This window comes from Brassica napus, chromosome C1 (assembly GCF_020379485.1).
Source record: "Brassica napus cultivar Da-Ae chromosome C1, Da-Ae, whole genome shotgun sequence".
Taxonomy (NCBI): domain Eukaryota; kingdom Viridiplantae; phylum Streptophyta; class Magnoliopsida; order Brassicales; family Brassicaceae; genus Brassica; species Brassica napus.
In genome coordinates this window covers 31,818,376-31,890,464 of record NC_063444.1, presented here as the reverse complement: position 1 = coordinate 31,890,464, position 72,089 = coordinate 31,818,376, and the positions used below count along the sequence as shown (strand labels likewise).

General features: G+C 35.5%; 6 protein-coding genes and 2 pseudogenes across 6 annotated transcripts; 4 read left to right on the top strand and 4 right to left on the bottom strand.

The window, feature by feature from the left end:
• Positions 1–10,859: 10,859 nt before the first annotated feature.
• On the top strand, positions 10,860–13,807 carry LOC106391902 (nucleobase-ascorbate transporter 7). Its single transcript, XM_013832637.3, has 13 exons — positions 10,860–11,184; positions 11,276–11,373; positions 11,466–11,642; positions 11,710–11,810; positions 11,882–11,957; positions 12,028–12,087; positions 12,169–12,353; positions 12,443–12,539; positions 12,660–12,746; positions 12,834–12,892; positions 12,980–13,149; positions 13,228–13,388; positions 13,477–13,807. Exons 1-13 carry the CDS (start codon positions 11,061–11,063, stop codon positions 13,693–13,695), a joined length of 1,614 nt encoding a protein of 537 aa, XP_013688091.2. The 5' UTR covers positions 10,860–11,060; the 3' UTR covers positions 13,696–13,807.
• A 21,833-nt stretch (positions 13,808–35,640) lies between these two features.
• On the top strand, positions 35,641–36,962 carry LOC111211603. Its single transcript, XM_022712810.2, has 3 exons — positions 35,641–36,112; positions 36,207–36,340; positions 36,551–36,962. Exons 1-3 carry the CDS (start codon positions 35,821–35,823, stop codon positions 36,653–36,655), a joined length of 531 nt encoding a protein of 176 aa, XP_022568531.1. The 5' UTR covers positions 35,641–35,820; the 3' UTR covers positions 36,656–36,962.
• Positions 36,963–45,327: 8,365 nt separating this feature from the next.
• On the top strand, positions 45,328–47,498 carry LOC106392707 (annotated as a pseudogene).
• Positions 47,499–47,716: 218 nt separating this feature from the next.
• Positions 47,717–51,445, bottom strand: LOC125580901 (putative nuclease HARBI1). Its single transcript, XM_048746162.1, has 2 exons — positions 51,213–51,445; positions 47,717–49,597 (listed from the first exon to the last, which is right to left on the bottom strand). Exon 2 carries the CDS (start codon positions 49,082–49,084, stop codon positions 47,768–47,770), a length of 1,317 nt encoding a protein of 438 aa, XP_048602119.1. The 5' UTR covers positions 49,085–49,597; positions 51,213–51,445; the 3' UTR covers positions 47,717–47,767.
• Positions 49,911–50,783, bottom strand: LOC111210775 (glutathione S-transferase T2-like). The gene has a single exon (XM_022711372.2). The coding sequence runs from the start codon at positions 50,781–50,783 to the stop codon at positions 49,911–49,913; it is 873 nt and encodes a 290-aa protein (XP_022567093.2).
• A 1,425-nt stretch (positions 51,446–52,870) lies between the features above and the next one.
• Positions 52,871–55,220, bottom strand: LOC106432073. The gene has a single exon (XM_013872917.3). The coding sequence runs from the start codon at positions 55,080–55,082 to the stop codon at positions 54,102–54,104; it is 981 nt and encodes a 326-aa protein (XP_013728371.1). The 5' UTR covers positions 55,083–55,220; the 3' UTR covers positions 52,871–54,101.
• On the bottom strand, positions 52,882–53,056 carry LOC125581208 (annotated as a pseudogene).
• A 1,782-nt stretch (positions 55,221–57,002) lies between the features above and the next one.
• LOC106432088 (DEAD-box ATP-dependent RNA helicase 22) lies at positions 57,003–60,096 on the top strand. Its single transcript, XM_013872925.3, has 8 exons — positions 57,003–57,741; positions 58,045–58,329; positions 58,406–58,519; positions 58,599–59,053; positions 59,152–59,449; positions 59,524–59,676; positions 59,789–59,840; positions 59,931–60,096. The coding sequence occupies exons 1-8, from the start codon at positions 57,430–57,432 to the stop codon at positions 59,978–59,980; spliced, it is 1,719 nt and encodes a 572-aa protein (XP_013728379.1). The 5' UTR covers positions 57,003–57,429; the 3' UTR covers positions 59,981–60,096.
• Positions 60,097–72,089: the final 11,993 nt, after the last annotated feature.

Here is a 72,089-nt window from a genome sequence, read left to right as displayed (position 1 = left end):
TAGAGAGGAACGCGGTGAGCAAAAACCAATCTTCTACATAAGCAAAACGTTACTGGACGCTGAGACCTAGTATCCCCTGATGGAGAAACTAGCATTCGCAGTTGTGACATCGGCAAGGAAACTCCGGCCGTACTTTCAGTCGCATACCATAATAATCCTCACCACCTTCCCCCTGCGAATGATCTTGCACAGTCCGAGTCAGTCAGGATGACTCGCAAAATGGGCAATCGAACTAAGCGAGTACGACGTGGAGTACCGCCCAAGAACCTGCGCAAAATCTCAAGTACTAGCGGACTTCTTGGTAGAATTGCCCACGGGGGATATGACAAACACGGAACCAGACTCAACCTGGATCCTTCACGTCGACGGATCATCGTCCAAACAAGGATCCGGGATCGGAATCCGGCTCACGTCTCCGACCAGCAAAGTCTTGGAACAGTCGTTCCGATTGGAATTCATGCGTCGAACAACGAGGCCGAATATGAAGCACTCGTCGCAGGATTACGATTAGCCCATGGGCTTAAGATCCGCAACATTCACGCTTACTGTGACTCTCAGTTAGTCGCAAATCAGTACAGCGGAGAATATGCAGCGAGGGACGAAAGAATGGATGCATATCTAAAAATCATCCAAGACCTCTCCCGAGACTTCAACCACTTCGCCCTCACTAGGATTCCTCGCTCGGGAAACACTCAGGCGGATGCCTTGGCCGCACTCGCATCAAGTTCGGATTCTGGACTAAGACGAGTAATCCCCGTCGAGTTCATCGAACACCCAAGCATCGGACCACCAGTGGTCGCCAATCTGATTCGAGCACAAATCGAAAATGCGGAGGAAGTCGGAGACCCACCAGAAGAAAACGTGGATCAGTCGGAATACGGCTGCGACAGCCCATGGCTAGAGCCAATCCGAGCATACATAATCAACGGAACGCTTCCCACTGAGAAATGGGCGGCCCGCAAAATCAAGACCCAGGCCGCGCGATATGTAACGGTAGAAGGAGAAATCTACAAATGGAGATTCTCCGGCCCACTCATGACATGCGCCGAAGGCGAAAAAGCAAGAAGAGTAATGGAGGAGGTTCATTCCGGATCATGTGGGAACCACTCCGGCGGAAGATCTCTCGCCGTAAAAATAAAACGCCATGGTTATTACTGGCCAACTATGATCAAAGACTGCGAGAAGTTCGCACGGAAGTGCGAAAAATGCCAAAGGCACGCGCCGACAATCCATCAACCCGCGAAAGTCCTCTCGTCCATCTCGTCTCCGTATCCCTTCATGCGATGGTCCATGGATATCGTCGGGCCATTACATGACTCGAAGCAGAAAATCTTCCTCCTGGTCCTCACGGATTTTTTCTCAAAGTGGGTAGAGGCAGATTCCTACGAAAGTATCAAAGACGTACAAGTCGAGAACTTCGTATGGAAGAACATCATCACCAGACACGGGGTCCCTTACGAAATCGTGACAGACAACGAATCTCAGTTCATCTCTACCCGATTCGAAGCATTCTGCGAGAAGTGGAAGATACGACTAACCAAGTCGACTCCCAGATATCCGCAGTGCAATGGCCAGGCAGAGACCATCAACAAAACCGTCCTCGACGGGTTAAAAAAGTGCTTAGAAGCCAAAAAGGGGCGATGGGCAGAAGAGCTCGAAGGAGTTCTTTGGTCGCATCGTACGACCCCGAGACGGGCTACGGGTGAAACCCCATTCGCCCTCGTTTACGGAACGGAATGTATGATCCCCGCGGAAGTAGAATTTCCCGGAGTACGGAGAAGATTCCTCCCCGAACGAGAAGATCTTAACAGCGCGATGCTGCTGGACGAACTCGATCTTATTAACGAGCGGCGAGATCAAGCTCTCATACGAATCCAAAATTACCAGCACGCCGCCGCAAAATACTACAACTCAAACGTTCGCCATCGCAGGTTCAAAGAAGGCGACCTGGTCCTTCGCAAAGTCTTCCAAAACACTGCCGAACGTAACGCAGGAAAACTGGGAGCGAACTGGGAAGGTCCATACAAGGTCATAAAGGTAGTCCAACCAGGATCATACCAAATCGCAAACATGCAGGACGTCAAGATCCAAAGAACCTGGAACGCGATGCATCTTAAGAAATACTACCACTAATCGTAAAGTGGATCCAAAGAACTACGAGATGGCTTGATCCCCGAAAAAAGGGTACGTAGGCAGCTCGCCCAGCGAGTTCAACTATCCCTCCATCTTAAAAAAGGGGGGGAATGGGTACGTATACTCGTATACTCCCACAACTTTCAAAAAGTCGATCTTTTCGAAACTTTTTACGGAAAAAATGCGATGCTACAATCGCTAAGCCCACTATCTGACAAACGGCTAGAACGGCAGTCCAGAACTCGCCCAGAACGCCTAAATCAGCTATCACGCTAAAACCAACAAACCCACGAATGCTCATTAAAAAAAAGCATCCTTGGTAAAAAGCGTGCAAGAAAAACGCGGCTCAAAACAAAAAAGATTAACTTCTGGCACTGTGAGACGTCGCAACACGCTTGAAGTTACGGTCTTTCCAACACTTAAGGAAACAACACTCTTGTTTCCAAAATCAACATACCTCTAATGGTAAAATGCCTTTAAAATGGCATCACTTCTTTGTTGCTGATCACAATAAACGAACCCTAACGTCCTAAACAGACACTAGCCGCCCTCGAAAGGATAGGCTCTCTTACATCCGACAAGGATACCATAGCGCGTTATACAAGAAAATCCAAAATTTTGACCAGCACCTCCAAACGGCCTTTGCAAGTAGCTCGATTCATGCCAAGACAAGTCATATAAGCCGATAGCACTTCGCGGACTTTATATCGGTACGAATCAGGTAGAAATCGCAAACAGGCAAAACGAAAGCCAACTTGTCATCGCATAGCCTTAGTCCGAAAGTAAACCTAGGTCTTGCCCTAAACCCAGTCTTGCTGGATCCTGACATCTCAAAGGCATAATATCGACATCCCGATATGAGATCCCAAAACTTGTCTCTTCACTTAAGTCTATACGTTTTCACGAGTCCTCGCACAAAGCAAAAGCTGCGCGCTCAACAGACTATGGATACGGTGATCGTCCGGGGGCAAGGAACGAGACGACAACTCACTCCTTTGCCCTCTAACTTCGAAAAACCCAGAGTTCTCTCGATTTATAATAAGCTGAAAAGGTTTTATAGGTTGAGCCAAGCATTATACAAAAAGCCCTAACAAGGGCAGGGATTCAAAGCCACCAACAGCCAGTCCCGAAACATGCAAACTGTGGCCTCACAAACAGGCCAAAACAAAAAATAAAAAAAAATCCCCGAAAGGATTGTTACCCTAAGCACTCCTCAGAGCACCACCTTCATCCTCAACCCACAGTCATTGCCTCCCTCGGCCGCTTCGTCGTTTCCTCTCCCGCTCGCAACATCTCCACCTTCTTCAGCCACGGGGCCTTGCCCCTCGGTCTCTCCCGGACACGGCGTGAGGGTGCACTCGAACTGCAGCTGAGAGAGGATCGAGTCGAAGTCCCCGTCAGAAGACATCAACTCCTCCTTGCGAGACAACAGCCTGGCTTCTTCGGAGTCCAGATTCGGAGCCATGTCGCCTTCGAGCAGGTGGATCTCGTTCAGGCTTCCCTCGACGCTCGCCAGAGCCAGGTCCTTCTCACGGACTGCCGTGAGGGAATCAAACAGAACAGCCATCCTCGTCAGGTGAGCGTGAAAATCATCCCTCGAAACAACAGTCCTCGACTCTTCTCGGTTCTGAATTTCACGCTGGAGACGATGGACTTCGGAAGCCTTGCTCTTCTTCTCTTTCTTCAGCTTGAACAATGCGCTCGCCGACTTTCCGAGGTCCCGCTCGAGATCGCTGACCCCAACCTCCATCTGAGAGAGCTCAACAGCACGAGCAGCTTCAGTAGATTTCAACGCGGCCTCGGCTTGTTTCAATGCCTCTCGCGATTCAGCCAGGCCCCTTGTCGAACGCTCTATCCCTGATCCGCAGTCGCTGAGCATCCCGCCAATCAGGGATACAAACTATACATGAAATAAGGGTCAAGATAATCGTAGAACAAGGTGGCTTATGCTGAAAATAGTCAAAATAAACCTTGGCACGATGTTGCAACAAAGGTCCCGAGGGCTCCCCTTCCGCGCCAGCGGTACATCTCCTCTTCTTGATGGTCTCGGTCGCAGCGCCAGTCCTCTTGCGACTTTTGGTCAAAGGAGCAGCACTGGATGCGGAAAGCCCTAGGACGATCTCCTTCCTATCCAAAGGCGGAGGCATCAACTACGTCGCCTTCTCCTCCTTAGGAGCTGGGACTGGTGTTGTCGAAGAGCCCGAGGGTTGAGCCGAGACCTCCGAAACTTGAACAGGAACCATGGCCGATTCTGTGAGGGGCGTGGCATCACCAGGGGACTTGTTTCCTCCAGCCGAGGTCGACATCGCAGGCGAAGAAAGGATAGCCGGCACCTCAGGCTGAATCCGACCCCCTTCCTTCTCGGCACTGCGTCTAGACAGTCTCTCTTTGAAAGAAAGAAACCCGGCAACGAAGGTTGGAGTAGCTTCATGCATGGCCGGAGTCGGAAGTGCCGAGTTGGCCTCACCCATCTCGACGTCGGAGCTTTTCTTTTCACTTGGGGAGGAAGACATTCTTGATAGGTAGTTTGAAGGAAAGAGAATGTGAGGAAAGAGATGTGTGAAGAATGAGGAGTGGTGAGTTGCTACTTATAAGGATATGAGGGTGACGTAGATTTCCGCAATAAATATTCTTAGCCAAAGATTGCGATTTCTAATTCACATCATTCGCCCACAAAATTGTCTCCGCGTCTTACGGGCTGGGGGGCTAACTGTTGGGGTCAAAAATGGTTATTTCGAAATCAACGGCTATGATTATTTCTTATTCACGGATTTCTCGCAAAACATTCACTGAAAGAAAGATCGGAAGTGAACGAACGAGCGAATCCAGCACAAAAGCCACTCGCCGGAGAGCTGAACCATCACGCGGGTCAGCTCGTCGGCGAGCTCAACCATCGCGCCGGTCAGCTCGCCGGCGAGCTGAACCGTTGTGTGGTTGCACTCGCCCGGCGAGCTCAACCATCGCGCCGGTCAGCTCGCCGGCGAGCTGAACCGTCGTGTGGTTGTGCTCGCCGGCGAGTTCGGCCGTCACGCGAGTCGGCTCGCCCGGCGAGCTCGACCTGATCCCGGCCTGTCCGACTTACTTCGACTCCCGTATCATCCGTATAGCTGTGATATCCGACCTTCGGGACCATATACTTCTCGTTTCGTTTTGATTAAAGTTATTCTCGAAGTTTTATGACTAAAACAGAGAAATCGTATAAACGCCAAAAGGCCTAAGAACGGTCCGCAAGGATCCAAACTGGTCTAGAGGCCCATCTACGCTCTCAGAAGGTATTCGAGCCCATAAAAGTTATGATGGTTTGTCCTAACTCGCAGAAATACGATAAATGCTAAGTTTCCAAAGATAAATGTAAAGATTCGAGGATAACTATCAAGATCGACGAAAAATGGAATATTCCCAAAAGAGATAGACTTGGGCGCGAAGGCGAAGGATGGACCACCGACCTAGAGCGACTATATAAGGAGAGCAGGAGCAGAAGAAAAGGGGATCCGAGAATTTAGACTTAGAGAACTCCTGCTAGCTTAGAGAACTCAGGGCTTAGGTGGTTAGACTAGCACGGCAAGCCTTAGGACGTCTTGGCCGCCTCTTGTCATGTTGTTCCGATAGTTAGCATATCTCTACTCCTCTCGGAGAAATCTTGTATTCATACTATTCAATAAAACGCCTCTGAGCGATTATCTATCTTTTTATCGTTCTAAAGTGATTACGCAGAGAATTTGGACCTTCAAGGAAAAACGGGTTCACTCAGTTTTGCTCCATTATTATTTTTTATAATCGACGGTGTGAATTTCGGTTCCCACATTCATAAATTCAAGTGCTACCTTGTATGCAAATAAATCATCTTATGTCGACATTCCTTATTGGTTCTATTATGTTCCAGACATGATATAATCGATTGAGATTCATTATTATCAGGACCTTTAATACTTTGCAGCTTGGCGTCCCAAGCTACATTGTTTGGTACTTGTACCTTAGAGCCGGCCGGACTTATCTCCCTGCCTGGGATGGTTTCCTTAGTAACCTCGGATTTGGATTTTGATTATCATTCTCTGCACCTTTCTTTTGTTTCTGAGGATTCTTATCTTTTGGAACCTATTTGGTCTACCACGTTTCATACGTTGTCTAGACTCTGTAGCAACTTGACTGTGTCTCTTCTTGGACATCAAATTCGTTGGTGCTTTACAAGCTGGTTTATATATGATTTAGTCATTCTTTTTCGGGTCAGCAAATGTGTCTGGCATTTGATTAGCTAGCTTTGTAAATATATAGTCTTTGGACGTCTATTTCACATTCTTTAATCCGAGGATCTTGCCAAGACATTGATGGTTGATTCCATTCTATTTCTTTTACCATTCTTTTACCAGCTTTATTATTTTTTTCTCCTCCTGGTCTTAAAATAATTTGTGTACCTGGCCTCAAATATAATCACCCATAGTTGGCTCAAAGTACTTTATTATTGTGGGAGAATCATATCCAACATATATCCCCATCCGGGGTATGTCTGGCTCTTGACCCGTTAATAATTGTGATATGGGATATCTATGATCACTAAATGGCCTTATGTGTATGAATTTAGGTGCATGTAAATTTCGTGTGGCCCAAGCTGTGAATGGGAGTTTTGACCTCATAAGTTATGGTCTATCCGTTCTTGGTATGGACATATATCACAGAATTGTCCACACTTACCCCTATGGACATACCATAATAATTTAAACGCTTGGGACATGTATTCACCAGTATTATCTAGACATATAGTCTTTATTTGTGAAAAAGGGCTCGTAACCGTTTTACTGGTGATGGCCTAATGAGTTTCCCTTGTGTACATGCTACACACGTGAGATTCTTTGGGATAACTCTTCTTATCTTTTAATGTGTGCCTTTTGAATATCAATTTTTGCATCATGTTTGGACCAGGATGGCCAATCCGGTCGTGCCATAAAGTGTATATTTTCGCAGGCTTTTAGCCTCTATCATACTGATCTATGCATAGTCTAGGTCAGTAGAGAATGCAGGTATAGTCTTTCGGACTTATTATGGCCTTGGGCGATTTTATACATATATCTGAAGGAACTCTTTGTTTCCTTCGCCCATTGTTTCAATATGGAAACCATTCATTCTTATATCTTTAAAACTCAATAGGCTGCTCTTGCTCTTAGAGCTGGGTGAATATAAAGCATCACTGATTTCTAGATGCATACCCTTAGGCAATAATATATTAGCCTAGCCATAGTCTTCTTTCAGACTGGCGATACCTGCTTTAGTACTTATATTGGTGTTTTTGAGTGTACTCATATAGAAAAATCATTCATTCATTTAATCTAAGCAGACAATGTAATAGAAATAAATTCAAGGAGATAAAAATCAGAGAAAGCATACAAGCAAAGCAATCACACAAGTTTGATGTCGAAATCAGATTATCAACTTGATTCTTTTAGGCAATCATAAGTCTCATATTCCATAAGATCATCTTGATCATGTTCGAAATTATTTTCACCATCTTTATAGACCAAGTGGGTTTCAGGATTCTTCCATTTCAGACTCTCTTTGATAGAGGTCACAAAAATGTTTGGGAGTCCTTCATATCTTAGCCCAATGGTTCCCCATTCCACATCTATGGCACACTGATTTGGTCGAGCTTTGTGGTTTAAAGGATATACCACGGCCACTGCCTTGACCATGGTTCAAATTGGGTTGATACCCACAGCCTCTGCCATAGTGATTCCCACGGCCAAATGTGTTATAGTGGCCATGGCCACGTCCTTTCCACCCTCCACGGCCATGACCGTTTGGTCTATCATTCTGGACGTGGTTACCTTTTCTTTTTTCTTCTGCGGCCTTATTGGTATCAGGTAATGGGGTTAATCCAGGAGGTCTCGATTCACTGTTTCTCATCAGTAATCCATTATTTTGCCCAGCTAGCAATAGACTCATCCACGGACTTATAGTCCTGGATTCTGAGATTCCTCCAATCAAATAGGGCATTTGGTAATAACACCGTTCTTTGGTGATCATATCTCGATTTTTAACTATGTCCAAAGGTCTAGAGGATTCTCTATAGTCAGATACTGATCTTTGAGACTCTTAATAAGATGATGGCTAATAATTAATATTGCCATGTATCAATCTTTCTCATTGGCATTATTGCCTTCTATGATACATTCACCAAGTCTTTTTGACTTTAGGATAATCTTTGTATCCAATGCCCACCGTAAATAATTATCTCCAGAGAGATTTAGGGCAGCAAAATCCAGGTTGATTTTCGACATCTCAAATCATATATCACTCAATATTTAGGTATAATTTTCATGCGGTCTTACTCTTAAAAACAATCAATTCGGATTTCAATCTTGTGAGGACAATGAGACTATCAATCTTAAAAGCATTTAATCAATCAGTCAATTTCTAGCAAGTCTCAGCAATACTATTTCTATGTGCTCATAATATTATGGTTTATCAAGACTAGCAAAAACGGATTCAATTAATCATGCAATTAGGGTTTAACAATCAATGGATTTTAGCAAGACTAGTAAAAAGATTTATTAATCACTCAATCAGTTTCAAGGCTGATTTTAGCAATACTAGAATATAGATTTCAAGCATGAATTTCAATGAATCAGTTTCAAGGTTGATTTTAGCAATACTAGAATATAGATTTCAAGCATGAATTTCAATGAATCAGTTTCAAGGCTGATTGGTATTTAGCATAAACCATGTGTAAATAATTTATCTAGTATCCGAATTTATCAAACCTCAAAAACATATAATCAGATCAATCAATTTAATCGAACTTAGCATACAATCTTAAACCTCAAGACATTAGATTTTATCATGAATCTATCAACCTAGCATACGGATTCTCAATTCTCAAAGACATCCAAATCAGATCAATATAACCTATCATACGGATTATTTAGGGTTTCTATTTAAAACAGATCAGATTACAAAACTATCAATCCTAGCAGATGATATTAAACCTCAAGAATCATGCAATCAGATCATTCGGATTTTAAACAAGTAAACCTCAATCAATCTATCAACCTATCGGATTATATAAGCAAAGCAAGCTAGCAACCTATCGGATTCAATCAATATTTTACCAGGCTGGTCGGTTTAAAAAATTTTAAATCAGATGAACAATTAACCAAGCATGATGAGAAAATAAATCTATCAATTTAATGGTCAAACAATTCTAGCAACATAGCATCAGATTCAATCAGATTTAAAACCTCAATGATCAAAACCGAAAACAGCTTTGATTTCAAAATATTCGATTAGGGTTTTAATATGTGATTTGATAATTATAACATAATTAATTTGGATACTTATATTATTTAGGGTTTATAGATATAGGGTTAGGTTTTATCGGATTTTAACTTGTAAAAACGGATTTGGGGTTTTAATCATGTAGGAACATGATTTAGGGTTTGGGGTATCGAACTTTTAGAGCTTCGATTTACTCAATTAGGATTTTTGATCTATTACCCTATGGTTTTGATTCATGAAGATTAGGGTTTTAAGGTTTCATTCTTTATCAATCAATCCATGTTCGATTATGGGTTCTTAGGTTTTGAATTACCTTTTAACCTTAGATGATTGTTTAATCGGACCACCAAAGGAGTTGAGCCGCGAGCTGGACACGAACGGGACGCGAGCTGGAATGGATCGAGTCACTTCTATCGGGTCGCGGACGTCCTTTGTTGCTTGATCGGGAACGCCTTAATCGTCGGACGCGAGCTGTCTGATGCTGTCGCGAACGAGGAAGAGGTCGCGTGATGGAGCTGCTCTCGGGTCGCGAACGTCTAAGCTAGGATCGGGAACGCCTTGGGCTGAAGCTGATCGGGGACGCGAGCTGGAACAGATGCGGGAACAAGAGACGCGATCGGGGTTTAGGGTTCGTCGGATCACCGGCTAGGGTTAGGGTTTTAGGGTTTTTCGATTTGGGTATTAGCTTAGGGATTTAGAGTTTCGTGCTGATAACGTGTTATAAAAGTAATGGAAAAGTTTATCTTTATTCATAACATAGAGGTTCCTTATATAGGAGATTACACCGTCATAGATAAATGGAAAAATTACAAATCATAATCTCTTGGTTATAATCCATCTACAATCTTGTTCATAACAAGAGATATTTTATTTTTGGTTAGATAACTAATTCTGCTTGTTTTTTTGGTTATGCCGCCCAATCGCCCACCCTATTTTCTGTAAATCATTTAAAAAAATATTGTTCCGGTCGTTGATGTTTGCACTCGAGGCCTTTCCAACTCTTGTCTTTGGCTGACGAGGGACGAAACACTAAGAGTTGCCGACGCTGGTGCGTAATTTGGTAGAAACGTTTTGAACAATTCTTAAACTGAAAGCATTATATGTCTTTGTCAATTGTTTTCATTTGTACAAGTAATATTTGTCAGTTTTGTAAAAAAATATATACTTCAGTTTTTTTGTGAAAGTTAAACGGATCAGAGAGCCTTAATGTTTTTTTGTACAAGTAATATTTTTCAGTTTTACAATATTAAGTTTTATTAAAAGTGACAACGATATCTAAATCTTAATCGGCACTCAATGTCCTAGTTTCTAGAGTTAAATTCTCTTAAAATTTAAAAGTACTTTAAATGTCTCTTTTCCTCTTCCTCTTCACATTTAAGCTTTGCATGGGTTCCGTGTTCTCCAAGTGGTTCTTTCTTTTCAAAAGTCTTAAAGAAGACGCGCAAAATCTACTCTTTTGACGTTTCTTTCTTTATATTGACGGTTTCTTCTAACGTAAATTCCCCCACAAATGTCTTTCTCTGTTCTCACTTCATCTTCTTATTCTTCTTTCACTTTCTCACTTTCATCAACATTTTCAGCACTTTCGGTGTAAACAGCTCCAACATCACTCTCTCTCTCTCCTGAGTTGCTTTTGAGTTTTTCATCAGAAGTGAAAGAAAATGGCCGGTGGTGGTGAAGGAGGAGGAGCAGCGCTGCCCCCAAAACAGGATGAGCTTCAGCCACATCCGGTGAAAGATCAACTTACTTCTATCTCTTATTGCGCCACCAGTCCTCCTCCTTGGCGTAACCCTCTTCTCTCCTAATTTCACATCATTTGTGCAAGTGTCATATGTAATATAACTGATCAAGAATCACTGTTTCTTTTTTGGATCAGCTGAGGCAATACTTTTGGGGTTTCAGCATTACTTGGTGATGCTTGGAACAACGGTACTCATCCCAACATCTTTAGTTCCACAAATGGGTGGAGGAAACGTAAGTCTTTTTCTCAGACAAATCAGTTCCCATGAACATTGTTGAAAAGCTCTGTTCTTTAATGTCTATGGATGTGTGTTCATTTGTTGTAGGAGGAGAAGGCAAAGATGATTCAGACATTGCTATTTGTTTCTGGACTCAACACTTTATTACAAAGCTTCTTTGGAACTCGTCTTCCTGCCGTTATTGGAGCCTCTTACTCTTATGTACCAACCACGCTTTCGATCATCTTGGCTGCTCGGTACAACGACATTTTGGATCCTCAAGAGGTTAGTCTGAGGATTTAATTTGTTTCTCTGTTATGTTTTAGTCATTGATTTGAGTAAAACATTGCAGAAGTTTGAGAGGATCATGCGTGGAATACAAGGTGCTCTTATCGTTGCCTCGCTTCTTCAGATCGTTGTTGGCTTCAGCGGCCTATGGCGCAATGTAGTTAGGTTAGCTTAGACGATTTTTCACACCAACAGATTCTCTTGTGCTACTTCTTAATGTTTTTTTCTCTCTCAAGGCTCTTGAGTCCTCTCTCTGCAGTTCCTCTGGTTGCCCTCGCAGGTTTTGGACTTTATGAACTCGGTTTCCCTCTGGTGTGTCATTGCTTCTCTCATTAGCTTTTATGACATTTTCTTGAGCACTGAGTTTCTTATTTTCTTGCAGCTAGCTAAATGCATTGAGATTGGATTGCCTGAGATTATCCTTCTACTCATATTCTCTCAGGTTAAAGCTTTGTGCAATGCTCTTCTTGTTATTTCTAAACAGATGTTAACCAGATTCATTTGTTTTGGCTTCTTTCTTCAGTATATTCCTCATCTCATGCGAGGAGAAAGAGATGTTTTCCATCGATTTGCTGTGATTTCTTCTGTGATTATTGTCTGGATTTACGCGTATCTTCTCACCATTGGTGGGACCTATAAGCATGCAGGAACCAACACTCAGACAAGTTGCAGAACAGATCGATCTGGCATCATAAGCGGCACCCCATGGTAATGAAATGATTTCTTTTATCTTTGACCATTCTCTAGTGGCATTGTGCTACATTCTTACAGTATTGATGTTATCTTGATAATTCCAGGATAAGAGTGTCTTATCCTTTCCAATGGGGAGCCCCAACATTTCATGCTGGTGAAGCTTTTGCTATGATGGCTATTTCATTTGTTTCACTTGTTGAGGTTAGCATTCATCTAAACATCTTTCCTTTTGGATGCAACATCACTAAACACTTGTCTTAAATTTCATACTTATTTCATTGAGCGTGTTCATGTTCTTGCTCTTGTGATTCTTGGAAACAGTCCACAGGGACTTACATTGCTGTATCAAGGTTTGCAAGCGCAACTCCTCCCCCACCGTCTGTTCTCAGCCGTGGAATCGGTTGGCAGGTAATATTGTAAAACATTGACCTCAATGTGTTTTATCGCCATTGCTCTAAGATTGTGTATTTATGGCATATACATTTATGTATATAGGGTGTTGGAGTTCTTCTATGTGGATTATTTGGAGCAGGAAATGGAGCATCTGTATCAGTGTAAGACACATTCCTCTAAAAACCAGATGAAGTCCGTCACAACAGTCTTTGCTGAAAATTCTAATGGCTTTTCTGATGGACTTACAGAGAAAATGCTGGTTTGTTAGCGCTAACACGCGTTGGTAGCAGAAGGGTAGTTCAAATTTCAGCTGGTTTCATGATCTTTTTCTCCATTCTTGGAAAATTTGGAGCCGTCTTTGCTTCTATTCCAGCTCCTATATTTGCAGCATTGTATTGCCTGTTCTTTGCATATGTTGGTATGTTTCTTAAAACGTCTTTCTTGGTTTGAAACCGCTAATGAGTATTTCTAAGATTCAAATGAATAATAATTTCAGGTGCTGGTGGTCTAAGCTTACTTCAGTTCTGCAATCTAAATAGCTTCAGAACAAAATTCATTCTTGGTTTCTCGGTTTTCATGGGATTATCAATACCACAATACTTCAACGAGTATACAGCTATTAATAAGTATGGACCAGTTCATACAAAAGCCAGATGGGTAAACAAAAAAACAAACATACTGTTAATTCTCTGAAATCCTCTAGCTTATGATAATGCCTGATTGTTTTCCTTGTTGTTCTTCACAGTTCAATGATATGATCAATGTTCCATTCTCTTCTGAAGCATTTGTTTCCGGGATGTTAGCATTCTTTCTTGATGTAACATTGTCATCTAAAGATATTGCCACGAGGAAAGACCGAGGGGTGTTTTGGTGGGATCGTTTCATGTCGTTTAAATCAGATACTAGAAGTGAAGAGTTTTACTCTTTGCCTTTCAATCTTAACAAATATTTTCCTTCTTTGTGATATTGATGATGCTTAAAAGATTTCAATGGCTTGATCCTTACTCTTCTATGTATAACAATTTGTATATTTATCAACTTTGAATTATTTAAAGAGTTCGAGGATTCCTTGTTTCGATAATGTAGATGCTCTTAGATTACTGGTGAGAGGAAATGAAAGAATGGATAAGATCAACGAGATTGATTTTAGGCCATAGGATTATGAAAAACAATGTTCAGAAATGACAATCTTAATTTTCACAGATTGACCAATGAAAAAGAAGGAAGAGGATTAACAAATGAATGATTTATAGCCATATATCAAACATGTAAACAGTTTCCAGATAAATAGTTGCTAAGGGTTTAATTAAGACCCATCCTAAAACTCAAATTCAATAGTAAAATATCTAGATCTCGCTGCAAATCTAATCAGATGTGTAAACTATTAGACGCCAACTCTCGTTGTGGATCGAATTGTCGTTTTGGATCGAGTTTTTCTAGACAAACATTAATGTTCCAATTCGATTTGTTCACAAAATTTGCAAAACCAAATCTCGTTGTGACTATCAACTTAGCTCAGCAGGATTCTGTTCAGGTAATGAACACACTCTCGCGGTTGTCGATTTTCCTATGATGAGGTTCTTAGTTAATTACTCTACAAACATGCAATAATAACAATCATGTGAAGGAATCAATATGATAACCTTAGCAGTTCTATATATCATAAGTTGATCAAAACCCTAGAAATTGCTAAATATAATAGGAAATCTACTCAGACATGATAGATGAAAACAAAATCATAGGATGAATAAACATTTATAAATCCACTAGAGTTCCAAAAAAATCAGAAAGAGTTCTTCTCTTCTCTCCAAAACTAAAACAAATGGGTAGCCATCAAAAATGGCTTAGAAAACATAATATAGGGTTTAAAACACATTATGGACTCTTTTGTAAATAAGGAAAACTTCTGGGCCAAAACTGCAATTTTTAAAACTTCATTAAAACTCGTTAGGCACTTGATTAGGAGGGCATCAACCGACAACCTTTGAGCGTTGTTCGACACTAGTTGATTCTCGGTAACTAGCATCTATCTATATTATTAAAGCTGAAGTATCTTTTGATATTGTTTAAAAACATGGATAACAGTATATATGAGACTTGTTTGAAAACATGGATAACAGTATTTTTAGTACTTCTTTTTATTTACACATTTAAGCATTGCATTTACAATAAGTTAAGTACTTATTTTTGTATTTCGTTATATATATAGATTCTCCCACTTAAATTAAATAATTACAATTCCAAAGTTTATCTAACCAAATCGATATTCATATATTGACCATTATTACTATTATACGAATATTAACTAAAACGGATGTAGTCAAATGTAAAAATTTCGCGAGTTCAATTTTCAAAAAAAAAAACAAAAAATCACAAAATTAACAATAAATCATAGAAAACTAATGCAAAAAAATTAATTTTTTTAGTATGTTGTTTCATTTTAAAATAAATTAAAAAAATAACAGATTAATATATGAATAGTACAATTACATAAATTGCATTAAGTTATAAAATTTTTAATATAATATTATGTACAAATAAAAAAATTTACTATCAAACATCTAAATTATAAAATAATATAATCTACTCTATATGTAAATTACAAAACATAAAAAATATACAAGGAATATTTTTATAAAATCAGCAGTTTATGAGTTTACGTTGAACAAAAATTAAATCAAATACCCGTGCCCCCTAGTTACATTTAATCCAAATGTCTAATCGACCTCGAGCCGGTGGAATTGGAAAGTTAACTCAAAATTCTATCTTGTGTCAAAATATGAGCTCAATTGCACCGTGTGAAGGTCTCCATCGATAGCTAAAATTCTGACGCATTTGCACAGTTCTACATCTCAAATAGCTGAAGAATCTCCAACGTAGCCCAAAACATACATAGACCATGTATAACACAAAACAACACCAAAACGACTCAAAATATATAATATAGACTCTAAATAAGACTTATGTCATGATCAAAATGTCGTAACTACCATAGTATATCATCTGTGTAAATAACCTGACAATACATTTGCATGTATCTTGCCTCCACCAAATTTCATGGCTTTTGCATCTTTATCAATTACAAGTTTAACTAGAATCTCTCTTGTAACCATCATTTTCACTTGTTTTGTGCTTCTAATATTTGAAGATGAATCACTTAATTTTCTGCAAGTGACACTCTCCGAGAAGATTTTCCAAGTCTAATTATGATGCTTCAAACCTAATTAGAATTCCTTTAATCACTCCAAATGCAGTTTGGAAACTCTGTTTTTCAACCTTTCTATGTAGGCCGACCTATTTGGTCTGTCAAGGTGTCAGTTGAACCAGGTTAAATTATAAAATTTTGATTTTCATGCTTAAAATAATGTAATACTTTGGCTAGTTTGGTTAAAGTTTACATGGTTGTAATCCTTCACCTGAGATCAAACCTCACATGATTCATATTTTGGGTTTAATTGGTGACATGAGTTACTTTTGATTAAGTTTGAGTTAAACTTGTAACTCAAAATGTTACCAATCATGCATCAAATTTAATCTTTTGATTTTAAGTTTGATTTAAAATGTGTTGTAGTTGAGTTACAAATTTGAGTTAGACTTTTTATAAAATTGTTAACTCAGAAACCTACATCAACCAAAATTCCATTTTTTAGAGGTTGAGTTACCAAGTTCCTCGGTTTGTGTACTTCACCTTGTATCTTTTCAGTAAATGAAATGAATTTTTGAGTTAAAAAAAGGTTGAATTACCAATTTAATTGATTTTTCTTTTTAAAAATAAAAATAAAAATTATGATCACTTTCAAAACCCAAAGCCTTAAGGTATGTTTCTTTGGTCGTCTTCTCTTTTGCTTGCACAAATTATTTTCATTTGTACTTGCAAAAACAAATAAGCTTAACGTCTTATCTTTATTTATTTTTGTGGATGAAGATGTCTAATAATGAAAATTTTGATGATGCTGGTACTGATGTCGTCGGTGGAATATAATTTTTTTTGCTATTATTTGATTTTTAGATTTGAAGTTCATGCTATTATTATTATTATTCATTTAATTTATTTTTATTGATATTAGAATAAATAGTATTTTAATGATCATAATATTTAGAAAATAATATATATTGAAAACTAATTTTTAAATTTTATGCTTATTTAAAATATTTTTATTTATATTTATTTATTTTTTAAATAGCTTAATGGTTTATTTATTTTTAATAAATATTTAACTACTTATATGTTTATATATTTAATTTATTTATTTTGAATCCATATCGCAGCTTATTCATCAAAAATGTTACCAATCATAAGTTTTTATAAAATGATAATTTTTATTTTTACTGCAAACTTACCACATACCACATAATTTTCATTCCAAGTTACATCGAACTACCAATTATACTGTAATTCAACTGTAATGCTACATTTTACCAATCGGAGGCTTGGAGCATTTCGTGGTGTTTTATCTTCTATTATAATATATAAACGACTGATAATATTATAACACAGGTAAAAGAACATGATGGGTCCGCCACTGTATATAGGGAAGGAACAAGGATGCTTTGGTTCAATGCTATGTAGTTTGGTAGATGAAGCCAAAAGACAGCGTCAAAAGGATGTAATACTAGAGTTTGATTAAAACCGAAAAGTATAATAGATCTTTGAACGTTTAGTGACAAAGCAACAATCGACATGCTAAACTAACTTTGGACATAATCAGTGGGTCATTTATTTTATTGTCCTCAAATATGTGGGTGAGTGGGTCCTTTCTTTACACGAACATTACTAACGCTATAGAATTACCGGTTTTGACCCCAAAAAAACACTACAGAATTACCTTTATTTTTGTCAAAAGAATAACTTTACTTTTTATATCTTTTATGAAACAAGGGTGTATATATATCTTAAATAGCAAACACAAAGAAATTGGGGCATGCTGAGATAACCAAACAATATCATTGTGGCATGCAGAAATAATATCATCTTCGATGCGGGAAACGAAGAGAGAAGATCAGTTCAAAAAAAACGAAGAGAGATGATTACGCCTCACCTATCATTTGCATGTCGAATGATTAATCTTACTGGGTTTTGTTTTCAAACCAAATGTTAACTACATAAATAAAATTAATTATACAGATAAAAATATAAGATATAGTATTTGATCGTGGATAGATAAAAATAGCGCTGAAGCCATTCCGGGTCAAATTCAACCACTACTTCTCTTGTTTAGTCTTCCGTAGCTACCTTTTTCAGTGTTTGGATCATAATTATTTGAAGCCACTTCTAGTTTGGTCTTTAATATATCTATAATAATAAGAAGAAAAAAAATACAAAAAAGTTGGAGTTGAGGATTGGTAATTGTATACAATAATACACATTGTATTGCGTCATCAAACTGTGAACAGGTAGTTCAGTCGACTTGGATCAATCGGCTGAAGAGTCCAAAATTTACTAAAAGTTGTATGTGTTGCTAAAAAAAAAACTAAAAGTTGTATGTTAAGAATTTTCATTCTGACATTGTGTAGGAAAACTGTGTGAATACCAAATGAATTATTCACTCTATTTCAAATTAATAGATCTTTCAGTTTTTAACACACATCAAATATTTGAGTATAAATATAGAGAAATTCCATAAATATATTATTTTCTGTTATAATAAAGTTGATAATTTTCTTAATGTGTATAGTTTAGTATTATAGTATTATGTCGTAAAATACATATGGACTTCAAATTTATTTATTTAAAGATAACGTTTTAAAAATATATATATATATATATATATCTTATATATTAAAACAGAAGTCACAACCTTGATTCACGTGTGATTTTTTTTTAAAATGGACCCTCGCTAGAAATCAGTTATCATTCATTTATTACTAATAATATGGATTAATAATATATCATTCATAATATAACATCGACTCATAAAAACCTGGATTGGTTAACAAACTCACCTTGATTCATGTGTGATATTTTTATTTGGATCATCATTTAAATTTTTTATTAAATGTATTTTCTTAATGCTAATATATAATCTTTTAACTACTTAAATCATAATATAATTTGATATCTTTTAATTTAAAATATAAATATATATATTTAATTTTCTTAACAAATGTGTTGAAAAACATTATAACAATATCTTAATTATCAAAAATTGTATATAAATATTTTCACTAATTTTTTAATTAGTAATGAAATTAATGTTATTATACATTAATATATATATATATATATATACTCAGTTATCTTTTATAAAATGAAACCAATTATATCAAATTTTACTATTTTATAGTTATATCTATCATTTTAAAATAAAACATTGTATTTAACTAAATATGATAAAATTATTTTAAACTGATAAATTAATATATTTTATTTTCACAAACATTAAAAATTTATGCTAGAAATATAATATGTTGGTAGAACAGGCTAACATTAGTAAATTAGATAATTCATGTATAAAATTAATTTATCTTAAACTTTTATATATATATAGTTATTATCTTAGATGAATAAACATAAAAAATATTGATAAAGGAAATCTAGCGCTTTGAATTACAGATCATAATCATAATAATTGAATAAAAAATAATTTTAAACTACATATAATAAAAAATACCAAATATATGTGATGATTTGAAATAATCAATTAACTTACAGCATGAAAACTATCAAATTGTTATATTTAAAATAATTATATATAAACATTAAATATATAAGTAACTTAAAAAATATATTATAATTATGTAAAATATATATAAACATGAAAATTAATACCTGCACGGTTCTGCGGGTCTAAATCTAGTTTCTTTTTAAAAGGGGACTGCATTGTATACCCTATTTTTTTAAAAAAAATCAACTTCATAGCCATAACAACCAAAGAGATATGATATGTTATCTTTTTTTAAAAACACTTTCATTTCATACCAAGGGATAGACCCATATACAAAAGGAAGGAAACCAAAGGAGCATCAGTACAATCCATATTGACCAACTAGATTTAAGACATTTTAAACAAAAAAATCCCTTAAGCCAGCCAGGGAAACCTGATGCGATGTAAGATTGAAACATATCCTCCTTAATAACACTATTTGCAATAAGGAAGGCCGGTTTGAGAGCTTGACGAGACTGAGATTCCACTCGCCAATGCAAAAATTCTTGAAGCATTGAAGTAAGCTTTAAGGGAGGGCCATGTAGCAGGTTTTGTTATGGCCTTGGGAAGATCATGATCTTCACTAGACAAAATGATATTATCAAAGTGAAGAGACTTCATACTTTCTAAAGCCCAATGCCAACTTTCAAAAGAAGATTCTGTTTTGCTGTGAATGTTTGAGAAGGATCTTCTTCCATGGAGCAAGACTTTCCCATCAGAATTTTTAAGTATCCAAGATGCACCACTTTCATTCCGGTTCTTGTCCCAATCAAAACGCAATGTCACATTTAAACCAGAAAGAAGGTGGGGGTTTCCATCCAAAGATGATCTTCTTTTTCTTCTCAAGATCAATAGCATGTTCTTGTTTCTCAAGATATGATATGTTATCAATTAATAGGATTCAGACAAAAATACCCACTTGATATATGGAAGTAAAGTGTGCTGGAAAAATGCCCAGCTTGATCTGACTTTCTCTCTTTTTTTTCTGGTTTTGTTTAATACTGTGTTAATAAAATTATTTAACACATCCCAAATTATTTACCTTGTATCTTTTCGACACAACTTTTTTAAAAAGGCGATAATGCTGAAAAAATATTTACATGTTTTCATATACACCCAACTTGCTTTTTTAATCGGATATATAACACTAAAAATATATGATCTATTTTCTAACAAAATGTTTTATTTAGTTATATATCTTCTTATATAGAATAAAGCATCTTCATACAATATAAATAGGTATTTCAAATCTATAATATATTACACATCCATATCGTATACTTCAGTTGTATTTTCAAAAAAGACAATATATATTTTTTTCTTTGTCAAGAACAATACATATTCAATTAAGACTATGCTAATCAAACTAGAGACTCAGTGTCAATGTGAACGATACGAGGGTTGAATCCGAGCACTCTGTGCCAGAATATCCGCTCTTGTGTTTTGTGTTCTTGGTACAAGTAGGAGATCCGAGTAATTGAAACTTTCTTAATATAATCCAAAAGCAGGTCATTCTTCAGGTTCTGAAACCATCTTCACTACTTGAGAACAATCTGTTTCAAAATTTACATGGAACTGCCGTAAATTCTTCATACATTTCATTGCCCAAATAAGGGCCTCTAATTCCGAGTGAAGGGGTCATAAGCTAGCTCTTGTATTCTTTGCCCCATTAAGCCATCAAAATCTTCCAAAGTACTATACCAACCTTGTCATGAAAACTTGTCATTCTCTTTCCATGATCCATCCGTGAAGCACCAGCGACCCGATATCTGAGGTAACATTTCTAGTTGCAGCTCTCTATTTTGAATAGTACATTGGGTTGTTGGGTTGTTGGGTCGTTGTGCCTCGTGCAATAGGATCGATTCTGTTTCTGGCAATTCAATAGTATCCCGAGGGTCGATGTCTATGTTATTGAAGACTTTGTTATTTCGCCCTTTCCAAATATACCATAAATCCATGGATACTGATGGTTATCCCCTGGTTGCGGCACTCTCCAAAACAGGTAATCCATATTAGCATAAACCGATTGTGCATGAAAAAATTTTGGGGTCGATGGGATCTTTGTGATAGCCCATGTTTGGACTGCTGGTGGACACTCAAAGAAACCATGAATATTTGATTCCTCCTCCGCTCCAGAGCGTGCATACTCGGTGTCGCCTTGTAAACCTGTAGCCTTAAGATTTTTCTTTCCAGAGATGCATCCTGATACTGCCAGAAGAAATGCTTAATTTTTGGTGAGCATCGTATTTTCCATCAGAAAGCCTTCGTAGGGTAATGTGTGGACATATAGCAGGATGTCTAATAATCATTTGTTGTGGCCAGTGATTTTGACTCCATATAATATATCCCTTAGTATGTGCATGAATACAAAATACTTGTTTCTCACAATTTTGAATTATGGGCCAAATCACCTGCGAGCTAGTCTAGATATCTTCTCCAAACCTCTGATTGCAGAGTTAAAAGAGTTGTGGTCTACTGGATTCGAAGCATTCGATGTCGCTTTGAATTAAAATTTTATTCTTAAAATCTTGCTCCTGTGGAGGATAAACGACCTCAAGCTGGTGGAATTGGAAAGCTAACTCAAATTTTTATCTTGTGTCAAAATATGAGCTCAATTGCACTGTGTGAAGGCCTCCATCGATAGCTAGAATTTTGACGCATTTGCACAGTTCTACATCTCAAATAGAGAAGAATCTCCAACGTAGCCCAAAACGTACATAGACAATGTATAACACAAAACAGCACCAAAACGACTCAAAATATATAATATAGACTCTAAATAAGACTTATATCATGGTCAAAACGTGGTAACAACCATAGTATATCATCTGTGTAAATAACCTGACAATACATTTGCATGTATCTTGCCTCCACCAAATTTCATGGCTTTTGCATTTTTATCAATTACAAGTTTAACTAGAATCTCTCCTGTAACCATCATTTTCACTTGTTTTGTGCTTCTAATATTTGAAGATGAATCACTTAATTTTCTGCAAGTGACACTCTCCGAGAAGATTTTCCAAGTCTAATTATGATGCTTTAAACCTAATTAGAATTCCTTTAATCACTCCAAATGCAGTTTGGAAACTCTGTTTTTTCAACCTTTCTATGTAGGCCGACCTATTTGGTCTGTCAAGGTGTCAGTTAAACCAGGTTAAATTATAAAATTTTGATTTTCATGCTTAAAATAATGTAATACTTTGGCTAGTTTGGTTAAAGTTTACATGGTTGTAATCCTTAACCTCAGATCAAACCTCACATGATTCATATTTTGGGTTTAATTGGTAACATGAGTTACTTTTGATTAAGTTTGAGTTAAACTTGTAACTCAAAATGTTACCAATCATGCATCAAATTTAATCATTTGATTTTAAGTTTGATTTAAAATGTGTTGTAGTTGAGTTACAAATTTGAGTTAGACTTTTTATAAAATTGTTAACTCAGAAACCTACATCAACCAAAATTCCATGTTTTAGAGGTTGAGTTACCATGTTCATCGGTTTATGTACTTCACCTTGTATCTTTTTAGTAAATGAAATGAATTTTTGAGTTTAAAAGAAAAAGGTTGAATTACCAGTTTAATTGATTTTTCTTTTTAAAAATAAAAATAAAAATTGTGATCACTTTCAAAACCCAAAGCCTTAAGGTATGTTTCTTCGGTCGTCTTCTCTTTTGCTTGCACAAATTATTTTCATTTGTACTTGCAAAAACAAATAAGCTTAACGTCTTATCTTTATTTATTTTTTTTGGATGAAGATGTCTAATAATGAAAATGTTGATGATGAGGGTGCTGATGTCGTCGGTGGAATATAATTTTTTGCTATTATTTGATTTTTAGATTTGAAGTTCATGCTATTATTGATATTAGAATAAATAGTATTTTAATGATCATAATATTTAGAAAATAAAATATATTGAAAATTAATTTTCAAATTCTATACTTATTTAAAATAGAGAAAAAGACAAAAATAGCACTAAATCAAGTTTTTGTTCCCAAACTAGCACTCAAGGTCAAAAGTCACAAAAATAGCACTTAATGTTTTATCAAAATTCACAAACTTAGGGTTTAGAGTTAAGGGGTGGGGTTTAGGATTTAGGGTTTAGGGGTTAGGCTTTAGAGTTTAGGGTTTAGGGTTTAGAGTTTAGGGTTTAGGGTTTAGGGTTTAGAGTTTAGGGTTTAGGGTTTAGAGTTGAGAAATGAGGTTTTGGGGATAAGATTTCAAATTTTGAAAAATAAAAAAATTAAAATTTTCAAAGGATAAACTTAAAAAGATGCTATTTTGGTCATTTTAGTTTTTGAGTGCTATTTTTGTGATATAAACTTAAAAATGTGCTATTTTGAAGATTTGCCCTTTAAAATATTGTTATTTATATTTATTTATTTTTTAAATAGCTTAATGGTTTATTTATTTTTGATAAATATTTAACTACTTATATGTTTATATATTTAATTTATTTATTTAGAATCTATATCGCAGCTTATACATCAAAAATGTTACCAATCATAAGTTTTTATAAAATGGTAATTTTTATTTTTACTGCAAACTTACCACATAAAATTACAGTTTATACCACATAATTTTTATTGCAAGTTACATCGAACTACCAATATTTGCAGAACACCTACACCAGAACGTCCATCTTGCGTTATCTGGTACTAATTAGTTATAGTTTTATGGAAGTTTACAACTCTATGTGTTTATAACTTGTGTTAGTAACGATCAGCACTTAAAATGTATATTGTAAGGGTTGGTTTATTTTTCCATGACCTTTGTTCGAGAACTTTGCAAAAAGTCGCGTCAAAATACTTAAACAAAACATAGATTTTATAATCTACATTTTGAAAAAGGTCCACCATCATTTTTTGACGTGATAGAGCATTTGCATATACATCTCCCCAACGAAGCTGAACTAGTAGGCTCTGTGCAATATAAGTGAATGTATCTTTTTGAAAGGAATTTCAAAAAGTTGAAAGTGAATGCAAAGAACAAAAGATATGCGCCAGTATCGATAGTTGAATCATATATTAGTGACGAGATAGCTTATTTCTCGGAGCACTACTTTGCTGACCATACACAAACGAAATTAAGGTAAATGTTACAATTATTCATATGTTTACTTTTTCATGTGTAAACACATGTTTTCTTCTAAAAATGTAAATTTCTTTTAATCACTTGGGCAATGTTAACAAGATTTGATGAAGGCTAAGTCTTTGTATATCATGTCGAAGGAATACATGATATATTTGCTCACGTAGATCGTCCAAGTTGGAAAATGAAAACAAATTGGCTATCCGAAAAAGATTATCAATGCGCACATGCATATGTTTTATGAAATTGTGATTATTTTCACACGAAAAAAAAAGAGAATGAGAAGGAGAATGGACAAACTCATGACCTCTTGCTTTACAACATAGCCCATCGACGTTGGATCTGAGTGAAGAAAGGTGGTGCGGAGATGCAGAGGAAGAAGATACAATGACATGAAGAAGCGGAAGTGATGGCGGATTAGACGAAGAAGAATACGGTGGAGGTGGTGCCAGAGACGGCGAAGGTGGTGTCAGAGACGGTGATGTATGATATATATATATGTATTTGTGTAATTTATTTTATAAACAATCAATAGAAAAATGTAATTTTTAGTTTGTATTTTATGTAGTTAATAAAAATTGTTTTTATTTTTTTTTTATTTGTGAAGTAGCCACTAACAAAATTGTGGCTAAATCATAGTCATATGTAAGCACATATATAAAAGTGAGAGAACCGTAGTTAAATTATCTAACAGTAGCAAAATCGTAGCTAACTACGATTAGCCACGATTTTCTCGAGTTGTGATGATACAGCTACAGATTTTAGCCATAGAATTTTGTAGCTATTTTTTTTCTACAGCAATGAATTTCTTCTATATAGCCATGAAAATTATTTGGTAATTATACCATATATTTTTGCTAGTGGAAACAGAAGAGATATATATATTTTCCAGTTCTACTTGATTAGACAGAAGTTAGAAAAGGTCTCAATTTTTTCAGTGATCAGATCAGTTTTTTGCCCATTAGTAAATTATTCGGTTATGGATTGGGATGTGCATTTAAATCGATGTAGTGAACAAACTTGAATATGAAGTTACAATACATTTAATAAGTCGAGAAACCAAAAAACTACCAACACGTTCACATGGCGCGCGCACACACAGTCTGGCCGTTGTATCAAGACCATGTGTTCACACATGTTAACAAACTAAAGTCTTAAGTGTACATATTAGCTAAATACTCGGAATTTTAATTTGTTAATTTGTTTGATTATATATATTACTTAATTTTTACAAACAAGTCCAAGATGCACTGAAAAAATAGCAGGTTTGTTTGTGTTTAACGAAAGCAAAAGATTATAATAATCCGTGATGTTGGGTGGATGAAGAACCAAAAAACATAATTTGCGATCCAAAAATCTTGATTCCTTGCGTGTTGGTCGCCGTACAAACGTCAACGTGATTAGGCATCCGTATATAGGCGAACCTGGATTTGAACTTTAGTTATTAATTTTTTCTTTTACGATTAAGTTTCTACAAAATCAATGGATGATGGATATATTAGGTAGGTCGTGGGGATGTATCCACGAAGTATCATCCTTTTAATTTAATTTTTGTATTTTAAATATGATTTAAAGGACACTGAATCGCTGATCATGAGTCAGGTTATTGTGGCCAGTAACAAATTTTATTTATTTTAAAATATGATTAATAATCTTTGTCATGAGGATGTTTCCTTAGGATATTCGAATCTTCAGTCCTACTTATTACAGGAATTGATTACCCCACGTGAGTATTTGCAACTGTAACTTCGAATGTATAAGTATAATCTTAGAAAAGGCAAGATCTAAAAGTTTGAGATTGCAAATGAATTTGCAAATAAAGAATCTTCCAGCTCACAAGTTGCTTTTGAATATCTCCGATATTGATTATCGACAAACCTCACAATGACTTGTGAATATTTTAGAAATGGATAATTTTATATCTCACAGCATATTACCATAAAGTTTTCTTTAAATGATATTTTTATAATCTATCATATAAATATTTTGACCTCTTACTTTTGTTCAGTGGTTGCATGTTTTCATTTGGGTTTTTAATTCTCATTCTAGAGATTTTTTCTGAAAGTTTCATTACTTATATCTTTTTAGTTTTAATTTAAAATTTCAACGGTACTTTAAAAATAGTACCATAACAATTTAATTTTAAAATATATATCACAGAATTTCGTGTCAATAGAGACGGATATTTTGTGTACTTTATAGATTTATCAATCTTTTCTACTAATTTTCATGCTTAATTAGTAGACGACATCTAATCTGGTATCTAATTATTTTTTGAAATCTTACTTAATTATAAAGCCTATCCCTAGTATTTATCTTCCATCTGTAGTCATCATTATTTTTTTTATAAGCAAGTAGTCATCATTTTCTTTTAGCAAGTAGTCATCATTAAAGTGGAGTAATATATATAACCTCAAATATTGATGTTATAATGGCAATTATGGCATCATCTGGTTTTCTGATCAAGTATGTAAAACACCATGCTTCAGTAATAAGGATATCGTATATATAATATATATATTTGTTTTACTTTCCTAAGGAACTTACTTTTATGAGTTATTTTCATATATATATATATATAGACACATAATGATTTTTTTATTACATTGCAGAACATAAAATGCTATTAAGATAGTTTTTAGTGGTTGAAGACACGTTTGGTCTTCAAAAAGCGAAACCAAGGATGGACAATTATGTAATAAGACGTGGATTTTCTAGTTGGACTGGTTAGGATTTTTTTGAAATTTGAAAACAATTGGTTTGGTGGTGGCGGACGCAAATCTCATATAAGATTGAGTTTAATTATTTTTATTTTTTACCCGTGAAAGTAACTGTTTCGTTTTTTTACTCTTTTTTTTATTTCCAGTAAAAGTAAGAACGGAGAACTGAGAAGCCGATAAACGGAGAAGCCGACGAACAAGATTTTCGGACGAAGAAGACATGTCGTCTCGAAAGCGGAGAGCTTCAAAGGGCGAGGCTAAAGGTTAGATACTTTCCTTCCTCCCAGTTTCATCAATTTGGATTTCGGATTGGGGATTAGAGTTTCGATTCCTGGGTTTCGATTTTTTTGAGTTTGGTAAGAGCCTCGACGTGAGGTGTTAGGGTTTCGATTTTGGGGAACGGTTCTAGATTTATGCAAAACTCCCATTAGGGTTTTGATTTGTAGATTAGGGTTTTGATTTAGGGGTGCGGTTCTAGATTCCCAATTCTCAAAGTTTTTTTCTGGTTTCTGTTTGTTTTACAGAGATGTCGCAAACTGAAGAGGGAGCAGTGAATGGAGGAAAAGGTCAAAGCTTGGTGCTAGTTTTGGTGTTTTGACAAAACTGTGGTTGGATGTACACCAAAATGTGTGTACATATGAACAACCAAGATTTTGTACATGTGTACACGCGTGTATAGGTACATAATAAGTAATGTAGATATGAGTATTCTTGTTGATAGGTTGACATGTATATGTTGTGTTTGTTGGTGTAGGAGTCGGTACATATGAACAATATCCATGTGTACACCGATGTAATGATATTCACATGTAGACAAAAATGTAAATCTTCAAACATATAGCAATAACAATCTACTCCATTGCAAATTCATTTATTATTTTTTATTCGAATACTTTCTATATTGAGAACCATTTAAAACATTATTATAAACTGGATCACATATTTCATTGATGGGGTGAATGAAAATTGTTTAAACCAACCATCTGTACAGTTAGTGAAATAAGTGTACACAAGAGAATGTGTACATATGGACATTAGAAAGAGTGTGTACATATGGACAATAGAGAGAGTGTGTGCATATAAACATTAAATATCGAGAACTCGTGGATTGCAATATAACCATAAATGTGTATTTTTATGACTTTAAAAATTTGATTGCTTTATGTTAGATAGTTGTATGTAGTATCACTATATGTATTTTGTGTTGGATGAATGGACTGGATCTTTGTGAGATTAATACTCACGTGTACACATGAGTATTGAATTCGTTACATGTTTGTATGGTTTGTAGTGGAGGTGTGTATTGAATTCGTTTTGGTTTGTCGTGTTTCAATGGTTGCAGGCTTGCAGCTGACTATGCAACCTATGATGGAGTATGGGGAGGACAAGGAAGATGGCTACTTTCATGGTCTTATCTCGAGGATAGAGATGATTGTTTATTCATGGACAAAAGTCATAAATCTTCATTTCTTTGAATTACAAAATTACATTCATGTTAATTTACTTTATTAATCTTTTTGTTTTCATTTTCACAACACTCGTTTATATAACCTTATGCATTTTAGTAATGGATCTTTATAAATGAATGGTGTACATATGGAAATCGATATAAAGTTGATGTACACATTGATATCATATAAAATTGATGTACACAACACACATATATTACACAAACATCATAAAAAGTGGTGTACACATGGATATCATATAAAGTTGATGTACACGTAAAACATCATATAGGGAATTTACTGAATCTGAAAATGATGTACACATGTACAACATCATATTAAGTTACATGTTATGAAAATCTTACAAATTATCAGATGAACCCATAAACTGATTATGAAACAAGATGATTCCTAAACAAAAAGACAGTTTACTGAATCTGAAAATGAATAAATCGATTTTGGAAAACTCATCTACCCTTTATAGCTCTCAAGTGATCAAAATAATCACAATGTACATACTTTGATATTCAATATAAACCCAGACTTAACATCTTCTCTAATCTGCTACAATATTAGTTAAAACAATGATCACGAGTTCTTTTCCTTGAACAGTCCATAGTCCTATCTATCAACAGGAAATACATATAGAGGAATGAATGAATGGAAAAGAATGAACAAGAGACTAAGACATCGAAGCATCAAGAGCTTCATCGGTGATACAGTCCACGGTCGGAGGAGCTTCATCGGAGATACAGACGCCGTGACTCCAATCATGCGAGAGAGATACAAACACCGTGATAGAGAACTCCGTTCATGTGAGAGAGAAGACCACGGTGGAAGAGTCCATCGGACGATATCGAAGACGCAAATCTCATCGTCATAGCATAGAAAAATGAGAGAGAAATAATTTGTTTGCATCAAAATTCTTTAGTTATAAAAAAAAAAACCTTCGCCGGAAAAGAAAAAAATTGAAAGCTATGAAGGTGATGAAGATGATGATTTGGATTAGTGAAATAGTAATAATCTGAGGCGTTGATGCTGAGAGTACAACAATTGATCTAGTGGATATAATTTTAGGTAGATATATTAATATTTAAATCCAGATCTGTGATAAAAGATCTTGACCGTTGAAATTAAAGATAAATCAATAGATGTGGTTAAAGCCCGTCATTTCCCTTTTTTTTATTATAACTAGTCTTTCATAGTTGAACTAGAAGAGAATAGATTTAGTTAGGAATTATGGGAATGGTTAAAGAAAGTGTGTGAGTAAAAGAATGTGTCATATTGGGTAATAAATAAGTTGAAATGTGTCCTAGAACGTAAATGTTTTTTACTTTATTAATGTTATGAAATATGTTATTTATTATTAAATGTGTCAAGTTTAGAATTGCCCTTTAGTCTGTATAAATTGATGTATACTTTAAAACACAACACTTCTTTAACTCTAATTAATCATTTTGTCAGTTGACCACTCCAGATGGCGCATTTCCATAAGGTTCATGTGATGAACGAATGACTACACTTCAATATCTCAGAAACATGCCACATATCCGATTGTATGATTAGTAGAACTGGATCATTCAGACGAACCATATCAGCACCAACCGAATGAATCATAGATTATAAGTAAATAAAAACAAAACAAAAAACGTCAAGCGAAAGCATTTAAGTCTGTGAAAGCGAGAAAAAGCAGATAAGAAGTTGCAGTGTCCCTTGTCCACCCAATCAATATCTTGATTTCATTTCTCCTATAGTCCTATTTCTAAAGAATATTAATAATTTTGTATTTTTACTTGTCATGAGTGGTACCAAAATTGATTTGGATATATTAGTTAGCTATATATGATTTTCTTGTTTTCGTCTAAATCTATATACCATAACTTTTTGTCCATGGTCCAAGTTCAACGTGCATTAAATGCTATAGTCGGCCGGTTTTGAAAAAGTACAGAATAATACTTAAGCTTTGGTGGTTTGAAGAACTAATTTCAGTATTAACTATATAATAGACTTGGAAAATTAGTACGAGGTAAAATGATCTGTAACGCTAGTTAAAATAAAACACACCCTCACAATTAGCACCTATCCATAAATCTTGTGTCAAAGTATATGATGTTTATAGTTGGATAATATAAAAGTAACATTACATGTTAATTTTTTAAACATATCATCAATACTAATAAAACAAAAAGACTAATATAAAATAACATTTATTCTACGTGGCATATTATATATGATGCCATTAAAATGTATAGAATCTTTAAATTTGATTTATCTAATGAAAACAAAATATTTTACGCATATTTATTTCATAAACATAATTAAATTATTACAAAATAATAAATATGGTTAAATAATTATAGATTTTAATAAATTAAATTTTCTTCTTTCATAAATATCTCTTATATATTAAAGGATAAGCATTGTAATATATACGTTCACACTAAACTGGACACATGTCACGTGTGTAGAAGCATTGTAATAAATGCGTTCACACTAAAATGAACACATGTCACATGTAGAGAGCTTCTCAGTCAAAATTTACATAAATATGTTCACACTATGTACTTTACGTTTTTTAATATAAAACTCACATGCATGGTTCTTCTTACGTTATTTTTACTGTTTACGAATAGAGCTGGACAAATTATTCATAAGTTTTGATTCGATTCGTTATCCGTTTTGATTCGAACCAAAAATTCGGATATCTGTTACTCTACGAAGCAAATCAAATACTAAAATGCAATATCCGTAAAAAAATAAGCAAATCACAAATATCAATATTTATAGGAATGAATATCCAATTTGATCTGTTATATGCATATATATATATATATATATATATATATAAAGAATTATATATAAGTTATATATTATAGTTTATATAAATTTTACAATATTTTTGTTTTTAAATAGTTTCATTCTAAGAATTTTATTTTTCATGTATTATTTTGAAAAAAATGTCATTTAATATTAATTAACAATATTTTTATATATTTATCAACCATCTTTAATAATAATACTAAATTAATTTAATTGACGTGAGTACTTTATAACTAAGAATTTACCACCAGTGGCGGTGCCAGACAAATTATTTGACGGGGGCACATAATTAATAATAATACTAAATTAATTTAATTAAAAATATATTAATAAATATTATAAACTGTTAATAACAACAGATAACAATAACACTAATTTTATTTAATTCATAACATATTTATATTATTATATTTTTTACAAATGTTATTAATTACACATTAATTTTAAAATATATATAAAAGGGTCTTCAAATTATGTGTAACAATATGTAAGTGTCATACATAACTTTTTGGTCATCATATCATTTAAAAATAAATTCTAAGTTGTTAAATTAAAATGTATTATTTATTATTTTAATATTAATTAGTATGAATACAATCGTGAAAGTTTAAACAAGGAAATATGCTTCGAAACTATGAAAAGGCAAATAAAGCAAAGAACTATAAAAAATCAATATTACAATAATAACTAAAGAAATTGCTAACAAGGAAAAAGAAAAGAAAATAATATTACAATAAATAAATAAAAAATTGTCACAAAGGAAAATACTACTATAATAACTAAAGAAAGATAAGCAGCACAGCGTAAATGTGAAACAACACATTAGTTATAATGCAAAAAGGAAAGAAAAAAAGACACAGTGGGTACTTCGAACTCAAGACAAGCTGGAGTTGACCAGGGGCAACTTTACCAACTGCTCTACCGAAAGGTCCGACACCTTTAATTAAGATATATAACTAAGAAACATTTATAAGTAGTCGGGGGCACGTACCTGACACCGTAGATCTGCCCCTGTTTACCGGCAAATGAAATATCTAATTTTTTTGGAAGTTAAAATATTCTTTTTTTTAATACTTTTTTCACTATCGACCAAATTATAGTAAAATAATTTATTTTAATAATTTTTTTAACTGTTATCCGTTTAGAAACTATAATATGAAATCATTGATTCGACATCACGACTATCTAAGATTCATAACATGAAAATAAACAAAACATAGTAATTTTTTATTATCACAGAAAAAAAAAAACAAAAACATCAAACATTTTAACCGAACAAACTAAATAAATATTGATTTAAAATGATAGTTATATTTTAGGAGATTAAAAACCAAAAAACAACATAAAACCGAACCGATATCCAGATTAAACAGATTAATGTCTGTTTATTAAAAAATAACGAAACTAACAATCACATTATACGCAAGGCGCAGGTTATTACCTAGTACATACAGAATAACATAATACAAAAATTTTACAAGTATATATATAAACATAATATAACGAGTAAATAGTTTTAAATAGTAATTTTTATTTATTGTAAAGTAAATATTTTAAACTTTTGAATTTTAAAATTTATTTTAATATATTTTGACTTGAGAAAAGTAAATTACAAATATTAACTAATATTATATTGTTGATTACATGGTGAATCACATTAGAGTTGATATATTTACTATTTCAGTTTTCTCCGGATTATTCAAACAATATGAAAAAATTATCAAATACGAAACAAGTTGAATGAATATATTAATGTATTTCTATTATACAATATTTAAAAACCCTTTAATCAATGTGAGACAAGTTAAAATTTAATTATTCATTTGAACTATAAATCATTAGAAATAAAAATATTACCAAAGTGGAACAAGTTAAAATGAATAATTATTTTGTCAACAAAAGAATAATCTTGAATTTTGAAAGTGTAAATCAAAACCTAGTAGCAATTTAAATGGACAAATGTTCTATAGTGTCGATTCAAATTAAACCAACTTTTGCTCAATTCCTCAAAGTTACAAAAATTTAAAATTTAATAAAAATGTCGTTTGAAATTATTTTTCTCTTTATTTATCATATACAAACTTTAAGTTTTAATTGAAACAAAAAAAACTTAACACATCTGTATATATTTTCTTTTTTGCAAAGTCCAATTTATGTAATTGATTTTGTTTAACAACACAAATAAAACTTTTAGGATTATCTATGGAAAGGTTTGTTATTCTTTGTGTTAGTATAATTCAAGTCCTAAGAAAAAGTCAAACTCTATACTAACATTGGATTATTATTATAGAGCTCTTAAATAAACCACATTATATAAGAATGAGTAAGAAAATTAAGGGTTTGAATGTAATAGAGGATACAATGCAAAATAAATGCATTTCACTATAAATCCAGATTGTACTGCATTTATCTTCCATTCACTTATTTATTTGCAGATCGAAAAACAATCATAAAATAATAAATATGCTGCATGCAGGTAATAAACAACATACATTTTTTGATCTGCAATGAAAAGGAAAATGGGAGGGGTCGACATGCAGAACACCAATAAGGTAAATGCTTTTAATTCTATTAATTTCTTATAAACAATTTCATTTTACTTATTTCATTTACTTTTAAACCAAAGACAAAAGGTTTTCCGAAATATAATTTAATATTTCTCATTTATGTGTAACAATTTATTTTAGATGAGTTTATAAATAATTATATGTAAAATAAACATTCCTTTTTGATATTATCTTCTATAAATACGCTTATAGAAAATTTATATATATATATATATATAGTTTATATATATATATATTTATTCTATTTTATAATATTATTTCAGTATGTAGTTATAGATGTTATTTTTTTGTATCCTATTAACATATATGGCCAGTAAAATTATGTATAATATTTTCAAAAAATAATTAATATTTTTATTTAAATAATTTCAATGAATTCATGGACAATGAAAAATATTAAACATTTTTTTTTGTTCTGGCATATTCTCTTTGTTCCATAAATATATATTTTTAATCATTCACACATATCAAAAAACACATTAAATCAATATAATAAATATGATATAGAAAATAATATACATTTAGTTTGTGTATTTATATTTTTTTATAATTTAGTTGCAGTCTGTTATACATGTTATTTTGCATCATAGTAAAATATATGATCAATAAAAATCATGTATTATATATTCAAAAAGTAATTAATTTTTTATATAAATTAGTTTAATAAATTTATGCATATACTTTCATATTTTATAATTCATATTTAACTGCATATAATTATAAATTTTATTTATAATTACTTAATGTCAATGAAATAATATATTTTTTCTTACATATACATTTAAGCATTTTTATATTTTTGAAATTTTAAATGAACATTTTGTTGATACAATAACATATATAAAACCTAACAAATGCCAGTTCTATAGTTGAACCAAATGGTAAGAAAAAAACTAAAAATCAAATAAAGATACAAAAAATAAGAACAAAACAAGAATACTCTTTATAATTTTAGTATGATGATTTTTCATATAATTTTAAATTTCACTATATTTATTAAAATGATGATATTTATTATTATTTTGGTCAACATGATATTTATTGCTTATATATAATAAGTTTTATTTTTATTTAGATATTTAATTTTCATGAAAAAAATCAAATATTTAATTAAATACAATAATTTATTATATTAGATTGATCTGCATTTGTTCTGCATTTGATCTGCATGATCTACATTTGTTCTGCTTGATCTACATTTCTGTTTGATCTGCATTTTTGTTTGATCTATATTTTTTGATGTGCGATTATCCATTCGAAGCCTAAATGCAAAAATTTAATACAAAATAAATTTATTTTAAATCAGTAAGAACAAAAACAAAAATATCAAAATCATCGGTCCCTGATCTCCGGTGCCGGCACCCACCCGTTTCTAATCATTTATTTATTTTCCGACCATGCTATACATTGTATATTCCATTAAATTTTTAACTCGAAAACTAACAAAAAGAAATAAGTAAACGTCAGATATGGCCCCGGCAGCAGCAGTCAAATCTGCAACAATGTGGTTACAAATCTTTATTATTATTCTCTAACACGAAATGACAGTCAAATAAAATAATCACGACATCATATTATACTATATTAATAATAATAGTAACAAAGTGATTTTAATGACATAATGGTTTCACATGCTTTATATAAGCAAAGATCTGTGTGTGTGGTGGACCTAACCCTTTACGCTGTCCCGAGAAAGACACTCTCTTCTCTTTCTCTTTTCTTTCACAAGCTCTCTCATTCTCTACTCTGTCTTTTTTTGTTCTCTCTCAATCATAACAATCTTTTTTTTTTGAGGAAGAGATGGGAAACTGTCAGGCGGTTGATGCGGCGGCGTTAGTTCTACAACATCCCGACGGAAAAATCGATAGATATTACGGTCCTGTCTCAGTCGCCGAAATCATGCGTATGCATCCTGGTCACTACGTTTCTCTTATTATTCCTTTGCCGGAGGCAGACATTCCGGCAAAGACGACGGCGAAGGAAGAAGATGGTAAGAGTCAGAAAAGGGTGGTGAAGTTCACGCGCGTGAAACTTCTCCGACCAACAGAGAATCTCGTACTCGGTCATGCTTACCGTCTCATCACTTCACAAGGTTTGATTTTTTTTCTTTGTATATTTAAAAATCTTTGACTGGTTTTTTTTTTGTGTTTCTTCTGATGGTCTTTTTCTTTATCAACTTAACTCAGAGGTTATGAAAGTTATAAGAGCGAAGAAGTATGCGAAGACAAAGAAGCATCAGAATGAAACGACGACTAGAGAGAAGAAAAAGCCATCGCTCGAGAAGAAGGTTGATGGAGTATCCGACAAGCATCAGAATCTGGTACGGAATCTTTCCTACGAGTATAAGAAATGGGTTTAGCTAAAGGATTAAGCTTTACTTGAAAGTAATTAAATATATATATTTTTAAAAAAATAATTAAATATCGGTTTAGTTAACAAATCAAGCTTCATCACTCTTTTTCTGGACTTGAACACAGTAGATTAGTGTTTTTTTGTTCTGTTAATTAATGGTTTTTTTTCGTTTTGATAGGAAACAAATGATGAGAAGCAACGTGCAGTGTTAACGAGCTCAGGTTCGTCGAAATCAAAAACATGGAGGCCATCATTGCAGAGCATCTCTGAAGCTAAGAGTTGATGTTTATTTTAGTATTTACTTAAGGAACAAAAACAAAATCTCTGTGTGAAAGAAAAAAAAATCTCTGTGTGAGATCATCAGAAGATGGAATCTTCAAGACAAAGAGATATAAATTCTTCTCTTTTACGTTCTTTTCTGATTTTCTTATAGAGATTAAAAACTGAGTCCCTTTTTATTTTGTCTCGCCAATGTATATAAGCTCTCAAGATGGGATCGATTGAAAAAGGAATTGTAAAACAGATGATTTGTTGGTGTTTAGAAAAAAAAGACAGATTTATTTTACAATAATTATGTTTTTTCTCTTGTATGTCTATACAAGTTCTTGGAATAAAACTGTAGCAAGAGTATAATATTCAAAAACATTAATGTTAAATGTGTCCAAAAACATTTGATTTGGATGTCTGTGAAGCACAAATGGTTGTAAGAATTGCATTGAGTTGGAAATGATCTTAGTAGGTAAAACATCTTTTCAAACATTTATGCGATACCTGTTAAAGAAAATTAAATAACAAAATTCATCTTGGATTATTATCTTTTTTTTTAACACAAATTTTCTTATTTTCTTACCAGGGGAGGTATGCTACACGTAGAATTTGATAGATCGATTTTTATAAAAAAAATATTTTTTATAAAAAAATTTTTACGGTAAATTGAGTGTGAGTATGATTATATAGTCTACACAAAATTTCAGTTATATATCTACAAATGATCGAATTCTTAGTAAGATTGTTGTTTTAATCACGAATTATAAGTTTTTATAATGTTTTAGGTTTTATAACACTATAAAATACATAAATTAATCGGATTGGATCAAAAGAAAATGAAATAGAGTTTTCTAATACTATTGTATTTTTTCTGAAAGTTTAATAGTGGAGAATGAAGTTTTTATTTAGAGGAACTCAGGGTCAAAGTTATTATAGTTTTTTTGGAGAATGTTAGTAATTGATATTATTAACAATTGTTGTTATTTTTTGGGTTTTCTTTGTTTCTTTTATGTGATTTTTTGTTATATTTGCTTATATATTATGTAACTTGCGCGGGATGAAACTTAATTTGAATTTTAACAATAAATTCATATTTTTTTCAAATTACAGTAGAACTCCATAAATTAATATTCAATAAGTTAGTAAGTAAGATAAATTAATATATTTTACCAGTTTCGAGTTGGACCATTATAAAATATGACACAAATCGATAAAATAATATTATACATAATTTTTTTAAAAAATATGTAAATATACTATGGTTCCAATATAAACATATATTGATAATTAATATATATAAATTTAATAAAAATATAAAATATGTTGTATAGTTTATTTTTATGCAGACTGAAGTCTAACTTTAATTTTTCTACATTTTCTACATATATGGATGTTATTTTGTCGTTTTACACCTAAAATTTCATTTACATTTACGGTAAAAATAAGAATAACATAAAACTTGTATATGTATAATTTAATCAATACATATACCGTAAATCAAGCATTCTTCTTGATTTTACATTAAAACATACTTCAAAATATAAATCTAATTAAAAAATATTTTATGTAAATTAATAACTCTACAAATAAATAAATTATCAAAGTTCCAACATTTCTAATTTATAAAGTTTTGGTGTAATAATGAATAAATCTTGTAATATTTTTTTTATCACAATGTAACATAGTATTTTATTAATTTAATTTGCAGGCATTTTAGCCTAGTATTTTGTTAACATATTTTTATCACAATGTAACATAGTTTTTTTATCTCTTATTTTTATGTGAAATATTTTTATGTAGAATATAATGTGACATATTTTATTTCTTATTTTTCTCACAATGTAACATATTTTTTTAAGCACAGTTTTCGTGTTGTGCTTAACATAGTATTTTATTAACATAGTATTTTTTTTATCACAATGTAACATAGTATTTTATTACAATGTAACATAGTATTAGTTTAGTTCAGCCTATTTTTTGTACAACAAAACCTAGTGATCTCTTAAAAGGTATTAACTTATAGTTGTAACTTAGCAGGGGAGCAGGGGCGCAGCATACAAAAGGAGATGGAACATGTTGCAGTTTATACGTACGTATATATACAGAGTTACTCACCTGTAATGTTTAAACGATCATCTCATATAATTCATAATATATATGTTATAGCAGACGACCAACAAACCCATTCAAAATTATAAAATTAACAGCTGTTGAAGTATGGTGACTAAACCGCCTATGATTACTAAGTTTTTTTTGGCTCTTTGCTATCATCTTATTACAGGATTCTTCAGAATTTAAGTTTTCAGTTAATCAAATCCAACTACAAAGGTCACAACCATTCATACAAATGAGGTAAAATACTTTTATAACAATCAACCTTGTGATTAGATATATATAAGATGGCAATTTACTTGCGAATAATAAAATCCAGGCTTCTATTGATTCACTTAGAAACATAAAACTTAATGCCAAAAATCCGGCTACCAACTAAAAAAAACACAATCTCAACTTCAAATATCACCAGCAACTGAATGCGGTTTGAAGTCAGAAACAAATTAAAACCACCCATTTGCAAAGCTAGGAGAGGAAGACAATATAGTTGTGATGGTTTGTTTATGTAATGAAAAAGAATAGGTAATCGCTTAATATATAGCTATATGGTGGGATCAATGAAAGGAATAATATATATTCAACATTTATTTTTTTTATTTTTTTTATATTCAACATTTATTGCATAATATATTACGTATAAAGTTGAAATTTGCGATACCATAACTATAGAAAGTCGCAATTTATTCATTCTACAACTATAGAAAGTCCCAATGTGCTCATGTTATAACTATAGAAAGTCGTAAAACAGCGTTTTAGTACACTATATACTTGCGCAAAAAAAAATTAGATATATTTTTGGTTCTTGCCGAAAACCTTCATAACGTTACATAATTAGCGCTATTTTGCATTATATTCTTTCCAAATTTATTCTTACTGCATAAATTAACTTCCAAAAATCGCTCTTTGCAAAAGTATTTTGGCTTCAGGAACACACAAAATATATCCCCTATTAATCGTATTATTCTAATGCAAAAATATAATAAATATCTCAAAACTATGTAAACCAGAGGAAACCAAGTAATCTTGTCTGACCAAATCGACCCAAAATAAACGAAGTAGACAAAATCAAAATCAAATTATGTTGTCTAACTAAATGGAACCCAAATAAACATGAACTCTGATTTGAGATATTCCATACATGGCTGGACACTACAAAATGTCATCAACACTTGTAGCCTTTTGCAAGTTTGAACTTGGGATTGAATTTTGTCATCACTTTTGAGTCTATTACCTATATTGTAGGTCTATATGCCTGAAACATTTGGAGGGATGACTGTGGATTATTGTCCATGTTTATGTCTCCAACCGTTGACTGAGGCATATTATAAATCTTGTGGGTTATACTTTGTTTTATTAAGATTATTAATCTAGGTCAATAATGAGTCTTCTTTTGTTTTATCTGGCAGAGCCAAAACAATGTAAGCAATCAATCATTTCGGTTTTACATGAGAAGAAGATTCAGTATTATCTTACGCTTACTTTTCTTTTGATTAGTTGCCGATCTTGGTTTCGTACACCGGTCTGTAAATTTACATTTAAATGAACCGGTTGGAAAACCGTGAGATAATAAATTAGGGTGGTCGTATATTTTATATACAATGGCATACTTTGTAATATCTCTAGTAAATGATGGATTTTTAAGTAGGGGGTGTGAGAATGGCCGTGGAGCTGACACCTCAACAACTTAAAAATGTTTCTTAAATAATATATAGGGGATTAATTTTACTAATAAGTTTATTAATAATTTAAAACTGCGGACTAAGGTAAATCCAAGTGTTATAAATGCACTAATATGTTGTCGGTAGTAGCCAAACAGTGAAGTTATAATAACTTCTAAAATGGGTTAAGCGTCCCGAACAGATCCATAAAAGATCGTAACTGAAGCTTGAAATCAGGTAGTGTTCACCAAAGGAGACAGAGAAACAGCGCATGATGCTCCTGCCTGACCCACCGACGGCATCTGTCACATCCCGGTTCTTCCAAACCGGAATAGTCTTGTTTTTCTTGATTATTAACTTGATTTAGACCAAAGCCCATTAGCTTTTATCCTTCTTTTCTGGCCCGTGTAGTAAACCCTAAGGTTTCCTCTTCTTTTCCTATAAAAAGGAGTCTCCTCCTTCTCTTCTCTCCCATTAGAAATCAGAGCGAAGCCTTGCAGAGTTCCAGAGAGATCTGAAAACCCTAGCCGTCAAGGTTTCTCTTTTCTTCTCTCTCGTTCTCTCTCGCCTGCGTCTCTCTCTCTCTCTCTCTCTCCTTGGTTTTTGCCATTTGCTGAAGGTTGGAGCCAAGCCGTTGGAGATCCCCGATGAACCGATCCAATTCTATGTCCAGATCTCTCCTTGTCTTCTTTCTAGATCTGGTCGCTGGTGAGGTAAGGAACCCTAGTTCTCGTTTCCTCCATCTCTTTGTTCTCTTTTATCTTGGATCTCTCATCCCGGATTCTTTGGTGGTAGCACCAATCCTTTTTGTTGTAGATCTGGTTCGTGGAAAGCCATAAGCTTCAGATCTGGTTCTACTCTCTTTTCCATTCTCAGATCTAAGGCCAATGTGAGGGCTTGTTGCAATCTCTATCTCCTTCTATCATTATCTCATCATGGTAGAAGTGTCTAGGTTGATCATTCATCCATACTTGTTACTTTCTATAGATCTATTAATACAAATAAATATTCATATGATATATATATATATATATATATATATATATATATCTTGATGCTTGATGTGTGAAAGACATAGATCTATTGCTAAGGTTGTTAAAATATGGTTGGATGATGTTTGAGGATTGAATGTGATGATTGTATTGATTGGGGTTATTGTATATGAGGTTGATATTTATATATTTGGGAGATGTATTGAGTTAGGGAAAGGCTTAAGGCCTATGTGTGCCGGTGTAACGTGGTGGAATGACATATATGTATGTCTCGGGCGTTACATCGTTTCTTGTTGGGTCATGTGGCAATCATTTGAGTTGGCATGATTCATCGCCGAAGCGGGCATGCGGCGTGCCTGTAAATGAAGTAACGTAGAAGCGTGATGTCGTGGAGACAACGTGGAACGTATGAACATGGTGGCGGATCAAGCGAGAACCAATGTCGGTAACTTGATTGCGTGAAGGCGTGAGACAGCGTGATGTCGTGGAGACAACGCAGCATGAAAGTTCTCGCGCGACAACATGAGGAACGCGGGTACCGATTTAGGTGGCGTGGTCTCATTGTTGGCACCGCCGGGGTTTATCCTCGTTTCTTGTTGATTGCTTTCGATTTACTGAATGTTAAAGTTAGATGCTTATGCGATGTTGTGTGATGATTGTTGGTGATTGATTTCGGGGCTCCTGGAGCTTCCCTCACTGAGCTTTTGTCGAAATGCTCACCCTTTCTTCTTCCCTTTTCATTTCAAGTTCGGCTCATATTGGTGGGTTTTTGTCAAAGACGTCATGGGATCCTAAAGACACATTGTTTCGGCCTTGTGGCTGGAGACAAGTGTCATGATATCGCCGACCATTTCAGCTATGCTGGGTCGGGGTGTCACAAGTGGTATCAGAGCCCATGAAAGACTCTCTAGTCCTAACCTAGAGGGTCTGTCTCGACTCAAACCAATATGAATTGAACAAGTTCCCAATCTCTTACTTAATGGTTGAGTTTTCCCCTTGCTCTGTTTGGAATTCGAGGCGAATTCCCAGTTAAGTGGGGTAGAGTTGTCACATCCCGGTTCTCCCAAACCGGAATGGTTTTGTTTTTCTTGATTATTAACTTGATTTAGACCAAAGCCCATTAGCTTTTATCCTTCTTTTCTGGCCCATGTAGTAAACCCTAAGGTTTCCTCTTCTTTTCCTATAAAAAGGAGTCTCCTCCTTCTCTTCTCTCCCATTAGAAATCAGAGCGAAGCCTTGCAGAGTTCCAGAGAGATCTGAAAACCCTAGCCGTCAAGGTTTCTCTTTTCTTCTCTCTCGTTCTCTCTCGCCTGCGTCTCTCTCTCTCTCTCTCCTTGGTGTTCGCCATTTGCTGAAGGTTGGAGCCAAGCCGTTGGAGATCCCCGATGAACCGATCCAATTCTATGTCCAGATCTCTCCTTGTCTTCTTTCTAGATCTGGTCGCTGGTGAGGTAAGGAACCCTAGTTCTCGTTTCCTCCATCTCTTTGTTCTCTTTTATCTTGGATCTCTCATCCCGGATTCTTTGGTGGTAGCACCAATCCTTTTTGCTGTAGATCTGGTTCGTGGAAGGCCATAAGCTTCAGATCTGGTTCTACTCTCTTTTCCATTCTCAGATCTAAGGCCAAGGTGAGGGCTTGTTGCAATCTCTATCTCCTTCTATCCTTATCTCATCATGGTAGAAGTGTCTAGGTTGATCATTCATCCCTACTTGTTACTTTCTATAGATCTATTAATACAAATAAATATTCATATGATATATATATATATATATCTTGATGCTTGATGTGTGAAAGACATAGATCTATTGCTAAGGTTGTTAAAATATGGTTGGATGATGTTTGAGGATTGAATGTGATGATTGTATTGATTGGGGTTATTGTATATGAGGTTGATATTTATATATTTGGGAGATGTATTGAGTTAGGGAAAGGCTTAAGGCCTATGTGTGCCGGTGTAACGTGGTGGAATGACATATATGTATGTCTCGGGCGTTACATCGTTTCTTGTTGGGTCATGTGGCAATCATTTGAGTTGGCATGATTCATCGCCGAAGCGGGCATGCGGCATGCCTGTAAATGAAGTAACGTAGAAGCGTGATATCGTGGAGACAACGTGGAACGTATGAACATGGTGGCGGATCAAGCGAGAACCAATGTTGGTAACTTGATTGCGTTAAGGCGTGAGACAGCGTGATGTCGTGGAGACAACGCAACATGAAAGTTCTCGCGCGACAACATGTGGAACGCGGGTACCGATTTAGGTGGCTTGGTCTCATTGTTGGCACCGCCGGGGTTTATCCTCGTTTCTTGTTGATTGCTTTCGATTTACTGAATGTTTAAGTTAGATGCTTATGCGATGTTGTGTGATGATTGTTGGTGATTGATTTCGGGGCTCATGGAGCTTCCCTCACTGAGCTTTTGTCGAAATGCTCACCCCTCCTTCTTCCCTTTTCATTTCAAGTTCGGCTCATATTGGTGGGTTTTTGTCAAAGACGTCCTGGGATCCTAAAGACACATTGTTTCGGCCTTGTGGCTGGAGACAAGTGTCATGATATCGCCGACCATTTCAGCTATGCTGGGTCGGGTGTCACAAGTGGTATCAGAGGCCATGAAAGACTCTCTAGTCCTAACCTAGAGGGTCAGTCTCGACTCAAACCAATATGAATTGAAAAAGTTCCCAATCTCTTACTTAATGGTTGAGTTTTCCCCTTGGTCCGTTTGGAATTCGGGGCGAATTCCCAGTTAAGTGGGGTAGAGTTGTCACATTCCGGTTCTCCCAAACCGGAATGGTTTTGTTTTTCTTGATTATTAACTTGATTTAGACCAAAGCCCATTAGCTTTTATCCTTCTTTTCTGGCCCGTGTAGTAAACCCTAAGGTTTCCTCTTCTTTTCCTATAAAAAGGAGTTTCCTCCTTCTCTTCTCTCCCATTAGAAATCAGAGCGAAGCCTTGCAGAGTTCCAGAGAGATATGAAAACCCTAGCCGTCAAGATTTCTCTTTTCTTCTCTCTTGTTCTCTCTCGCCTGCGTCTCTCTCTCTCTCTCTCTCCTTGGTGTTCGCCATTTGCTGAAGGTTGGAGCCAAGCCGTTGGAGATCCCCGATGAACCGATCCAATTCTATGTCCAGATCTCTCCTTGTCTTCTTTCTAGATCTGGTCGCTGGTGAGGTAAGGAACCCTAGTTCTCGTTTCCTCCATCTCTTTGTTCTCTTTTATCTTGGATCTCTCATCCCGGATTCTTTGGTGGTAGCACCAATCCTTTTTGTTGTAGATCTGGTTCGTGGAAAGCCATAAGCTTCAGATCTGGTTCTACTCTCTTTTCCATTCTCAGATCTAAGGCCAAGGTGAGGGCTTGTTGCAATCTCTATCTCCTTCTATCATTATCTCATCATGGTAGAAGTGTCTAGGTTGATCATTCATCCCTACTTGTTACTTTCTATAGATCTATTAATACAAATAAATATTCATATGATATATATATATATATATATATATATATATATATATCTTGATGCTTAATGTGTGAAAGACATAGATCTATTGCTAAGGTTGTTAAAATATGGTTGGATGATGTTTGAGGATTGAATGTGATGATTGTATTGATTGGGGTTATTGTATATGAGGTTGATATTTATATATTTGGGAGATGTATTGAGTTAGGGAAAGGCTTAAGGCCTATGTGTGCCGGTGTAACGTGGTGGAATGACATATATGTATGTCTCGGGCGTTACATCGTTTCTTGTTGGGTCATGTGGCAATCATTTGAGTTGGCATGATTCATCGTCGAAGCGGGCATGCGGCGTGCCTGTAAATGAAGTAACGTAGAAGCGTGATATCGTGGAGACAACGTGGAACGTATGAACATGGTGGCGGATCAAGCGAGAAACAATGTCGGTAACTTGATTGCGTGAAGGCGTGAGACAGCGTGATGTCGTGGAGACAACGCAACATGAAAGTTCTCGCGCGACAACATGAGGAACGCGAGTACCGATTTAGGTGGCTTGGTCTCATTGTTGGCACCGCCGGGGTTTATCCTCGTTTCTTGTTGATTGCTTTCGATTTACTGAATGTTAAAGTTAGATGCTTATGCGATGTTGTGTGATGATTGTTGGTGATTGATTTCGGGGCTCCTGGAGCTTCCCTCACTGAGCTTTTGTCGAAATGCTCACCCCTCCTTCTTCCCTTTTCATTTCAAGTTCGGCTCATATTGGTGGGTTTTTGTCAAAAACGTCCTGGGATCCTAAAGACACATTGTTTCGGCCTTGTGGCTGGAGACAAGTGTCATGATATCGCCGACCATTTCAGCTATGCTGGGTCGGGGTGTCACAGCATCGGGGACGGATCCCGGCGAGAGGAGGAGCATAGGAGGTTTGAGATTTAAAAAACTTTCCCAAAAAGTTAAAACCAGTTAGGAATAAGTAATACAGGGGGTTGAAACCGGTTGAATGATAACTGCTTAGAAAAATATGTTTGGAAAGATTGTAGAAAGAAAGGAATCTAAAAATAATCCGGTTACTTTTTATCTTAATCTTTAATTTTTTCGTACTAATGTTACAAAAATGGCTGGAAAACATTCTATAAAAGAAAATTCAACGAAACAGATAAACTACGAACACATAAATAAATACTACAAAATATTTTTTTGTGATTTGGATATTTTATTTAAAATTTTGAATAAATATATAAATGATAAACTAATATAAAATTTACAAAAATAAATCTGAAGAAAAACAAAAAAAAAATTGACATCAAACAATCATTCCATGGAAAACAATATTTTTTGACAGAAAAACAATATTTCTTAAAAAATAAAAATATTATAAAAACATATGAAACCAAAATCTTACATAGGAAAATTTTCTGAATCCATAGCACAAGAACGATCTAAATTTAAAAAAAAAAACTACTTAATAAATGAAACTTCAATATTTTATTTTAGATTTATTTTTTTCTCCAAAAATGAAATCAAAATAGTAACCCAGTAAGAACAAAATTTCAATGTTAACCACAAATATTACTGTTAAACTGACCAATCTAAATTAAACCGAGATAAACTCCTATAGCCCCAACTCATTTTGGCCAATATATTTTGTGGTAGAATCGTCTGCCTGGAGCCAATCTCTGTTATGTGTCTCTTTGTCTCTATGTTCAGAGAGAAAAGGCCGCGTGAACAGTAACAATTTCATGCTTCAAACTCGGTCATCAACCAAACCTTATACTTAGCGACAATAAATTATCTAACCAAACACTCCTAAGAAACCTTTCACCTCCAAAAAGTATCTTTTCTCCTCAGGCGACAGATCTCGACGATTCAAAGTCCTGCCATAGGCCATCACCGTCAAATTGGAAAAGAAGGATGATACAATTGCAAATCTTAATCCTCCTGCGACAATTAACACTAAGTTCTACTTTGGGAACCTGCCTTACAGTGCAACTCTCGCTCAGATCATCCAAGATTTCGCCAACCCTGAGAGCTTCTCGAGGTTCCTTACAACAGAGACACATGACAAAGTCGTGGATTCGCTTTTGTAACAATGAGCAATGTCGAAGATTGCAGTATCATTATCTAACACCTCGATGGAACTATAAGTGAGAGTTAAAAGGTTTGAAGCCTTGAAAAAAAAAAATGTAATGTTTCTGTTTGAATTGTTGTATGTATCCTTTTCAGGAGTATCTTGGTTGGACTTTGAAGGTGAACTATGCAGACAAACCAAAACCTGACAAAGAACCTCTGTATCCAGAAACATAGTACAAGCTGTTTGTTCGAGGAGAGCCACTTCCGAGTCATCAGCTGATGCGTTTAGAGAGTGTGGAAATTGGTTAGTGCTAGAGTTTTATTATATGACAGAGATACAGGGAAATCACAGGGTTGTGGCTTTTATATGGAAACCACGCTTGAATCACTTGATGGATTTGAGCTGGAGAGTCGGGTAAACTTGGCTCAAGGAAAGATACAACAACAACATTATGGAACCATTTTGAGCTTTTTACATTAGAATTACATGTTTAGGAGCTAAAAAACTCAATAATACTACCTCTTGCTAACTATGTACTGAGAGCATGTTCATTAGTTAAACCCTTAAGTGTCCCTTGATGATTTTTTAACTATTAAAATTAAGATAATGGATTTTGTTAAGAGACACTTAATTATAGTGGTTTATTGGTGGTCTCTTAATTAAAGTACTTAACAATTAAAAAAGATTAATTTTTTTTTAAACATAAACTTTTAAACAAAAATTTAATTTATTTATTAAATAAAACAAAGTCAAACATAACATTTTAAACAAAGATTTTGAAATAGAAACATGAAAACATGAGAACAAATAGTAGGAAAATAAACGATAATAATTTGAAAGAAACATAGAAGCTCAGTTGTTGTCTTGATCACGTCCAAATTTACGCCATATATGTTCAACCAAATCACCTTTCAGTTGTTGATGTGTTTGTCTATCACGAATTCTTGTTCGAACACCCATCTGATTGGCGATATTTGTTGGGATATCTGTGGAATAGTTGAGATCGACGTGTGAACTTCTGCTGCCTTCTCCTTGTTGGAAATCCGAAACATCATATTGAGAGTATTCATCTCTTTCGTTTTCTACTATCATATTATGAAGTATGATACATGCTCTCATAATCTTTCCAATCTTGACTTTATCCCAAGAAAGGGCAGGATTTTTGACAATGGCAAATCGAGCTTGCAAAACTCCGAAAGCACGCTCGACATCTTTTCGGACAGCTTCTTGACGTTGCGCAAATAAAACTGCTTTCGGCCCTTGGGGAATTGGAATAGATTGGATAAAAGTTGCCCATTTTGGATAAATACCATCGGTGAGATAGTACGCCAAATGGTACTCTGTTCCGTTGACCGAGAAATTCACTTGCGGGGCTCGACCATATATTATGTCATCAAAAACAGGTGAGCGATCAAGAACATTAATATCATTTAAGGTACCTGGAGGTCCAAAAAACGCATGCCAAATCCAGAGATCATATGATGCAACCGCCTCTAAAACGATGGTGGGTTTTCCCGAACCACGAGAATATTGGCCTTTCCAAGCGGTGGGACAATTCTTCCACTCCCAATGCATACAATCGATGCTTCCTACCATCCCAGGAAATCCACGAAGCTCTCCAATATGAAGTAGACGTTGAAGATCAGCCGGTGTTGGTCTTCGTAGGTACTCATCGCCGAACAAATCTATTATTGCTTCCACAAAATTTTCCACACATAACCGAGCAGTGGTTGTACCGAGCCGGAGGTATTCGTCGACCGCATCAAGCGCAGAACCATATGCCAACACCCGAATAGCTGTTGTACATTTTTGAAGTGCAGAGAGACCAAGTCTTCCGGTAACGTCTTGCTTTTGACGAAAGAATTGAACTTCATTGGAGAGGCGATCTACAATACGAATGAACAATGGCTTCTTCATTCTAAATCGTCGTCTGAATAGATTTTCAGGATATGTGGGAGTGTCACTGAAATAGTCGTTCCATAACCGGAGATGGCCTTCTTCACGGTTTCGTTCGATAAAAACTCGTTTTTTTCTTGTCCTTCTTTCATCTGCTTGATCACTTTGAGCATTTAACAGATTATGATATGTTTGATCAAAATATTGATCAAAATATTGATCGAAAGCTTCATCAATTGACTCGTCGAATGGGTTTTGAGAAGAAGAGGCCATGAAATGATTATATATGTATTTGGTTTTGTGAAAGAAACGATTGTGTTGGGTTGGGTTTAGAGAGAGATAAAATATTGGGTTTACAAGCTTGGGTTGGGTTGGGTTTAGAGAGAGATAAAAGATTGGGTTTACAAGAGATGGAAGCTTGGGTTACAAGATTGGGTTGTGTTGGGTTTAGAGGAGAAGGACGATAGGTTTACTAGAAGAGATGGAAGGTTGAATGAAGCGGGATGAGATTGTTGGTTAAAACCCTTGAATGAGAATGTTGAGAATGAGAGTTTGCATACTGCAATTTATAAGTGTTCTTTACACAGTCGTGACCTCTACAGACATCAAAACCGTGAAACAAAAATACAAACTCTTGTGACCTCTACAGACCTCTACAGACCTTTACAGACATCTCAGTTTACTTTACAAACAAGAAGACAAACTCTGTCTCTCACCCGTGACCTCTGTCTCCCACCCGTGACCTCTGTCTTCTACGCTGTCATCTCACATGGTCTCACCCGTGACCTGCAAGATGAAAAAGAACATTAAAACCATGCCAAGATCAAAGCGCGTCAAGATCAAACGATAACAAGATCAAAGTGCAACAACATTTTAAATTTTAAAACCATAACAAGATCAAGCGCAGTTAACCGAATGAGAACACATAACAACAACATTTAACTTAAACTTTAAATCCATTACAAGATCAAACCATAACAAGAACATAACAACAACATTTTACTTAAGACAACATCAACATCAAGAGCATTCAGACACAACCAGATACTAATAAAAAGAGAACAACAGATGAAACATCAAGAACACAGAGCCATGGAACTTAAGACAACATCAACTCATCAACCAGCTTCTTCTTCAGGGCTTCTTCGTACTCGACAAGGGGATCTTTTTTGGCTATCAGACTTTCCAGTAGGCTCATCTTAGACATGCGGTCCTTCACGGCGAGATCCTGTTGTTTTAATGACAACATGCTGTGAAACTCCTTCATCGCATTCTCCTCAGCCACAGTCTTCTTGCCACTAGCCTTGGCGGCTTTAACACCCGCTGGACGCTTCATTTCAGTTGCTTGGGAGCTTGAAGAACCAGCACCATCCTCAGCCTTTCTTTTTTTGCAGCTTCCTTCGGTTTTAGCAGACGCTTGCTCACACCACTTTTGGTCGTTCCTCAGCTCTTTCCAGGCATGTTCAAGGAGGAATTTCTGCTTGTGGTTAGTGTAGAATATCTGATGTGCTTGTTTCAGCACATCATTCTCATTTTGCCCGCTCGTCTTCTCCCTGCTTGCAGCTGCGTAGGCTCCAGCGAACTTGCACACGAGATCATTGATCCGGTGCCAACGTTGCTTGCAATGCCTAGATTCTCTCTGGTCACATCCACCATCTTGACGACTTGCCGCAAAGTAAGCCGCTACTCTTGTCCAGAAAGCGTCTGACCTTTGTTCATTGCTCACAACTGGATCTTTACTTGTGTTAAGCCATGAGCTAATGAGCACAATGTCATCCTTAGGCGTCCACTTCCGCCGTTCTCTACGCTGTGTACCAGTCTCTCCACCATCTTCGGTTCCAAGATTGCCTACAGACGGATATTGTGATGAAGACAGTGAAACAATGTCGTCATTGTTGCCAAAGAAGATGCTTTGTTGACTATTTAATAGCTCAACAAATTTAGAGGATTGCGAGAATGGATAAGAATCCATTTCGGAAGCAACCTCAAGGAAGACAGAAAGAAATTATCAGAGATGAGAAAGAGAGAAGAGAAGAAAGAGGACAAGGTAAGGTTTTTACGTATTCAAGATAGAGGAGAAGACAATTTTTTTATAGAGAGAACAGATGCTGGAATCGCATTGATCACATCCAACCAAACCGAGAAGACGTTTATCCAACCCATTCATCACACAAGACTTTTCATATCACACAAGGTTGTATTTATTACCCAAGACAACCAAAATCTCATTTCTATCTAACCACCTAAACCTCTATTTATTACCTAACCAAACGCTAACCCACCATTCAATTCATTTCAAACGAGGATAACCACCAACATCAAACACAACATTAATCACAAACCACCAGAAAGATCATATCTATGCTATGCTTTATCCAATTCCACAGAGTAAAGGTTTTACCTGTATGAGGAATCGCGGGGGTTTTGTCCGACGAACCTGGATCATGCTTCTTCTTCTTCTATCCATCTCATTCTCCTCAGACATCTCAAGACAAAAACACAGAAAAAAACAACACAAATCAAAGGATTCAACTTCTTAAATACCGATGACGAAACACAATGAAAGACAAGCATAATTGAAATATTCAAACTTGATTCTACTTCTTCAGATTAACGATGAAGGAACACAATCAAAGACATGCATCATGCTTCTTATTATCGATCAAGAAACGCAATGAAAGACAAGCTTAATTGAATTATTCAAACATGATTCTACTTCTTAAGATACAGTATCAAGGAACACAATCAAAGACATGCATCATGCTTCTTTACCTTCCGATTCGCCGGCGAAGCAACAATAATTGTTTTCCTTCATCTCGGACAGCCACCATGACAGAGAGATCTCGCCGTTTTTCTACCCCGACGAGAGCAACAGATAGACATGACACCGTCTTCCAGCGTCGACATGACCCACCCACACATACACCGTCTCGTTGAGAAGATCCACCGGAAAGGAGAAAAATCGCCATATCGCCGGAGAGGAAAAGAGAACACGAAAGAATGAAAGAGAAGAAGGAGAGAGAGGAAACGCAAGCGACACCGATTGTTTCCAATTGCGATGCGACGCGTGGCGACCAAGGGACGTTCCTTCTGTATGTTATTTAAGCTACGCCTTTTGTATTAATCCCATTTAATATTTTTTTTTAAACCTAATTTCCCTAAGCTACGGTGTTAAGATACACTAATGAACATGCTCTGAGGCTGCTCAGAAGTTTTATCCCGTCAGTACCAATAATACTACCTCTACTGAACCAAACAGATCTGTACTTCTCAAGGATCCAACCAAACAGTTCATTACACTCTAAGCTAGAAAACAGTCTCGTAATTTTTTTGTAAGAACTCAAACGCACCAAACCAATGGTCAATTGCGCAACTTAGAACTCAAAATGCCCTATATCTACAATTCTTTCTGATTGGAGGAAACATGAACCCTCAGAAGAAATACTATTGATATATGATTAAAAAAAAAAGATTGTGGAATAAACTCAAAGATCAATAAAACTTGATGCTTCAAGGTTTGCTAATAACTAATCAGTACCAGTCCACATAATCATGTTCCCATTTCAGTTCGGCTTGTGGTTAAAACCGTATTTGACTGCAGTGCCGTTGAAATATATGATCAAGAGTAGTATACAAGGACCTGCAAGGAACTCCCAAAGTATGTTTAACATATCAGTATATCACAATGACAAAAAAAAGGTACTTAAGCGAATCAAAAGAATTGACTCATATGTCTTACAACAATAACTTTAAAGCTATAGCTGAACCAGTTGTGAGAGTAGATAATCACCAAACGAACCTCAAAACTCAATACTCGAAACTTAAGCGGTTCTATAAGTCTTTAAACCACAAAGTTCACCAAAATTAAACAATCTACATCACTCTGATCCCATATACTTTGAGCTTCGAAGAGGGGAAGACCTAAAATGATCTTAATCTGCTCGGATTGAGAGTTTGGGATTGGATCGATCCGATGGTTAATGGATTCTGGGTCGGTGAAGATAGGCAAAAACTATTAGAGAAAGTTATGGATAGAAATAAAAAATTTCGTAAATAAAAAAAAGAAAAGGGGCCTGTCAGACAACCGTGCAACCACTCCGGAGAGTCCGAGGACAGTCGTAGCCATTAATCACACTCAGATCGCACGGTTACGATTCATCAACCAGGTTTAGGGGACTGTCTCCTTAGAAATCAAGGATACAGAGGTACGAGCCTATAAAACAGATCCTGTTCAAGTAAGGTCGTGACCTTTACTTTCTTCTCTTCGTTATATAAACAACACAGCTTCTCTCTGTGTGTTCCGATGTGGGAGGAATAAACAACTTCAAATGCCCAATACGCGACCGTTTCATATCCCAACACACTAATGCCTCTGATACGCGGTCGTTTAGTTATCTCAATGTCTGATGAAAGAAGCTGTGAAACCAAGGTTTATTTCTTGAAGATCAGAATCTCATTTTGCTTAAACCCTTTTCGATTAGCGTTTCTTGGAAGTCTCTTCCGTTTTGGGGTAAGGTCTCAGTGGCTCTACGAGATTCTGGGTTCGGAAGATCATCTCTTACTCAGTTAAAGTTTTCAAATTTTGTGAATGTAACAGAGAGACAGAAAACAAACAGTTCATATGTTAATGGGTTTGGCTGTAAGATATTATTAGATTGTCTCTCTGACTTAGCGGAACAATTCATCTTGGTGCTTTCTGAAGATCAAGCAAGATAGTTGAACACGGTTACTTGACAAGGACGTTACTGGTGTGTCTTAATTCTGATAGTTTCGTGAAACTTTTGTTGCCAGAGAATAAACCTTACAAGACATATCTCTGTGATGATGCAGTTGGGTAACTCTGCTGATCTTGAATGGAACAAAACTATGGAACCTATTATGAGACTCTGTACACCGAGACTGTTCTGATGGATGCACTACAGAACTAAAAGGAAGTGCTATGGTGTGGTAACATCAAGATGCTGACACAGACTTTGCTTCTCGTCGAGCCAAGGAACCTACTGGAACATCTAGAATAATCTAACTTGATTTGACAATATCAAGTTATTACTGCTGCTAATATCGTTGTCTAAATTAAAAAAAAAACTCACAGGCTCATGAAACATATGATTGAATAGAAAAATGAGTCACTGAATACAAAGTGGAATCTGGAACAAGCGCTCTCATGAATCATTATCATAGCTAGAAAACAGAAACTCATGAATCATGATCAAAGTGTGACACTTAATAGAAATGGAATCTGGAATATGTACAATGCTATCGTGAATCATGATGATCATCAATGCTATATTTACCTCCGACCTCGCTTGATAACGCACAACACTTTATCCTTCATTGCTTCTTCGACAAGCCTATACTCTTCCATAATCCAGGTTCTCAACACTTGTTCTCCGTCCACAATATCAAAATATCTGCCTTTATCCTCTTCGTAAAACTTGAAAACCCTCTTGTAACCCATTACCTCACGGCTCATCGAGAAGATCGGATTATCCTCTTCCATGATCCTCCAGCGACCGCTTTCGCATCCATCGGTATAACCACACGCCTCTGTCCGGTTTGCGAAGATGCAGAGTCCAGATTCTGTAGACCTCTTATCTTCATGATCCACAAGCGTCGATGGATGCACGCAGTACACGTCGTTGGTAACGTAGCAAGGCCATTCGTTTCCACCAGAATCAAATATCACCTGCAGATAATATGCACCATCGTCTTGTGGATTGGCTAAACGGATTCCATAAGCTGTCAACGACTGTGTTGCAGGAAGCGGATCTGATGAGCACGAGAAATGCTTGGCTAGCAAGAAACTGATCTCGGTTTGGAACAAAAGCTGAATCTTGCAAACCACGTGATCTTGCTTAGGGTTCCACTTACTCGGGAGCCTGTACTGCTTCATCACCCATGTTCTCTTGTAACCTCTCGCTTTTGTTTCTCCGCAGAACTTGAGAATCTTCTTGAACCCTAGAATCTTCCCAGTATCCTCGTGTTTGATCAGTTTATCATGACCTATGATCCTCCAGCCACCAGAGTCGCATCCATCGGTTCTACCACAGGCTTCTGTTCTAGGGTAAACGAAGACGAAGAAAGGGTTCTCAGATTCGAATACCTCGCTTGGATTCTTGGTGAACACGTCTCCGTCTTCCATGAACTGTTCAGGCCATGAATCTCCGTTATCGTTGATACTTTGCAGATAAATTGACATCATTTTCTCGTCATTGGCTTTGCTGTAATCGTCTTTGATATCCGGATAATTGGCAGCCCGGATCTCTTCCATAGTGAAACTCAGTCGATCAATAAAAAACTATGGAGATGAGGGTTATCTTTGAGAGAAAGAAACACAAGAAGAAGATTAGTTGTTTCTTGGAGACGAAGGGAGCAAGAAGAGGAAGAACGAGTGTTGGAGTTGCTTATATAGTTTTCCAAGTTGATTATCACTTATCAGCATAAGTTTTAATACATACCTGTAACTGTTTTGTACGTATATTTATCCTATGCGATACATTAAAATAAGATGCATTTTTACTAAATACTAGATTTTGATAGTTCATAATAGATGTTTGTTAGTTCATAATAGAATTAAAAAATCTATTTGTTCAACAGATTACGACTCGATAAATATTTTGTATATTCGATGAAATAAACCGAAAAACATAAATTGTAAAAATGTTACTTATTCATCATAGGTTTGTTTAAAAAGATCAATTTTATTTTAAATTTTTAAATATTAATTTAAAGATAATTAGAAATTGTTAATTAAAATTTATGTGAAATGTTAGTTTTGTAAGCGCATATATTTAGAAAATTTATGTAACATCAATTTAGAAAAGAATTACATTTAATTTAAAAATATATGAGATAAAACTTATTCTAGTCTAGCACGCAATGTCAATTGGTGAAGATGATTCGGAACCAGAAGAATGACCAGCGTTTGAAATGTATCTGGAAGACATTAGGATTTTGAAAGTAAGTTTCCTAAACTCAGAGATCATTCATGTACCTCAGACGGAGAATTTAAGGGCTGATAGTCTAGCACGCAGTATAGAAAAACAACCGTCTTTCGTCGTTCACATGGATGCAAAGTTACCAGTTTGGTTCAGAGTTTGTATGAGTCTGTATATGTTGATGACAAAAAAAAACTTATTCTAGTATAAACACCAACGGTGAGAGTATTAAATATTTAAATTAAATAAAAAGTATAAACTACATAGAAATTAGAATTATATCATTTACAAAAATATGTGAAGATTAGTTACCATAAATATAATAACTATTCTGTTGTCTATTTTAAATAAATAATATTTATATTAGATTTAAATACAAACGACATACCCTTGTCTATTTTAATAGTATAAATTTACCACTATTTAGTTCTTCTTCATATGTAACATATTAGTCTTAAAACGGATTTTGATCCAGGTTTTAAAACGTGAAATTAACATTTGGTTGGCAAAGAAATTATTTAATGAAAATTATGAATTTTACATAATTTATGCATTTTTAATTTTGTTTTACATAATTTACCATTTAATTTGTGTACATGATTATTTAGTAGATTTATAGGTGTGACAAATTTTGGCTTTTGAAGAAATCGTGACATGTATTATATAAATTTTTTTAATAGTTATGTTAAATTTTAACATGTATATGACACGTGATCATAATCTATAAGATTTTTTTTTTAATTTAAACAAAATAACTCTAAAAATTTATATATATTACATTGACTTATAATATTTATATCTTATGAAATAAAATATGTTTATATAAATTTAATACAAAAATCAAAGGATGATAACATGTTTGTATATTATTTTAAAGATTTAAAATGAAATGAAGATAATTCATTTGTTATTATAGTTAATATGTTTAATAGATTTGATTGGTATCCACTCCTTGGCAAGCTATTTCTAAAACTCTATAGGATTTGATCAATGAGAGTCTTATCTGCAAACAAATCAACACGTAAGGTCAGAACCAAACAGCTTTTAATATTCGAAATATGTTCTTGTCGCCGCTTTAGAGCTATAGCTCAATTGTTTGCGAGAGAACATAAGCACCAAACGCTCAAACTAGTACGCAAAGTGCCACTAACACTAAGTAGCCTTAATTGTACTATCTCTTAGACAAGAATTTCACATCACGACATAAATCATTGTAGAGAGGTTCTGTAAGGAAAGATCAACTCAAAATTGTAGTAACAATTCTCTCCCTGCTTCCATGATTCATAAGCGGTCCTTAAATTTCCACATCTACTTAACAATGAATTGAGATTATGGTATGCGAGTGAAGATACATATGAAACAACACAGCTTGAAAAGGAAGAAGACAAATGTAGAATTTGGAACGGTGAAAACTGGGTTATGAAACAATTAGAAAAATGGAAGGCGAAAAAAGAGAAAAAGAAAGCCTGTTGTAAGCATTACCGATGTGGGACAAAGAAAGAACTAAACATCCCAAAATGCTGCCGTTCTAAGCTCAGCGCACATCCCCGATACGACATCGTTATCTCTCTATGTCTGATGAAGATAGAAAAGGTTTATTCTCGGAAATAAGAATGTCATTTGCTTAAACCCTAAACCCTTTTAGATTGGGTATTCATCTCTCATCCGCCGTGATATCCGATGATTCTCTCACGCTCCGTCTCTGTTCTTCATTCCTGTAGAATTTCCTCGGCGCCGAAACTCATATCCCACAAGCTTAAGGTATCCTTCCCTCTCGCTCATGGTTCTTCCGCGTTGCTCTCTCTCAATCGATCCGAAGGGAAATGGGTTCGTGTGTTTGCGTCTGCTACTGAGACTGAAGCTGAAGTAGAGAGAAAAGGAAACGACACGTTTTTCGCGGACCAAGCCGTTTCTTGGAAGTCTCTTGGGTTGTCGGATAAGGTCTCAGTGGCTCTTCGAGATTCTGGGTTCGGAAGACCCTCTCTTACTCAGGTAAACGTTTTCAATTTACAGAGAACTTAGAGAAGCACTTGTTGATTGTGAAATGATGAGTTTAGTTTTATATCTTGAATTGAAATTATGGTTCAGTTACTTTGGTCGGATTGCAACAAAGTTTTCAGGCAGATAAGTTTTGAAAGTAAATTGAGAATCTTTCTTACTACTAAATTGAGTTTGTGGGTTTAGTTACTTATAATTGTTACTTTGGATTTAAGACAGATAAGTTGTGAAAGCAAAGTGAGAATCTTTCTACTACTAAATTCAAAGGATGATTCTATACCATTTTTTACCTGTTAGGCGGTTTGCATTCCATCGATATTGTCCGGGAAAGATGTGGTTGTTGCAGCAGAAACAGGGAGTGGCAAAACACATGGATATCTTGCTCCAATTATCCATCAGTTAACCAACACCAACACCGCTCTTGATTCCGAGGGAGAAGAAAGGCGGATGCCACTTAAGACCATCTCTCTTGTTCTCTGCCCTAACGTCATGCTATGTGAACAAGTTGTTCGGATGGTTAATGGTCTTCTTGGAGAGGACGGTCATCCTCTTCTCAGAGTTGAAGCTGTTTGTGGGTCACAGGTATAACCATTTCATTATCTGTCTTTCTGTTTCTTGGTATCTGTAGCTGAATATGGGAAGTTGCGTTTTGCTTCAGGGTTGGCCTGATAAACAGCCTGATATTATTGTTTCGACCCCTGCTGCTCTTTTGAATAACATTGAGCCTAAAAGAAACAGGCGTGTGGAGTTTCTTCGATCCGTCAAATATGTGGTATGCTTTCTTTTGCTTAGAGCTGTGTTGTATTCTGTTATGAGCCCTCTTGGGATTGAATATTTGTTTCACCTTGCAGGTGTTTGATGAAGCTGATATGCTTCTCTGCGGAAGCTTCCAGAATCAGATTATCCGTCTGATAAACATGCTGCGTTTTGATGAGAAACAAGTGTCTCGTTTGGTTACTTCCAAATTTGGAAAACCATTGGAGATTGATGCAGACGCTTTAGCACAATTTGATTCAGACAATGAGGATGATGCAGATTTCGAAGAAGACGGGTCTATCTCTGATGAAGAGGAAGAAGAGTATCTTGAAGATACCACCCAAATCCCTACCGTTGAAAATGGAGCTGGTGCTGATATTAGAAAGGGTTGGAGAAGAGTGAGAAAGATCTATACCCGTAGCAAACAGTATATTTTCATTGCAGCCACACTTCCAGTTAACGGGAAGAAAACTGCTGGAGGACTTTTGAAACATATGTTCCAAGATGCTGTCTGGGTTACCGGAAACTTTCTTCACCGAAACAGTCCTAGGTGAGATCTTCTCTCTCTTTCATATGCTTTGCTTATCTTGATGTATTACTTCGTAAGACTCCGACTCAAGAGTTGTGATTGTCTTTGCTATGTTGCAGACTAAAGCAGAAATGGGTTGAAGTCACAGTCGACACACAAGTTGATGCTCTCATAGAGGCTGTAAACAACAGTAGCACAGACAGGACGATGGTGTTTGCAAATACAGTTGAGGCGGTTGAAGCAGTAGCCGACATATTGGAGAAAGCTAGTATCCAGTGCTATCGTTATCATAAGAACCATACACTTGAAGAGCGTGCTAATATATTAGCTGATTTCAGAGAAAACGGTGGTGTCTTTGTCTGTACTGACGCAGCTGCACGTGGAGTTGATGTTCCTAACGTCTCACACGTTATTCAGGTTGCTTTTTCTAATTTTCAACTCCCACACACTTTGAAGTACTCAACTCTCTAAAACTACTGTGTGATTTGCAGGCGGATTTTTCTAGTTCTGCGGTGAATTTTCTTCACAGGATAGGTCGAACAGCTAGAGCTGGGCAATATGGAACGGTGACGAGTCTATACACTGAGGCTAACCGTGATTTAGTGGAAGCAATCCGTGAAGCAGTGAAGACGGGTCAGCCAGTGGTATAAGTTCTATCAAAACTCACATGAATCTACCTTCTGGTCACCTAGCAATAACAATAGCATATTATTTCTGGTGTTTCACTCTCGTTTTATGTTTATATGAAATATTCAGGAAACTGCATTTAGCAGGAAAAGAGGTTTCAGGAACAAGCTAAAGAAGAGAGGTGAGAAACTAGAATCCATGGTTGCAAAACATTGTGAAAGATAAAGAAGTTAAGATAAAACTAAAAGCATTGTGTTTTATTATGTTTCAGCTTTCTTGAAAGCCGGAGAAGCAAAGGAGTCTCAAGCTGTGCGAGCTTAAGTAGTATTATGTTGTTGTGTTTTTCTTTGTTGTATATAAAACTACCGCAAAATCAGTTTAGAACTTCTGTCACTTTGATGTTTCAATAAAAAGAGAGAATATGATCCTTTTTTTTTTTTAAGTTTCAGCTTAATTGTTTTCATACCTTTCCGACTATTTAAGTGGAAAGTTAAAAATGTCAGAAATTTAGATAAATTTAAATAGATAATGTGAGACAAATAGTTGAATTTTCATTTCATATTTAGCAAGAGAAATACCTTATGATAGCTTTTTTTTTTTTAATCACAAATATAGTATCCAAGGTTTAAAATGATCAAAATATGTTCTATTATAGAGATAAAAACACTTATACTCTTATAGTTAATTAATCTAGACATTTTTATCACAAAAAGAAACAAAGATAAATCTTAATACGAATTCGCAAAGGGCGAGTTGATAATATCAATCCAGTAAGGAACGGCCGTGCTGACATATAAGAAAACATGTTTCCTTGTTCGAGCTTGTCTTAGAAAGAAATCTGCTTGAGTGTTACTGGATCTGACCTCGTATATCAGGTCTCCCACAGAGATTTGAGCTCGCTAAGCTCATGTGCGAAAGCTGGCCAATCTTTGGGCGTCTCTATCATTTTGACTAATTCTTGGGAATCAGTGACAAAATGATTGCAGTAGCGTCGATGACGAGATAAACATTTTAAAGCCCATGTCAAACTAGTGGCGAAATTTTCTTGTAACAACCTTGTAAGCCAAGTAGATCAATTGATCCATCTTGTAGGTGTAGAATCCAGTCCACTCCACTTGTGGTGTCATCATGTTTCCATGAGCCATCCACACGGGAAGTGAAAATAGGGGTCTCTATGTGGTTTTCTGGTAAAATTTCTGAGATGGATTCCCTTGGATCATCTTCTTGGTTGGCAATGAACCAAGCGTTGCATTCCCGTTAATGCCAAGTCTGTAGTATCCATAGGAGAGAAATCTCGTCCATTAAATAATTTTTCATTTCGCACTTTCCAGATATACCATATAAGCCAAAGAAAAACTCGGGTTTCTTCCTCCATGATTCCTCCACTATGGGTCCTTGAAAGTAAGAAGTCCATATTAGTATAGAGGTTTTGTGACAGAAAAATTCTCGGGTCAAAGGGATTGTCGATAGTGCCCAGCATTGTATTGCGGGAGGGCAGGTAAAGATCATGTGGTTAATTGATTCCTCAGCAACATCGGGGGCAGCTCGGATCATTCCCGACATGTCTCTTAAAGAGTCTTTCATTGACAGCTATTGCTCCAGATACTCATGGACTTGTGGTCTGATAGGTCGCCTTGCACTTTTATCCGGATCCACGGGTCTTCCCACACGAGTGTGTGTTCCCCTGTTCCGATAGTCCGTCTAAGTCTTTTGGTGACCAGTTCCTTTGCTGCCATAATACTTCTCTAGCCATAAGGTGGTCTGGAAGCTTTCGGCGCTTGGAATGAATTTCAAAAGTATCTTCCTTTGAGGACTCTTGTGAGTAGGAAATTTGGGTTTGTTCCAATCTCCAAAGTTGCTTATCCAAAAGGGCAATGTTAAATTCTTCGAGTGATCGGAACCCAATACCTCCATTTTTTTTTGGAAAGGCAGAATTTATCCCATGCTAACCAGTGCATTCCTTTTCGAGTGATCGGAACCCAATACCTCCATCTTCTTGCAAAGTCCTTTTGGGAAGAGGTAACACGACATTGGGTATGTCGGTATAGCAAATGCTACAGATTTTAGCATAATCTCTTTACTGGCTTTAGAGAGGTATTTTGCGGTCCATCCATTGACTTTCTTATGGAGATTGTCTTGGACATATGTGAAAGTCTGAGTTTTCGAGCCTTGGAGTTGTTCTGAAATGCCGAGGTATTTTCCATTTAGACGTATGTTTTAGATTTGTGAGGTGATGTTTGGGGGAGAAGTGGAGTTTATGATTTTCTTAAAAAAATGTAACTAAGATTTAAAATAATAAATTAAAAAAATATTATCAAAAAAGAATTTTCAGATTTCAAAATAAAATTTTTAAAACACAAAAAAATTGAAGAAGATTTCGTAATATCTTTCAGAAATTAATAAAAAATAATATTTATTAGTATTTATTTATATTTATATATCCATAGATTAATGATATAGTTGTTATTTACCTCTGTAATACAATATCATTTGGTTATTTTTCTTTTTATGTGTATTTTTGTCTAAAAACATTTTTGGATCTTTTTGAGAGATTTGCTCTTTTAACCATTAGTTTTTGATGATTTTATAGACTCATTTTTTACCTAGTTTGAAGGTTTTCTCTGTCTTCGCTCACATCTATCTCTGAAAACACCATTAATGGTTAAAATGTTATGAATCTCCTGTTTATTATTCCAACGACGTAATCTAAATCTGATATTACACAAACCATAACATACATCAAACTACTCACTATAGAAGCATATGAAACCCATGTCGTATCTTATTTTTCAGTATATGTTTCAGACTTTGTTAACTGCTCAGTATGAAATGTGTAGTAAGAGGAGTACTCAACACTTTAACTTGTCCATGTGAAACTCTTTAACTACTTTCTAAATACATCTCCAGAGATAAGTGAATCAGCTTATATCATATATCTCGAACAATTTCGATGTACCCAAATATTTTGTGGCAAATGATTTACTAAACTGTTTCTTCAGCTCCTCAGTTTTGTCCAAGTTCCTTCCCATACCCAATACATATCAACATAGAGAAACAAGATGATAAAATCGTTATCACCAAACATATGCACAAATACACATTGCTCTGAAGAAGTCTCTGCATACACATGCTCTCCTATAACCGACTTACATTTTATGTAGCATTGCCTCGGGACTTCTTTTAATCCATAAATCTTTTACAAACGGTAAACCAGATCCTCTTTGCCCTTTTTCACAAAGCTTTCGGTTGTACCATGTAGATTTTTTTTTTTAAATCACCATGAATGAAAACAATTTTTACATTCATTCCTCAACCTCAAGATCAAAGATCACTGTCAATCCAAGTACAACCCAGATGGATGATATCTTCATAAGAGGAGAAATGATTTCATCATAACCAATTTCCTTCTTTTGGCTGAACCTTTTCAAAACCAATATAGCCTTGTATCGAGGTGATAAACTGGTATCTTCATGCTTAATTCGGAACACTGACTTATTAAGCAATGCCTTCTTACCTTTCGGCAATTCCACTAACTCAAATGTATGATTCTAATTAAAATAATTCATCTCCTCTTCCATAGCGCCAAATCATGTATCCTTATGTTCATCCTCAAAAGTTTCATCAAAGATTTCAGGCTCTCCTTTATCAGTAAGTAAAACATACTCACTATGATCATACCTTGTTTAAAGTTTAGACCTCTTTCAGATTTTCCAACATCAATAGGTTGGAGTGTTGGTGTCTCAATATGATCGTCACCATAATCACAAATACCATCTTCAAGATAATAGATGGGCGAGTTTGAGAAGGCTTTCAAGATAAGGGAAAACAAAGACCTAGATGGAGTGTTGGATCCAAGCTTTCACCCAAGCAGGGGCGGACGCATAGCCAACGTAATGGGGTCACGTGCCCCATCTAAATTTTAATTTTCGTATAGTAATATGTATGTTAAAAGTACCACCATTTAGAGAGTTAAATGTAGTGTAAAAATGTTATGTGCCCCGATCTGAGTTTAGTCCTAGATCTGCCCCTGCACCCAAGTCACCAACATAGCCGAAGAGCACTCCGTCAATTGGTTTGTTCTTTTTCTTTTCTTTCCTAGATTGATTCAACAATTTTAAGTGGATTAACTATCGATGATTTGGTCTAGCCGATGATTCACTAGAATGAATTAATAAGGCTAAATAATCTTTGATAACTTTTTTCTTGTTAGGGACAATGAAGCAAAGATGATTGAGAAGATTGCCACAAATGTTTCATACAAACTAAATGATTCACCATCCAGGAACTTTGAGGGGATGGAAGGACTTGGAAGTCATTTGGGGAAAATTCAATCTTCGTTACATTTAGAAAAGGATAGACCTATGACCTTAGGTATTTCTGGTCCTGAGATTTTCCCCATAGATATTTCATTGAAATTGCCAAGGAAAGTTATAGGAATGTTCGTAGTGATACACTATGATCATGGTTCAAAGCTGTGTTTACAAGAACAACTTCTTTTCACACATTTTGAACCAAATCAATATGAATATATGTCACGTAGATGTGATGTATAAAAGTTTATGCAACCAAAAGGTTGTTATAGTTGTTGATGATGTAGATAGTGTTGATCAACGAGATGTGTTAGCTAAGGATATATATTGTTTTTGTCCTGGAAGTAAGATTATTGTGACTACAAAATAACAAGAGGTTTTGTTAAGATATGGCATCAATAATACATACCATGTAGATTTTCCTTCTAACGGAGAAGCCCTTGAGATCTTATGTAGATATGGTTTTTGGAGAAGCTCTCCACATTATGGTTTTGAAAATCAGGCAGTAAGAGTAACAGAGCGTTGTGGCAATCTTCCATTAGGTCTCTGTGTTGTGGGTTCATCTTTACGAGGGAAAAGTGGGGATGAGTGGGAAGCTATAATGCATAGGCTATAAACTAGTCTTGACGGAGATCTCGAGAGAGTGTTAAGAATCAGACATGATAGTTTACATGAGAAAGACCAAGCTCTATTTCTTCACATTGAAATATTCTTCAACCACAAAGACAAAGATAACATAAAACCCATGCACGTTGACTGTAAATTGGATGTCGAATATGGGTTGAGAAATCTAGTCAATAGCTCTCTCATAGACATATCTACCGATGGAGTTATAGTGATTCAACAAATTGGTAGACAAGTCATTCATGGACAAGAACCTTCGAAACAACACGTTTTAATTGATCCTCATGAGATTTGTGATGTTCTTGAATAGGATGTGGTAAAATACTTTTTCTCTTTTTTTTTCCTTGTATTTGTTAGGTTAAAAAAATCATTTGGTGAAGATAAACATCTAACCTAGTGTCACTACAAGAAAACGTGCCCATAACAACGAAGATTTACGACAAAAATATTTCGTCGTAAATTTACATGGTGTTTACAACGCAGTTACGAGGAATCCAACTTTCGTCGTAAACGCCATGTAAATTTACGACGAATAGTATTCGTCGTAAAATCCATGTAAGTTTACGATGAATGTACGTGGAATGAGAAATACGTCGTAATCATTACATTGACATTACAACGAAACATGCTACCGTTATATTTAGGTGAAAACGTGTATTCAATGTGCTTTAACTTACCTAATTTCGTCGTAAAATCGTTGTAAATATTATGTTAAAACCATGTAAAATTCATGTAATATATTCCTTGTAAAATCGTTGTTATATTTCAACTACCCAACTCGAAAATTTCTCTATATATATGTCATTTCCCACAACTCTCTTCCTCACAACACACAAACGGAAAAAAAAAATCCGAAAAAATCAGAAAAAAAAAGATTTCAAAAAAAAATCTAAGAAAAAAATGGCCGGTGGCGGTAGTATTTACGAGTTACGGAGTTGGATGTAATTGCACAAAGATTCCGACGGGAGGGTGACGAACGCATTTCTGAGCGGGCTAGAGACATTCATGCACCAGGCGGGCTGTACACCAATCACACAGGAAAGCGGTAAGATGTTCTACCCCTGTCGGAAATGCAAGAACTCAAAATTTGCACGTAGTGAAACTGTATGGAAGCATTTAGTAAACAAAGGATTTACACCACAGTACTACATTTGGTATCAACATGGAGAGGGTTATGGGGGAAATGAAGCTAGTAGTAGTAATAATAATTTTGAGGATGGTCATCATAGTGAAGAACCGAATCATTTGCATAATGAATATAATTATCATCAAGATCATGAGCAGATGATAGATCATGATAGGGTTCAAGATATGATTAGTGATGCATTTTTAGAAACAACTACAACAATAGCTGATGGAACTGGAAATGTAGAAGAACCTAATTTGGATGCAAAAAGGTTTTATGAAATGCTAGATGCTGCAAATCAACCAATCTATACTGGTTGTAGAGAAGGTCTCTCTAAATTGTCTCTAGCAGCTAGGATGATGAATATTAAAACGGATCATAATTTACCTGAGAATTGCATGGATGCATGGGCGGAGTTGTTTAAAGAGTATTTGCCAGAAGACAACGTGTCTGCTGAATCTTATTATGAGATTCAGAAATTGGTTTATAGTCTTGGGTTGCCTTCGGAGATGATTGATGTTTGCATCGACAACTGCATGATCTACTGGAAAGAAGATGACAAGTTAGAAGAGTGTCGATTCTGAAAAAAACCACGATTCAAACCGCAAGGCCGTGGGAGGAATAGGGTACCGTACCAAAGGATGTGGTACCTACCAATTACAGACAGATTGAAAAGATTATATCAATCTGAGAGGACTGCTGCGTCGATGAGGTGGCATGCAGAATATGTCCAGAGAGATGGTGAGGTTGCACATCCATCAGACGCAAGAGCGTGGAAACATTTCAACAAGGTACACGCAGATTTTGCTACAAATATTCGGAATGTCTATCTTGGGTTATGCACCGATGGATTTAGTCCATTTGGAATGTCTGGTAGACAATATTCTTTGTGGCCAGTCATTCTTACGCCGTACAATTTACCGCCGGATATGTGCATGGAACAAGAATTTCTATTTTTGACCATATTAATCCCTGGGCTGAAGCATCCAAAACGGTCTCTTGATGTTTTTCTTCAACTGTTGATTGAAGAGCTAAATCAATTGTGGTCAGAAGGGGTGAGGACGTACGATTGTTCCTTGAAAAACAATTTTACGATGCGAGCAGTTCTGCTGTGGACGATAAGTGATTTCCCTGCTTATGGGATGTTGTCTGGCTGGACAACACATGGAAGATTATCTTGTCCATATTGTCTTGGATCGACGGATGCTTTTCAACTGAAGAATGGTAGGAAGAGTTGTTGGTTTGATTGTCATCGTCCCTTTCTTCCACTTGCCCATCCGTACAGAAGAAATAAGACATTGTTTCGGCACAAAAAAATTGTCAGAGACGGTCCTCCTCCATATCTCACCGGCCAGCAGATCGAAGCAGACATTGATTATTACGGAGCTCAGGAAACAGTTAAAGTTGGAGGAAATTGGCATGTTCCTGGAAATATGTCTGATGGATATGGTGTGTCTCACAATTGGCATAAGAAGAGTATATTTTGGGAGCTACCCTATTGGAAGGATCTTCTCTTACGCCACAATCTGGATGTCATGCATATTGAGAAGAACTTTTTTGAGAACATCATGAATACATTACTTAACGTCCCTGGGAAGACAAAAGATAACAAAAAGTCAAGGATGGACTTACCTGATATTTGCTCAAGAAGTGAGTTACATATCAAGAGCAATGGAAACGTTCCTGTTCCCATCTTCCGGTTGTCATCAGAAGCCAAAACAACCTTGTTTGACTGGGTTGCATCAGAAGTTAAGTTTCCTGATGGTTATGTTTCAAATCTGTCAAGATGTGTTGAACGAGGTCAAAAGTTCTCCAGAATGAAGAGTCATTATTATCATGTGTTTATGCAACGACTACTTCCATTTGCTTTTGCCGAGCTCCTTCCAACAAATGTCTATCAAGCACTTGCAGGTAATTATAATTTTATAATATATATACATATGTTATGAAATGTTATTAATTTGATTACTTTTGCAATATACAGCCATCAGCGCTTTTTCAGAGATCTTAGCACACGTACGTTCAAGGAAGAAGTCATCGAACAACTTCATCATAACATTCCGATCATATTGTGCAACCTGGAGAAGATATTTCCTCCTTCATTTTTTGACGTCATGGAGCATCTAGTTGTCCACCTACCGTATGAAGCATTGCTTCGTGGACCTGTTCACAACGGATGGATGTATACGTATGAGCGACAGATGAAACATTTGAAGGGGAAAGCAAGAAATCTTGCAAAGGTGGAAGGTTCAATAGTTGCGGGGAGTTTGACAGCCGAAACATCTAACTTCACATCATACTACTTTGCTCCAACTGTTCGTACGAGAAAAAAGTTCCTAGAAGATATGATGATGGTGGAGTACCGACATCATATCCAATTGATGGTGTTCCTGACATTTTCTGCGAAATTGCACGGTTTGGTGGTAAAACGAAAGAAGTATGGTGGTCATGTGAAGAGGATAAACATAGTGCCCACACTTATATTCTGCTCAACTGCGAGGATGCAGTGACCCGTTACTTTGAAAGGTAAATATTTTTGTGAATGTTAATTATATGAATTGAAGTTAATTATGTATGACTTGATTATTTGTTTAATTTGCAGCATGTTTGTATCTCAAGTTGAAGAAGCAATACCAGGAATATCTGCAACTGATGTGGACACACGTAAAGATAAGCACTTTGTCAAGTGGTTAAAATCACAGGTACGTAATATATCTCATACATTGATTAATTAAGTAAGTGTTTTGATACTTCAATATTAATTAAGAATAACTGCTTTTTGCAGGTTGATTATGACGATCCTTATTATCCCGTATGGTTTCACGAATTGGTTCAAGGTCCAGTTGCAAAGGTCACCACATCACCTATGTATTTCACACGAGGATTTACCTTTCACACATACGAGTATGGGAGACATCGGGCAACGAGTAACTACGGAATATGTGTGAAAGGTGAAACAGACTTTTACGGGATCTTGCAGGAGATTATTGAAGTGGAATTTCCGGGGTTATTGAAGCTAAAATGCGTCCTCTTCAAATGTGAATGGTTCGATCCTGTTGTGAACCGAGGGATTTGGTATAACAAATTTGGTGTTGTGGATGTCAATTTTGGGAGAAGATACAACAAATTTGAGCCTTTCATTTTAGCTTCACAAGCCGAGCAAGTTAGCTTCCTTCTTATCCTCGGCTTCGAACTTCCGGGATAAACTGGTTAGCTGCTATCAAAATCACACCTCGTGGACGCATTGTCGCTGGAGAAGAACCGCCCTTGCAAGAAGAAGACGCTATCAGTGAAGTTGAGGTACCAGAACAACCAACTGATGAAATCCTTTTGATCGACCCGCAAAACTTTCAATATGAAGATATTCCCGAAGATGCGACAGATGAAGCACGTGAAGACGAGTTCGAGAGAAGCGACGGTGATGATTGTAATGATAGTGATGAGAACGAAAACGATTTAGAGTGATGTAATATTGATGAGAACGAAAACGATTTAGAGTGATGTAATATATGTAACAAATGTTGTATTTTTCTATTGTAACGTATGTTTAAAGAAATATTGTTTTTTTACCATCTTAATGTATGTGTAACAAATGTTGTTTTATATAATATGTATTTCTTTAGTTTTTAAAAAATTATTTGGAGTTTTAGGGTTTTAGAGTTTAAGTTGGAGAAAGAGCATGAAATAGTAGAGAAGAGATATGATGTTAGATGATATGTGACTTTGGGGTTTAGGGATTTCATTCTCGGTGTTTAGGGTTAAGCGTTGTAAAATCGTCGTAAATGGTTATCTATTCCACGTAATTTCGTCGTAAATAGAAAAACGAGGGCCTGGTAACTTCGTCGTAAACGCGGGCCTGGTAAATTCGTCTTGAACCGACGTTTCGACGTAATTTCGTCGTAAATCGAAAAACGCGGGCCTGGTAACTTCGTCGTAAATGAAAAAACGCGGGTCTGGTAACTTCGTCGTAATATTACGTCGCGTTTACGACGAATCCTTTTCTATATATTGAAACGCCGAGACGAGGCTCCCTCGTTCATTCCTCCCAAACTCCTCTCCTCTCCCTCTAAGGTACACTCTCTTTCCTCCTTTTTTTTTTTTTTAAGTTAGTTTAGGTTATTAATTAGTTAGGTAATTAGTTTAGGTGATTAGTTAGATAATTAGTTTAGGTGATTAGTTAGATGACGGAATACTATAGTTTAGGTGATTAGTTAGGTAACGGAATAATTTTTTAATTATGTCGTCATAATTGATTAAATTTATTTAAATTTTTTTTAGATGGCTCCTAGAAGGAAACCAGCAGCACCTACTTATGCCCAGTTGTTTGGCGATGGTTCCGGTACATCTTCTTCCGTCCATCGTCTTCCGATGCAGTTCCAGACTCTCAGACTTCTCAGAGAGTTTTTTCGAGTCCTCCTCTTCCACCGCAGATGCCTCCACCTCCTCCTCCAGCGGCTGCACCTCAGCCTGTCCCAGAAGGTGCAGTTCATCCGGATTTGCGTGTGCCTTCATATGCTCCCTTCGCGAGATATACGGTGGAGGATTTGCTTGCCCAGCCTGGACGGGAGGGTTTGGATGTTCTAGACCCTGATAGACCCCGAGGAACTTATTGGTAAGTTATTAATTTTTATTACATTAAAATTTAATTAATTTTTATTTTCTAACGGTTAAATTATTTTTTTTTCAGGTTTGGGGCTAACAACCGTGTTAGCCGGAGCGTTTCGGCGATGATTAAGGGTTACTACGACGGGGCATACCCGAACTGGAGCAAGACACCAAATCACGTTAAGATCACGTGGTTTAAATGTTTTGCGGTAATATTTTTAAATTTAATTAAATTTTCACTTTTAAATATATATATATTTTTTAATATTTATTATTAATTGTAATTTTTTCAAAAAATTTATGTTTCAGCAAAAGTGGCATTGATCTTTGGGAATCACCGAGAGGGTGAAGGCGGAATTCGTTGCAAAGGCAAAGATACGCCTCTGCAACACAGTCTCTGATTGGAAGGACAAGTGGGAGATCTACGGGTATGAGGGAAAGCCCACTGAGCTCACGACGGATGTGTGGGATGGCCTCATCGCCTATTGGGAGCACCCCTCTTCGATCAAAAAGGCCAATTCGTGCTCGGCTTCTCAAAGGACGAAGGATAAAGATGGTCATTTGCCCATGCTTCACAGAACCGGACAAAAACCTCATGCAGGAGTCCGTCTAGAAGCTGTAAATTTTGTTTTAAATATATATTTTAAAATATTCAATTAATATAATTTATAATATTTAATTTAATTTTTTTTTTTGTAGTTCGAGAAAACGGGAGTCTTACCTTCTCTGTCTGACCTATTCAAGATGACTCACGCCACATCCGACGGAGTTTTTGTGGATCCTGCATCTGAGAAACTCTTCCAAACAGTGGCTGGTCGGATTGAAGAACGGGAGACGCAACTAACCCAGGAGTCTCCCGATGGATTACCAGTCACATTGTCCACCGAAGAGGTCGACAGAATCTTCGAAGAGGTACAACTTAAAATTTTTGTTTACATTATTTTAAATATTTTAACATAATTAACTATATTAATATATGTTTTGATTTTATAGGTGGCTCCTAAAAACAAGGGACGGATAGTCGGTATAGGCTCTGTTAACGAAGTTGCAAGGGCAACTTCGTCATACACTTCGAGACGGGATGAAGAGACTGCTCAGATGAAGGCTCGAATGGATAGCCAGCAGGTTCGTTTAGACTCTCTTGAGGATTTGCTAGACGTGATGGCCGTGGGAAACCCGGTTATGCAGAGAATGTTGAGTGAGAGACGAGCCGCTCTTGGAATGCCACCACGAGATCTCCAAGAGTCCGATCCAACCCGTCAACAGCCGAGCAACCCCACCAACTACTTCGAGAATATGTAGTTTTTTTTTTTTTTCTGTTTGTATTATGAATTTAAATATTATTGTATGACTTTTTAATATATATATATTTTTCAATTTTGTATATTTCGTTTTAAAATTTAAATTATTTTAAATTCTGAATATTAAATATAAATAAAAATTTATTATATACTAATTAATAATAAGATAATAAGAAACAATGTAAACTCCTCGTAAACATTACATGGAGTTTACATCGAATGTTTACGAGTGATTAACATCGAAAGATTTACGAGGGTTTTACATCGAAATGTTTACGAGTAATTTACAACGAAAGTATTTACGTGTGCTTTACATCGAAATAATTACATGGGCTTTACGACGAAAGCTTACGTGTCGTTTACGACGAATCCTTTCCCTGCGCTTTACGAGGAATATATTTCGTCGTAAACGTAACGAGTCGTTTACGACGAAACCTCCGTTACGACGGACGTTTAACAACGAA

Bases quoted from the DNA above. Each gene is read 5' to 3' on its own strand.
- LOC106391902 (XM_013832637.3), top strand. From the start codon at position 11,061: ATGGCCGGTGGTGGTGAAGGAGGAGGAGCAGCGCTGCCCCCAAAACAG. The intron at 12,088-12,168 runs GTTAAAGCTTTG...TTCTTTCTTCAG, and splicing joins TTCTACTCATATTCTCTCAG to TATATTCCTCATCTCATGCG. The intron at 12,747-12,833 runs GTAATATTGTAA...TTATGTATATAG, and splicing joins GCCGTGGAATCGGTTGGCAG to GGTGTTGGAGTTCTTCTATG.
- LOC111211603 (XM_022712810.2), top strand. From the start codon at position 35,821: ATGGGAAACTGTCAGGCGGTTGATGCGGCGGCGTTAGTTCTACAACAT. The intron at 36,113-36,206 runs GTTTGATTTTTT...AACTTAACTCAG, and splicing joins CCGTCTCATCACTTCACAAG to AGGTTATGAAAGTTATAAGA. The intron at 36,341-36,550 runs GTACGGAATCTT...TCGTTTTGATAG, and splicing joins CCGACAAGCATCAGAATCTG to GAAACAAATGATGAGAAGCA.
- LOC125580901 (XM_048746162.1), bottom strand. From the start codon at position 49,084: ATGGCCTCTTCTTCTCAAAACCCATTCGACGAGTCAATTGATGAAGCT.
- LOC111210775 (XM_022711372.2), bottom strand. From the start codon at position 50,783: ATGGATTCTTATCCATTCTCGCAATCCTCTAAATTTGTTGAGCTATTA.
- LOC106432073 (XM_013872917.3), bottom strand. From the start codon at position 55,082: ATGGAAGAGATCCGGGCTGCCAATTATCCGGATATCAAAGACGATTAC.
- LOC106432088 (XM_013872925.3), top strand. From the start codon at position 57,430: ATGATTCTCTCACGCTCCGTCTCTGTTCTTCATTCCTGTAGAATTTCC. The intron at 58,330-58,405 runs GTATAACCATTT...GTTTTGCTTCAG, and splicing joins AAGCTGTTTGTGGGTCACAG to GGTTGGCCTGATAAACAGCC. The intron at 59,841-59,930 runs GTGAGAAACTAG...ATTATGTTTCAG, and splicing joins GAACAAGCTAAAGAAGAGAG to CTTTCTTGAAAGCCGGAGAA.